The 70,794-nt window shown below is 42.5% G+C and overlaps 5 protein-coding genes across 9 annotated transcripts in view; 2 read left to right on the top strand and 3 right to left on the bottom strand.

The window, feature by feature from the left end:
* Positions 1-16,549: 16,549 nt before the first annotated feature.
* On the bottom strand, positions 16,550-19,477 carry e2f3 (E2F transcription factor 3). The gene is made up of 6 exons (XM_070922119.1): positions 19,345-19,477; positions 18,441-18,681; positions 18,088-18,219; positions 17,537-17,651; positions 17,116-17,311; positions 16,550-16,889 (listed from the first exon to the last, which is right to left on the bottom strand). Exons 1-6 carry the CDS (start codon positions 19,475-19,477, stop codon positions 16,612-16,614), a joined length of 1,095 nt encoding a protein of 364 aa, XP_070778220.1. The 3' UTR covers positions 16,550-16,611.
* Positions 19,478-21,596: 2,119 nt separating this feature from the next.
* Positions 21,597-24,729, bottom strand: srfbp1 (serum response factor binding protein 1). Of its 2 annotated transcripts, none has more exons than XM_070922233.1 (3): positions 24,647-24,729; positions 23,633-24,094; positions 21,597-23,471 (listed from the first exon to the last, which is right to left on the bottom strand). In XM_070922233.1, the coding sequence occupies exons 2-3, from the start codon at positions 24,092-24,094 to the stop codon at positions 22,176-22,178; spliced, it is 1,758 nt and encodes a 585-aa protein (XP_070778334.1). In that variant the 5' UTR covers positions 24,647-24,729; the 3' UTR covers positions 21,597-22,175. The 2 variants fall into 2 exon arrangements, with proteins under 2 accessions (XP_070778334.1, XP_070778335.1); XM_070922234.1 differs by lacking the exon at positions 24,647-24,729 and adding an exon at positions 24,244-24,320.
* A 213-nt stretch (positions 24,730-24,942) lies between these two features.
* maco1a (macoilin 1a) lies at positions 24,943-33,103 on the top strand. 2 transcript variants are annotated; one of them, XM_070921747.1, is made up of 11 exons: positions 24,943-25,022; positions 26,035-26,176; positions 26,585-26,711; positions 26,887-27,010; positions 27,161-27,339; positions 28,296-28,839; positions 29,067-29,225; positions 29,960-30,142; positions 30,329-30,449; positions 30,702-30,876; positions 32,901-33,103. In XM_070921747.1, exons 1-11 carry the CDS (start codon positions 24,943-24,945, stop codon positions 33,101-33,103), a joined length of 2,037 nt encoding a protein of 678 aa, XP_070777848.1. The 2 variants fall into 2 exon arrangements, with proteins under 2 accessions (XP_070777848.1, XP_070777849.1); XM_070921748.1 differs by lacking the exons at positions 27,161-27,339; positions 28,296-28,839.
* Positions 33,104-36,287: 3,184 nt separating this feature from the next.
* ldlrap1a (low density lipoprotein receptor adaptor protein 1a) lies at positions 36,288-47,626 on the top strand. Of its 2 annotated transcripts, XM_070921545.1 has the most exons (9): positions 36,288-36,372; positions 41,360-41,502; positions 42,407-42,519; positions 42,694-42,808; positions 43,587-43,659; positions 43,856-43,951; positions 44,538-44,665; positions 45,001-45,035; positions 46,686-47,626. In XM_070921545.1, exons 1-9 carry the CDS (start codon positions 36,288-36,290, stop codon positions 46,828-46,830), a joined length of 933 nt encoding a protein of 310 aa, XP_070777646.1. In that variant the 3' UTR covers positions 46,831-47,626. The 2 variants fall into 2 exon arrangements, with proteins under 2 accessions (XP_070777646.1, XP_070777647.1); XM_070921546.1 differs by lacking the exon at positions 43,856-43,951.
* An 11,487-nt stretch (positions 47,627-59,113) lies between these two features.
* fndc5b (fibronectin type III domain containing 5b) overlaps positions 59,114-70,794 on the bottom strand; it is a 13,475-nt gene continuing 1,794 nt past the window's right edge. For both annotated transcript variants that reach the window (XM_070921923.1, XM_070921924.1), the window contains 4 exons: positions 69,100-69,218; positions 67,631-67,829; positions 62,343-62,432; positions 59,114-59,253 (listed from right to left, as the gene is read on the bottom strand). In XM_070921923.1, the coding sequence (XP_070778024.1) occupies positions 59,114-59,253; positions 62,343-62,432; positions 67,631-67,829; positions 69,100-69,218 (548 nt within the window). The remainder of the gene's footprint in view (positions 59,254-62,342; positions 62,433-67,630; positions 67,830-69,099; positions 69,219-70,794) is intronic.

Raw genomic sequence — 70,794 nt, 5'->3', positions numbered from 1 at the left:
ACACAAGGGCGGATGTGGCAAGCTCTGAGTAGTTCTTACTGTAATGTAATGTTTTCAGTTTGACATGACCAAAGCTCAAACCACATTTTGCCACTGGGAGCAACAAACAGGGCTTGTGCTGCGGTGATAGCCAGAGCCCGACCCAAGGGTGGAAGTAATAAATTTCAATTACTCTCCTCAACTGCAACGACTGGCTTTTTTTTTTTTGTACTTGAAGTTTGTAATTTTGCTCCTAGGTATGTTTTGACCAAAGTATTTTTCTTTGCTACATTTCAAATTGCTTGCAGGCTGTTCATACACGCCATTAACTGACCAGCTGCAATCACATTGAATCAATAGTGCCGATTCCAGTTTTGGTTGTTTATTTGATTTTATTGTGTGGTTTTTAATGAAGATCAGCTTCTTGAAACCCGAGCCCTGTTGTCCTTGTTGCATTGTGTGGTGAAGATCAACCTCGTATTCCGAAAACGCAATCTTTTCAGACATTAGACTGCCATGTTTTCAGATGGATAACAATGCTGCTTTGACTGTGTTCTGAAGGTTGTTAGTGTGTGCTCAATTCACAGAAAAAGCATCATCCTTAATGTAGAATCAAACCATAAAAATCAATAAAAGCACAGGTTTTCATGTGCCAAACGTGATATGAAACTGATATGAAACATTTAAATGGGAACTCCACTGGTTTTACACATCAAAGTCTGTTTGCAGGTCTTGGGGAGTACTACTGCCAATGTGAAAAAAGTTTGGCTTTTCGGTGCATTCGTGCAGAATTTGAAATTAAGAAAGGCATTTTTTTTCCCAAAAGATAAAACTGCTTTTCATCCATCTACAAGATTTAATCACGTATGGTACAAGTACTGGTATTGGTTTGTGGATTGGATGATGCATTTGTGAGCACCATAAATGACTCGCAAATCGTCATACACATTTGTAAGTCTTGTAGATCATGAAAGACCCATTTGTCACCAACATTGAGACTCATTTCTCTCTACAGATGTGGAGTCAGAAAGAAGTGAGCTCACCAGACCTCTGAAGAACGCTCCTCAACTCTGCTTGAGGCTAGCAGCTCGAGGCTACATTAGCTAATTCAACACACCTGAATCTCCGACCCGTCTGTCTGCGGTCAAGGCGCCATGTTTTGACAAGGAAGAAGAATGCAAGGACTAAAATATGATATCTCTAACTGCTGCAATGATTTTGATACGTTTTTTTATACGTATTTAAGTATATTTTCAATACCTACATCTCACTCTGGTACATTTTGAGGCCAATAAAGCTTCACATTTTGGAACTGTTGCCGGCGCTCTTTCCACCCCTGCACACCAAATAACACATGGAGGGCTCCAGCTTCACAGTGTGCTTCCAGTAAAGGGACTGGTGGTACCAGCCGCTTTCCAGTTCACACACACACACACACACACACACACACACACACACACACACACAGTGTCAAACCACAACACACTCACGTTGCCAGGAAGGGGTCAAATTAATGGCTGACTTTGCAGCTCTCGGGCAGACGCTCAAACACACAAATACACACTTGCAGTCACACAGACACACACACACATAGAATCATTTCCATTCCACTTCTCCCCCTTGTCCGCCCTTCCACTCACTGCCACCCTCTGCTTTTTTCCTCGTTTGCTCTCTAATTTGCATAATATACTCTCTCCTTGTGAAGCTCAGGATGCATGCACACACACACACACACACACACACACACGCACACACATGTACAGAACTGACAGATGGCACCACTGGCTTCAGACACAGTGCAGAGCGGGAATGTGAGGGGAATGAAGGGAAGAAGAGAATGTTCTGGTAAAATAAACACATACACACACACGCAATAATACCATAATTATCCTGGGCACTGGCCTTGGCACTAACCTGGGGAAAACCCTGATGTGCCAACTCACTGCACCCGGTGACCTACCAAAACCAGCAGGGGAGGAACACACTGTCACACACACACACACACATATACCCATGTGCAGACTTATTTATGCAAAGACATGCATGCATACACAAAGTCAGAGAGGAGAAAGGAAATCTTGTGTACACAGACAAAATAAACCCATCCGCCTCATCCGAGCTTCTTAATCAATCTCTTTCCTTTTCTCTCGTCACTCTTTCTATCTATCGTTTTTTTGTTTTTGTTTGACGGGGTGGTGATGGTGGTTAGAGCGTGTCTATGCTGTCGGGCTGAGTTATCCTCGTAAAGCTCTGGGCCTGATTATCCTGCGATGACTCATCCAGGGAGAGAGAGAGAGAGGTGAACTCAGTGCACAAGAACCCAACAACCAGGCCACTGGTTACATAGCTATAAACAGAGAGAGAGGACTAAGAGAAGTGGGCCTTGAAAAGCATCAACCAAGTGCAATCCCCATGCCGGGCATGTGAGAGCTCAACTAGAATGAGGACAAATCACAAACAAGTTTTAGTCACCAGACACACAAGCAAACATACAGACAGTCACAGACAGTCTATCATTTAACCTGCTTCTTTTCAGCTTGTTTATCATAGCCGAGCAAGAAGTGCCGGCGTTCCCGACGCAATTCTCACCAAGCGGTACATGTCAGGTCATATAATTAACTTGCTAATGTAGTCGGTAATCACAGAGAGAGAGGAAAATAACAAAAACAACAGGCTGCCGCGGACAGATCTGCAGCCGGCAGGCTTTGTTGACGACACGAGAGTTGCGTTGGTCGGGATAAAGTTGCATAACATCTCCGCCGCCGCCGCTGCCACACAAAGGGGGGGATGACATTTAGGATCAGCCAGACGGGGGTCTGGTGTGGCCACAAACACACGTTGACAAGCACACACACGCCTTCGCACACACAATGCAGCATATAAGCATTCACACTTCTTAGTAAAGTTCCTCAGATTCATTATATTTCATTAAACTTCCACTTTTGCACACAAACTATTTCCCATTCAAAGTCTCAGACATCTATACTCTCTCACTTTAGCTGAGTTTATAACTTGAGTGGGTTTTATGTTCACTTCCTACTCATGCACATGACAAATTCACAGCATGAATAGCATATATACTCAAAACATATGCAAACACCCACAAGAATGGAATCGACAGTCATGGTTTCTCCTATTTAACTTTATAGGCTTGGAGCATTGACAAAGTTCTGTGCTTTCCCTTCAATCTTTCAGCATTTATAATTGATGAGGTTCTCATGCTTTCTCAAATATAACACTATAGCACTCGCACTTCTGGTCAACTTATATTTTACCAAAGTAATATTTTCTTTATTTGAGCTGAATATTTCAGAAGGCCTTCCAACTCATGGACATGAACAAGCACACACACATATACACACACATATCTGTTGAGCCTGATTGAACGGGACTAGGCGGCGTTCTCACAGCACTAACTGTCACCACAGTGAGAGGTCAAACAGAAACAGTAACACAGCTTATATAAGTCACAATAACAGGAGCAGGGGGGAGAGAGGGCAAGAGGGATGTGGGTGTGTGAATCTCTGTGTGGAGAAATAGATTTTCAGAGGGACAACTGATCTTCTGCTACTTTTTCCTCAATAATTGTCCCAGTAATCACTGAAATGTGATCATGTTGCTTCTTCCGCATCATCATTATTTCATCATTTCCATCATTTTTTTTGTGTCTTTACTTTAAACATATTCATCCCCTCCTGTACTCTCCCGGGAATGTAACTAAATAACACTGAAGTTTAAAGCCAAACTTTCACTTTTTGTGTAAGAACGTACAAACTGTAATGATACTGCAGCTGAACATATTTTTTTTTTTTTTAAAAAGAGAATGAATTTGAACATATTTGTGGAAACAGTGTCAAAGCTTCAAGTGTCTGGGTGGTGTCATGGGTGTTTCCCGTGGCAGCAGGTACATTTGAGAACCCGCATCGCTAGGAATTGCTCGCAAAGTGGAAGCTAGCTCACTAGCGTCGGCCGTCTCACTTTCAAGGGTCCAGTTGAGGTGATGGCGATGACCAGACTCTCTAACATTGCCGTTGTGAAAGAAACTGAAGAGGATGGACAGACAGGACATTCAAGATCTCAGCAACCCACATTTGCGTTGCAGGAAAGGTGTTATGAAAGGAAGGAAGAAAAAAAAAAACATGGTCTGGAAAGTCCAAGACTGATTTAGAAAGACAGCGTACAGGGGAGGGGTGGAGGGTGTGACGTCACATCACAAGAGGACAGAAGGCCAACAGAGGGAGAGAGAGGAAGAGGTGCAAAGGAGAGAGGAGAGAGAGAGAGAGAGAGAGAGAGAGAGAGAGAGAGAGAGAGAGAGAGAGAGAGAGAGAGAGAGAGAGAGAGAGAGAGGGAGGGAGATTTTCTATAAGCAGAAGCTAAAGAGGTCAGACTGTTAGTTTCTGGGTCAGAGCGCATTAAATAAGCAGCCGCGCTGAGCAGTCGTCCACGGCCCTGTGGCGACGCAGCAATGTGGACAGGCTTCTACCAACTGTGACCACACATTAGGCACTTACTGCGAGCCATACAGATACTGCTCAGGGCGTCAACACATAAAGTTGCCCTTTATTGTAATCCACAGCATAAAAAGGGACACACACAGACCTACATCTAAGAAGCCGGCAGTCAGCAGTGGGGTGTGTGTGCGCTGACTGGCACAAACGTTAACCTTAACTCTCATCAGTAATAGTCCCAGGAACAACGCTGAAGGCGTAAACATTGGGAGGTAACACATACAGGACATGGTATGGAATATATATATGACATGAGAGTGAGTTGCAAGGCATTGAGTTGTCAGCAGGGCATGCCGCATGAACTAGTTCGTTTTCATGTCACATTCCTAAGGTTGGTCTAGTCTGAGAAGCATGTTGGAACTTTGCCATTCAGTCTTTGGAGGTAATATTTTGCCCGACCGCGCTGATGCTCAGTGGACGACAATCACACAGGAAAGAATGACATGTTGAAGGTTCCTGCCAAATCATTTGACATGAAGCAAACTGCTGGTGATGGTTTAAAGAGATATTCTAGAGATTAAGTATTGCAGTACCATAAAGTAGGAGAACTCGTGAGGGACAGATTTTAAAAAGAAGGGTCAAGAGAGAGGTCGAGATATCATGACTCTTATTGCCACCTGATGAACCTTTACGTCAGATAAAACTCTACACAACCGGTTAGCATTGCAGACGTTGCATAAAAATAATGGTCTCTAAGCTAAAGCCGGCATACCCTGGTGATGTCACTTGAGTCACTCTCTCAGACTTAACAAGGCTCCTCTGGGCTTTATCCAACTGACATGATAAAACTGTTTTCACAGGCTGACTAGCACTATCCATGACCAGTAAACTGATCTTGATGTGTAAAATTGGTGGAATTCCACTTTAAAACTGCCTTGGGTCTCTGCCGGTCTATACAGAGAAGAATGTTATGGGTTATCATATTGATGCGTACACCTACCAGATCTCTGTGCGTCAAGCACGTCGACTGCTTGATCCAATTTCCTGTTGGAAGGTGGGTTTAAAACAGAGACAAGAGCAAATGCACATAAAAGGTATGAGGGGGAACAGCCCAGCGGACATCTCCAAACTACACCTGTGCACGTTCAGTCGCACACAGCCCAGAGAAGCATGTTAACATGCAAGCTCATTAGAGTTAAGTTAAGCATCAAAGTTCATTCTTGACAAGGAAATAGTTAGTCAATAATTAGTTATTTAATAGTTTAATAAAACAATCCCAACTCAAGGTCCACTGACGATTTTTTCCCCATTTCACGTGGTCTTCACCAGCGATGGACTTTGCTCAGTTGTCATGGTGATGGATGTGTTGACATGCAAGCTTAGTAGCTTAAACACTGGTTAAGGTGGAAGGCCTGGGAAAAAGTGACATTGAGTTGGGATTGTTTTACTAAACTACTATTTTGATGTAAAGAACCAACTTCCATGCTTAGCTGTAGTTTTGATGAGTCAGTCTTTGTGAGCTACAGTGAATAGCATTTGGAGAAATAAGACATCTACAGCACCTCCAGCAGAGGATAACATTCTTTCTTTGTTATGAAACAGGCTAATTTAAGTGATTTTTTTTTTTTTTACATTCAAGCACTGCTTACAGCTTCACAGTTTGAGTAAACCAAAATGTTAATGGCATAACTGCCATTTGACTACTTCTGAATGACTTCCGTTCATTTGCCATCACTGTTAGGCTAAATGTGACGGATGTTTGGGTGGCAACTGCTACAGAACTAAATGTGCCACTTTCACCTCAACCATAAACGAAGCTCTGGGTAAAGAGCCAAAATATGACTTGGAAAAAAAAAATAGGAATAATCTTTCAAGGACAAATAATAGACCGAACTGAACTGAAAGCAGCCATTAGACAAAAGAGACAAGAGAGAGCAAGAGAAAGAGGCAAATATCTTTCCAATTATCAGCTCTGGAGCATGTTCTTAAGAGCAAGCTGAAAGGACAGGTTATTAAGCTTTAATGCATCACAGCATAGGAACCATTCAAGGCCTTCTCCCTCATTAGACCTACCCCCAGCCTCGCAGCGTGTGTGTGTGTGTGTGTGTGTGTGTATGCGCGCACATGCAAGTACATGTTCACGGATAAACACCTCATACAACACTAAACACTTAAACACTGGTAATGAGAGTGTGAGTGCTGGCTAGTCCGCTTACAGAAGGAATAATTGCAGATTTAGCCAACAAGGGCATTTTCATTCCCCTGTATAGATGGTATTAGCACACATATAGAAAACAGGAGTCACATTTTCCTAATAAAACCACTCAACGGGAGAGAAAATGCTGTTGGAACCATGCCTGAGGAGTGTATACAATATATATGAAAGCATTTGATAAATCCTTGAGCAAAAGAGAAAAAAAAAAAAAGAAAAAAAAGATTTAATCATATTTTCTGGATGTAATTCTTTTCATGAAAATAACAGAGGTAGGACTGGAGGTAATGCTCATAGGAAAGCACTACTGAGCAACAACGGTGCAACAATTCCTCATGGAATATGGTTTCTGATTTCTGACTTCCATTCATTGCCTTTTTCTTTTCAAAGCAAACAAACAACATGATGAAATTTCTGTGGATGATATATTGCCCTGGTTGATGTCTGTGCATTCGTTTGTGTAGTGTGGATTGATTCTGCAAACAAAGCCCGAATTGATTCTCCTTATTGAAATCCACCACATAATAGCTGAGGGAATCCGTCTGCCCATAAAGCTTTCTCGCCCTCTATAAATAAAAGGATCAAAATAAAGAGCGGGGTGGAAGTGGAGAGTGGAGAGAGGAAGAGGAAAAACAAGAGCCTCTCCAGGAGAGGAGGCACTGATCAACCTGGGAGGAGGCAGAACTTAAACGATTTGGCCCGCGTGCGAAGCCCGCTCGGCCTGCTGGGACGTTTGTGCAGCCAGGCACCGCCATACGAACACATTAGCAGGAAAAAACACCGTCTAACATGCAGTCCAAGTCCCTGGGATCAATGAAGAAGTATTGGGCTGTGGTGCCTCTGCTCAGTCAGCCACTAACTCTCCTTCTGTCCACTCCTGCATCCAGTGATCATCACCACGTGTGCACACTGTGGCCCCGAGTCTGATGAGGATGATTTTCCGTAGATGGGATGATTAATGTGCCTGCTCTAAGATGCTGAGTGAGATTGATGCTGCCCACTATCCCCTCCATGCCTAATCTTTCATCCTTACAGTAAATATGACACAATGTCCATATGCAGGCGAAAACAGCCTGATTACAAACAGCTTGCAAGTCCTCGTCCCTTTTAATGATTACATCCAAAGGCACTCTCTCAGTCAAACGGCTGTTTCCCCTAATGAAATTAGCCGATCGCACTCGGCTAAGTAACCCTCGTTAAGCAACTCTAATGCAAATGAGATGCAAATCTGGCTAAAACGGAACACTGGTTAATTTGGCCTCCTGACATTGCAAACAGTCACAGGGGGATCCAATGCAAATTACATGCAAATGACAACTGACGGTCTTTGTCTCTATTGGCTAAAGGGTAGGAGCCTATGGGTTCGGGTTCACGTCTGGTTTTGTCTATGCAAATATTTGATGTATCCAAGTGGAACTAAAGAAAGTAAATACCCACTGGAGAGAGGAGTGGAGGTTCACAACAGGTCAGGAGGCTGTCATCACAACAGCTGAAGCATTATACACCCACGCCGCGCAGCCCGGTGCAAGAGAGGAAAAATAAAGACCTCAAACCAAAGAACAAGGGGGAAGTAGACATTACATTACAACCGCTCCACATTTACCAAAGCCAGGACCCAGCTGTGTGTGATCCAGCCAACTCCTACATCATCTGGAGCCATGCCTCATCTATTCACTTCTGAGAACGAGCCCCATAAAGCCCACATATAAATATGGCAATCTGGTCAGAGTCGCATTAACACTTGACAGAGGGTGTATCTAAAGCCAAAGCCCCCTGTGAAGAGGTCAAACCTTTGTACAGACAAGCCCCTAAAGGCCATGTGACAGAGGACAATCACTTTCTCTAATGCTCAGTCTATACACCGACCCACAGTATGGATTCCTGCAGACAGGAGCAGTGAATTGATCCCTCTCCATCCTCTCTCAACCATCCACAGAGGTGGAAAGTAACTAGTGGCAGCTTCTGCTATGCACATTTTTTTTAGAGGAACTACTGTTTTTCTTCTTTTTTGTGTGTGTTTATATATTTAAATCCTGCACTTTCTTCGTACTTTGAGCTCTATACCCACCCAAGTTTTACTGTTCCACATTAAATTTCAGTGCTTGCCATCAAAGCCCACATTTCAATGACAGGTTGCCAAGTCTGTCTCGATTCAAAAGGAACCTACTAATATTGCAGTCTTCTTTTGTATGAAATTGGAGGGCACAACCATGTTTTCAGTAACCCAAAGCTCATTCTACATTAGTCAAGTGAACCTATGAGGCTAGAGGAGGGAACCTGCAGGGACGTTATAATGAATCCACTATAAACTCCTTTGGGGACGAGGTGCAGTCTCAGCCTACAAGTCTTCAATTCTCTGAAGTGTTACAGCTTAAGAGTCATGTGGAAGTTACTTTAGATAACTTGTACTGTACTAAACTTGTACTAAACTGTTGACGTGTGTACTGAAAAGGACAAATCCACAAACATCTCTCTCATGTGACCTCAATTATCTCTACAGAATGTGGGCGTAATAAGATGATATGCTTTGAGAAGAAGACACTGAAGAAAAAAAAAAACCGAAACATTCTTTCTATGGTTCTTTCGTAACCATGTGTTTTGCATTTGTGGACCATGTATGCTTAAGGCCCTCTCACACCTGAATTTACGATGCCAAAATTTAGCTGTGAAATCAGTTCATTACAACGGAATCGCTGCGATCAGTGGATTCGCTAATTTTCTTGTCAATTTCAACTTTGGTGAACTTTGACGTGTAAATCCATGCCATTGATCAATAGCAACCCGTCTTGACAGCGCTGACTTTTGAGGGAATGGAGAGTCCAAAATGGAGGAAGCTATCGTAGCTTATTAGCTGTGTTGCACCACTCACTTTATTTAACCCTCCTTTTTATGAGGGTGTATGAACTGCTCAACAAAAGAGAAATGTTTTGCAGGTACTAGTCAAGAGACAAGATTTGATGGCACAAATATGTCTCCTGAATGAACTGTGTGAGAAAATAGAAAGAAGCTTGGACAGAGAAAATAGAAAGAAGCTTGGAGAACTGTTGTGACTGACTCACCCTAGCATGTTCTGTTGCCAGCTTGGGGATGTGTGTGAAGGCCATAACTCACCAGCTATAGTAGATCACCAACTAGCCCTGTGAGTAGTCCCTATATCACCAAGCCTTTAGCACTGTCTAGTTGGCAGGGACACATGCATGCCACTTTGCGGAGTGGCTGGTCCTTTAAAGAGCAACATTTCTAAGGATTATTTTGGGCCATTTTGCCTCACTGAAAGAGTTTGACAGTAAAGAGAGACAGGAAACATGGTGAGAGGAGCAGGGGTGAAAGGGGATGACATGCAATAAAGGTTCCAAAGCGGAGATGAGCCAGTGATGCCGTAACCGCACGGTATGCACTCCTGAACATCAGGCCACATGGACGACATACTTAAGTAACACCCCCCCCCTTTACATATTCAGAAATTAGTTCAAACCAACCCCCACAACCAACAGATACATTTCAGTTTGAATCAATACAGCTGCAACCAAAAGTAGTGACAGTGATTTTAGTTCCCCCGAGTCTCCCTCTCTCTTCTGTGCACAGATGGCCAAGATGTTGTCCAGAACCGTACTTTTGAACTTCTAGCTAATGACAGTGAGGCCTCAGCAGATGCAGCGATGGAGGGTGACAGGCCAGGGGAATAGTAGGGAGGATGCAGATTTGCCCTGAACATTTAAGGATGGGGCATGCTTTAACCAAAATACTTTGCAATGTCAATGTCGTTCATGGTGTTGCACTTGGTTGCACATATGAAAAGTGAGGGACATAGTTACGTGGAGAATGAATGAACTTACGCATTCTTTCTCTCTTTCGCACAGCAGCCAATCTAAAGTGGGTGTGATTGTCGGGTTTCATAAAACAAAAAATTGCGTCGCAGCCCCTACAAATCTACTGTTAAGGTGCAATTTGACACAAGCACTTCCCTTAAAGCGTCCTGACCCCTTTATAACAATATAAAGTACTCACTACCCTCTTGTACTCTCTGCTGCACGCTTGCACTCTCCGCAATTTACAACCTTTAAGCTTCCCGCACTGCCAAAAGTAGATTTCCATTTTGATTTGTCTTAATAGGGGGTTGTTAGCTTGATTGGAAAGAATGTGACATTGCTTTTGGGGGTGTGGAGGACAAGGCAATGTCACAGATTCTTTTTTTTTTTTTTTTAAGTCTGGAGGGCAGCATCACTCCATCTTTTACTGGAAAAAGGCCAAGAACTGCGGTTGCAATTAACATGATAGACTGGAAGCTGGATTAATTGATGGTATAATAAAATGACTGTGCATACAGTTTACTAAAGAAAAATATGTAAGCGAATGTAACTGAAGAGTGCTCTTCTATATGCCAGTCCGTCAGTGCTGATCAGGCCACAGGTTTGCACTGGAACAGCTACTGTTTAGACTGAAGTCACCTCTTTAGGAGATACTAAAGACAGGTGGAGGTGCCTGCAGGTGCTTTTTACAGTCATGGTCATCTGTTGATCTCTCCCATTATGTCCAGAGGCCCTCTTAGTCAGACTGCGCAGCAAAAAACAAGCGCACCTATCTCTTTGGTATACTCTGCACACCACAAGCTACGGGTGATGATTCAAACTACTCCTGTCCTGCTCTCTCACTATTCATTTCATTCATAAACCCAAAATATTGTTAGGGCAGCCGATTGGCTGGTAGGGTGCTACGCAAAAAGACGGCGTGCTCTCAGTGGCCAATGAGAGGCGAGTAGTAGGCTCTCTCCCTCTCTCTCTGGCTTTCATGCTCCCTCTTTAACCCTCTCTCATTTTTGTTCTCGTTCTCTCTCACTCTCTGCCTCAGAGCATTACAGCAGTCAAAACAACAGCCTGGCTGAGGAGAGCGCAGCATAGGAACAAGTGCTAGAATTTAGGGAAAGGGGACAGCTGAACAAGACTATCAACCTACACTTTCAGGGTGGATTGCACTTGCTCCTACTCAATCCTAAAAACCCTGAGGGGCCCGAGTCTTGAGTGGTGACTTAGTCCTATCTCGCCCTTTAAGCCCAGTCGATTGTGTGTTTTGTCCAGCGCTTTAAAACCACCTACTGTACGTCATTTGCTTGTAGGTGACAGGGGAAAGCACTCTAAAAATGAAACTTTATTGACTGATTGATCCGCTGATTGACAGCTATATTGACTGATCTTTAACAGAGCCCTCTTGAGATGGGAGGGGGCTGACGTCAGGCCTAATTCAATATGACCCAATTCAATATTCACTTTGGGGGTTTTTTCATGTGCAAATCTTTGTGGAGGACTAAAAAAAACAACAGAGATGCACATGAATCAATAATAGCAGTGATCCAGCGACTCTCCATGAACTCAAAGTGTGTGCGTGTGCCACTGTTTGTGGGGAACTGGGTTGACAGGGTTTATGGTGGGTTTTTAGGTACAACACTGCCATCTATGGACGGGTCTGGATGCTGCAGACTCACAACAGATTACATCATCATATTGAGGGCACTGATGTGTTTTTCTAAGATGCGGTGCCTCAGACAAAGAGACGCAGGGACAGTTGTATTCTACACAGGAAAGAAATATCAGAGAAAGTTTAAAAGGAGTGTACGTGGACCTATACAGGGAAGGGCACGTCAGCAGTTTTCAGTTCAGACGCCTTGTTTGTTTGTTTTTTTACACATCTGAAGAATATTTCACACCTGCGTGACTTGAACAAAAAATATGATTTCGTCGATCATCGACTGACAAAAACTGAAATCTGGGCTAATGACTACATTCCCAAACACCCAGTCTTCTGCTGAAAATCATAGATACATATCTCATCTTTACTATCGTGTCAAAGTTTTTTGTGTCTGGCAAGGACGGTTTCAAAATTTGAATCCAAGTAATGTGTACTTACTCAAATTATAATATTATTTAATAAATAAATGAATATTCAAGATAATTTGTCAAAACTAGCCTAGACACACCAACCTACCTGACAACCAAGCCAGTCACCAGTGTCTTGTTTTACATCTATGTGAAGTAAACTGCCCAAAGGGATAGTAATCAGGTCAGCAGAGGCAATGATGTCAGTGCTGTTTAACAGGTTGTATGCGTACTGACACAGTTTCTTAATGTAACTTTTCTAAAAAACATTTTTCATTCAGTAGGTAGACCTGATCTTCTATTGCAAAATGTAACGCCTAAAAAGTCACCTGTCAACCTGTCATATGATCACGTCATCGAGGGTCCTGTCCTGCTGGAGCCCTTAGAGATGATGTCATCGGCGCTCAATTTGAGGAGCCTCTTTTCTTCTAAAACTTTCTCCACTAATGAATTTGAACATGAAACATTTCCATTGCCATGTTTTGACGTAGCAGCCAAACAGACGACCACTGACTTTAGGTATCTCAACTCATTTCCACTTGATGCCAAATTCACAAAAGTAAAGTAAAAGAAAGAGATGGGTGACACTTTGTCCCATAGTTTGAAAACATCCCCACCGAGTGATTATGGCTGGGATCCTGTGGGATCACACTGCCTCCTAGTGTCTCCATATATATTGCAATGGAGTCAGCATTTCACTGTGGGTTGACTGGTGGATTGGTGGTAAAAGCTGTGTAGGACACTTGGAAATGTTAAAAACAAAGAGGGATTTTCCTCAAGCTGCTACATCTTGGCATGCAGTTTGAGATCCAAGCAGACACCAGCACATATTGGGACTAAAACAAAGTAAAACAATTCATCTACTCTTGCTGTAATATCTAGTCAAGTGGACATGCTCATGTGGCAGTGATTCACCTGCACCTGTAGTACTCATCAGTTAGTGACTTGGATTAAGTACCACAATCTATTGGATTATCAAAATCACATTTGCAGTTGCTTTAAGATTACTACATGCAGGTAAACCAACGTCTAGTTAATAAACAAACAAACAAATTCATAATCATAATCATTTCAAATTAGCCAAGCGTGAGACCATGAAAAACTATTTTCCTACATGTATAAACAGTCACCATAATCACCAAAACCTCATTTGATGGTGACCCGAGATATCACTTATTTAACTGAATACTGTTTTTATTATTCTAACTGACTTGCAGCATCTTCGTAATGACAATAGTGTTCGATGGCCGATGAATGTGACTACTGAAATAAGTAAATTAATCGCACAAAATTAACCAATTACAAAAAATGTTCAAATAATCAAATTAATATAATATAAATTGCCTATTCAGTGTATAATGTAAAAACATTTGAGCAAGTAAACTCCTATTAACAAGCAAAGCAAAGCAAAGCAAAGCAAAGCAAAGCAAAGCCACAACCTTCTCACTCAGCCAATCACAGCCAGTGAAAAGATAATCCTTGTTACCAAACTCATATTTTATTCATTCTTTTCAAATCTCAATCTGTCATCTTCACATCTCAAGTGAACTGTGACCTTAAGAAATGGACTGAAGAACACAAATGTAATGTCTGTACTTCAAAGAGATGAAGACTATACTACATTCAAACTACAAAGCAAGAGTCGTGGAAAATCTAGCTTTAAGGGAAGAGAATATTAAGAGAAGAAATATACAGATCAAGGCTTGCACTGCAACTGCAACACCTTACACCACTCAGACAACAGAAATGGACCAGTCGTTTGAGGAATTCAATTCACAATTGCCATTAAAAGATGCAAATTGCAAAAAAAACTATTCATTATTTTAAAAAGCTTAATATATAAGCTTAATATGAATTCCTTTATGGGTAATTGTTAAAAAAATGAATGATTTGCTTTGGAATGCATTTCACAGTAACAGTGACAACAATGATCAAAGCACTACTAAGTGGGAACAGGTACAGTATGAGCTCATGTAACCAGGCACGCCTCCATTTATTACAGTTTGATACAGTATTTACTTTCACCAGCACTGAGAATATGAGCTGCATAAAAGCCATGTAGCCCTCAAGGTCTTCTGGGTACAAAAAAGGTGCATAAGGCACAAACTTGGTGTTTGTTACACCAAGTGGTTTGTCAAGTAAGGAAGAATCTGAGAGGTAACTGAATAAAATAGGAAAAGGCATGACATCAAGCACTGAACAGGAGATTTCAAAAATAAAGAAAAAAAAAAAACACCATCACAAATCTAGATTAGACCTTAGCGTCCCACTTTTATGAATGCCGTTTTCATTTTTACAGCGACGTTACTCCCAAATCCTCCGACCACAAACAGGTCAAAGTCCAGAACTGCAGCGTTTATGAACGTTTATAACCTTTGTCTCTAAATGGCATTCTGAATCTCAAGCTGTAAAATGTCTGAACTGACCAGACTACCCTGGTCTGTGGCTAAATAGGACCATACTGGAATAGATGAAGCCATTCTTAAAATAGCTCAGATTTCAACAGTTGTTAGCTGTTCAGGTCCTTGTGGTGGATTTTAATTGCTCGGAAGAGCTAAAGTGGCGGACATCCTTAACTGTTAGGCTGTCTTTCAGGTCTGACACTGTCCACATTTGGATTTGAGAAGTATGAGAGAAACAAAGTTGTCACTGCTATTAATTTAAAGACAACAGCTTATTTTCCACAGTAGTTTACAGTTTTCTAAACACTGACTTTTCAGTGCTCAGTCTTCTGTTTTTTCTTCAGTTTTCAGTTTGATGGTAAACACCTGTTCACATTTATGTGTCACACCTTAAATTTCTCTATTTTCAAGGACATGTTTTTGTATAGAAAATCTAAAGGTTTCTCAATGCAAAGAAAAAACAATGCTTTCAGTATTTCGGTGTGTTGTCAGTAGACAAGTCCATGTCCCTGAACAGCTATGAGGGTGAATAAAGGCTGCGTTACATAACCTGCACAAGTTACTAGCCTAGATGGTAGGTAGCTTAAACGGGTAACATGGGACTTGATCAACGGTTAAATGTCAAACTTTGGGAAACTCCATCAAAGCTTTGTGCGAATCAACTCTGAATATATAAAACTGCCCTTGTAGTAATCCTGAGGAAGGAGTCCTGAGGAAACTATGAAGCCAAAACCAGATCCAGACAGAGACGATACGCTGGGATCGGTATTAGCCCAATACTGACCTTAATAAATGGATCTTATCTTATGATCACATTGTCAATGTGATTCTAAAATTCAGAGAATCCAATGTCAGTTCATTCAGTCATTCATTCGTTCAAGCATTCTGGGCCGCCAACTCAGTTTTTAGTGTCACAGCAATCCCTGGCCTCATGTTACCTTATATAAAACAGAGTCCAGGGAATTCCACCCAGTGAGGTATACAGAGTTTATATGTGGGAAAAAAAGACAGCACTGGATTAAGATCGGTACTCAGTATAAGCAGATACCCAGAGTTTAGGTTTGGAGTCGGCATCGGGTGAGAAACAGTTGGATCGGTGCATTCCTTATAGCAGAGCCAACACAAGACAGACATGTGGGTTCTTTGCATTTTTAATGCTTTTAATCGACACCTCTTAATGTTAAATGGGTGCCCAAATCATCGAGCTTTGTTGTGAAGGCTCCTTTGCCATGTCGATACAAATTGTCCTCCGTGACATCTTTCCAGACCATCACTACAGAATGTCGTGACATTAATGGGCAAGAAAACGCCCTGTGTAGAGACGGCAAAGCTCGGACTTCAGACAAGGACACACAGTAGGACATGTAACAGATTAAAGGTCTGAAACAAACGTGTTTTGTCTAACAACATGCATGTCAGTCCAAGTCCTAAAGACAACAAGGAAGCCATAAAAAGATCTCACTTGGTCTTTCAAAATACATGGCTATTCCAAGACCACTCCAATGTGATGCTTTGGGTATCCTCCTCCACATACCAGAGTGTCAGAAAGTCCCAGTCACATCGTCCAGGATAGACAAATGTAAATATAAAAAAACTCACATTCAAATCAGCACTTTGTTCTTTTATTGCATCCGCTTGATATCCTGTTTGTGGGATGATGGCCACTGCCTCCAAAATTATTGCATTTCCAAAATGGCTGTTCAGAGGGGCATATCCAGGGACATATCCAGGGGCAACTGGTCCAGGTCAACAGAGGAAAAGTGGTCAGTGATGCCCTCATCCTCAGCCAGGCTCAGGAGGTACTCCTGTCCATCAAGAGAGAAGGCCAGAGGTGGAGTGAGGGTGACGAAGCTCTGTTGATCTTCAGAGGGTTGGAGGGAGGTGGGCACGGGGGAGATGGTAGCTGGTGATGAGTGTTGTCTCGACTCGGACAGCGGGTTGATGATACTATTGATTCCAGAAGTACAGATAGCATTGTCTGGAAAGATAATGGGAGTGTGGATAAGAAGACATGGGGGAAGAAAAAAATGAAATGAAAATGCAAAAAGCAAATGCAAATGGAGCCAACAACCTAAAAGAAGAGTCAGAGCAAATCTTACAGGGTTCCTGTATGGGGAAAAGCCCACGGGTAGTTGCCTCCTTCTCTGTGGCAACAAAGTACCAATTTATAAGAGCACCATGGGATCCTTAAGTGCAAGACTCACCTTTGGAAGACACCTGGACAAAGGATGAGTAAGGCGAGAGGGGGGCGGAGCCGTTCCCATTGGTGGACAAGTTTAAGTTGCTGCCATTGGCACCACTGGCCACAGAGCCGTCTGTGGCTTCCATAGGGATGGGGTCATCAGAGCAGAGGAACACCTCAATGGGCCCCTGTGTGCTGCTGAGGTGGACCTGAAGGCTCTGAGGACCGGGGAAGAAGACAAGGTGCTGTTATGAAACGGTCTCTGAATACGAGCTGACAGCAGACACTTAAAGAAAACAGTGTTTGAGAAGATGTCGCAAGAAAAGTATTTCAATTTTAGCTAATGCTGCACCAGGAAAATCAAAGCAACTAACCACCCTGTGTTGTTTGACTAGGGTTTCATTTCAAAAAAAGATGTAATTAACTTATGTTGAAAGATATACCTCTTCTGGGTGTGGCACTTCCAGTTTTGTCTCTGCAGGGGCTTTGATCACGATCACAGTCTGTTCTTTCAAGCTGGGAATCCTTTGGACGTCCTCGTAAGTCAAATAGGCAAACGTGATCCTCAACGTTAAGGAAAATGATCAACCTAGGCGACACATCCTTCCATCCACACAGCTCGGCGGCATGGTTGTGCAGTGGTTAGCACTGTTGCACGGGAGGTAGAGCAGGGTAGAGCGGGTTGGGGGTTAGAACCCCGGCTCCCCCCGCCATGTTGGCGTGTCCTTGAGCAAGACACTGAACCTTAAGTTGCTCCCGATGGAGGCCAGCACCTTGCATGGCAGCTCGGTCGCCATCGGTGTGTGAATGTGTGAGTGAGACTTAGCTGTGAAGCACTTTGGGAACCATGAAGGTTTAAAAGTGCTATATAAGTGAGATCATTTACTAAAACAAAAACACTGTTGGTTTGGATTGGCCTTTAGACCCATCATCAATAATTATTTTCCCATAATTCAATAAAAAATGAAGCTGAAATCACAACCAAAAAGGATATCTCTGGCTGTGACCGTTCTCACACATCTGGTGAACCTGCCGCGTGCAGCTTTGGATCAACTCATCCAGCTTCCTCTCCTCCTCAATGAGAGCCTTCAGCTCTTGATCCATTTGCATGTTCACCTGCCTGCCCCTGTGCACGCACACACATCCGAGCAGCAAAACAGGATTTACAGGATATATATATATATATGTCACTATGTATAGATTGATCTTAATGTGTTACGTTTGTTTGTTAAATATCAAATCATTCTCAAAACATACTAACAAAGATAAAGCAGCCATAATGTGCACATAGCATATAAGCTCCTTTCCGAAACGCACACACTATCTGCTACATCCACTCATACTTACGACCACTCGATGTAGTTTTTAGACTTCTTCTTGATGAGCTGGATCCCTTCCAGGACATTAGTGACATCATAGACACGTCTTTTAGGGGCATTGAGTTGCTGGGCTACTACGTTTAGGTCCAACACCCCATCAGCGGAGCGGCTCAGTAGGTCCGCAAACCTCTGCGTCAAGAAACCGAGGGAGGTGTCAAAGCGCGTCTTCTCAAGGACGGTCTTGTGCATTATGGGACTGGGGGCGGGAGCTGGAAAAATGGTTGAGGGATTGAAATTTGATTTGAAAAAATGATTTACTTAAAGATTCTTTAATGATTCCTATATCTGTTCTGACATGTTATATTGTAGTGTGCTTATTTATATTATAACTCTTCAAAACTTTCAGCCCTTCTTCTGTTGCCACTGAGCAGAACATGGTGTGGGTGGAGAGGGTGACATGCACCACCTTAGACTATGATACGATCGAACGTACTACAAATGATCTCGGTTTCAGTGCCATATGACATTAGACAGTATCTGTCATCATAAGTTCCCTAATTTCATCTTAAATTGGATAGAATATGGTGTAGTTTGGAGTCCAGTCCAGGAGTCGGTGGTGGAAGTGACGTTGAGCAGCAAAGAGTTTGGAGCATAGACTTAAAAGTTATGAATATGAATGGCAGAATCACAGACTACAAGCACTTCAAAAACAACCATGGATATAAAGATTCAAGGGAACTGCTTTTGACCAGCTCACCGGGCCATTAAACTCACTAACTGGACTATGTGCTTATTTGCCGTTTGAACAAAATATGTGAACTGGTTACATCTTGGTTTGACACCAAAAACTGTAGAAGCAGACTGGTGTCTACCACTTCTCTTGCCCAGCACTATTGAAAACCCTTACAAGTCATTACAGTACAAAGGCTTACTCTTTTTTCCAGTGTTGGACAGAGAGGCCACTGCCTTCTTGGCTTTGGCGGTCCTGCCACCATCCTGAAGGTCCTGGGGGTCAGCAGTTTCCAGCTCCAGCCTTCTCTTTGCCTGAGTGAAAGAAAGAAGCATGTACATCTAAACTGCATGGTTTTACAATATCATGCAAATTGGGCTTTTAGTTTGCAATTATCTCACTGAATCCTGTGGCCCACAGGGTAGCCATTTTGGCCAATAGTACAGTATACACTTATCATGAATCCATTGTATTCACTTGTGACTTAAGCTGCATGTAATTAGAAGCAATGAATGTGTCTCTACGTTAAATATTAAGTCCATATTGTCCTCTGGAGCTGGTTATTGATCGTTGTTGAGGATTGTCATGTCCTGGAGGTTGGGACAGAGGCTAGCTTCCCTCCCCAGTGTGTTTAGCTAGTTGGAGCAACATCTCCCCATCCCCCTCCCATGCTCACCCAAGGCCTACACTGTAGTTTGCTTCTGGCAATAATGAACACGTTAGCTTGCAGTTACCTTCTTACCAATATATTCCCACAGAGACTCGTTTGTTAAAGAGCACTGTCGGCGTATGCGATACTCGAAGACACAAAGTCTGCAAAAGTCTGTTCCGACAAGGCGCGGTGTGATGCCTCAACCCAAGGTAAAACAACTGTGAAGTTACCGGAAATACACAAATGTGGCCGAAGCCTCACATTTTCACCTTCAAAATAAAGGCAAGACAAGTCAATTTTACTTATACAGCCCAATTTCACAAGTCACAAATAAGAAACCCCCACCCCCACCCCCAAAAAATGGAAAATTCAATAAGTGTCAATGAACATTAATACAGACTTTTTTTCTGACTTAACTCCAGGTAGTAGCAAACTGACACTGCTAGTGTTTTTGTTTTATTTTAAAGAAGCACACTGTTGATCTTCACTAGCCCAAAGTACAACTGTAAGACATTCTCCCTACAAGAACACCTTCTACATTAAATGTCAAGCTTTCATTAGTGGCTGCATTTCACACAATTAATGTAAACCTTTTGCTATGCGTCAACCCCACTATTAAAAGATGGCTATTATTAACTTACCTACCTACTACTGCATTAAGCTTCGTTAAAATAAAAGCAGCAGCTCTTTTGTTCCCTGTCATTTTACTTTGAATGACACATTTAGTGCTTCCGTTAACAACCACGGTAACCTTTGCGTGCTTGACGCAGCTAACTAAAGTTGTATTTCGGGTTATATAAATTGTTAAAAGTCACCGAGAAAACGCATTGTCCTCTCGTATGTGACCGGGACGCTAATTTGACCAACCACACCAGTAACGATTGCTATATAAATGTTACCAAGAATACAAGAGAATGAACCTATCGAGAGGGTCCAGATGTGTTTACGTATGCATTGATTAACGTTACATTAACTGTTAGAATCCAGATGAAATGGGCAATGTTGTGTGTAAATAAACAGTGACCCATTATGAACAGTTAATGCGTTATGGGATTTTATCCAGCGACCACCTGGCATATCGGCATTTCCATGTCCTGTCTGGCTAGCAAATGTTGCATCTGGTTAATTTAGCTTTACGTACCTGAACTCGTTCGAGTTTAGACTTCTGCCCTGCCCCGGTTGTTGAGGGTCCGGGGGGGTGTAACGTTAGCGTAAACGAGACCGTCAGTCGGCTTGGACTCTCCCTTTGACGGTCCTGCCCAGCCAGGACGACGAAGGGCTGATGGTCCGTAACGTTGCAGTCGAGCTATTCTCGGAACACCCCGCGTTACTATCACCAGATCCCTCCGAGACCGAGGCAAGCCCTCTCATCATCTTGTCCCGTATTGACTGCTGCCACTCTGCCAACGTATCCTTTCTACCGCTTGTACAACATACAACGGCCGTATCCATCTCTATCTTAGTAAACCATATCCATTAATAACTCATATAAATGGTTTTAGGCGACAGTTCCTGCTGATACTGAACCAGAGGGTATTCTACGCGCGAAACTCAGATTCCCCGGGACCGTTTTAAACCCAATTTGCATGTGAATTACTATTGGCCATCATTGTGTACGCAGCGCCGTGAACGTCTGACGCAGCTGTAGCCGACCAATGGCTGCAGAGCCCTGCAACAAAGTAGATTTCTAAGTAGGTAAATACATAGTAATGTTACTGTATGTGTTTTTATGGTTGAATTAACATTTTACAATGCATTTAATTAAGTTTTCTTGGAATAAAGATAAGACAGTATTAAAACTATAAGATTAACTTTATATTGTTTAAACATATTGGTGAGGGACAAGTAACAAAAACTGCAAAACGTCTTGGTTTAAGGTCCTGCTGTATGTGTATCATACATCAGTTTCAGATAATGTGTACTATACAATAGCTGGTCCCTAATTACCATTTTAGACAAAGCACAGAACATGTGTACAGGTTAATACATTAACAAAATCACTTCCCAAATCCCCCACTTTACATTTCTCACAGAACTGGCATTCTTGCAATGACATGTTCCTCAAACTGTAAAAACTGTTGAAAAAACTATGAAAAATTACATGCTTCAGATGATGCATTTCACAGTTTAGAATTAAATCATATTTAGGAATAAAAATATTTGAAGAACATATTGTCTGATGTTTTATACAAAAATCTCATTGTTGTCTTTTGCCAGATAGAAGGATGTAGAAACACAGTCACTGAACTATACTGAGATCACCACTTCTGGTATTGAGCACAGAAAAAGTGACAACCTAACAAAAATCACCCAAATATGGCATTTAAGACACTCAACCAAAGGTATGTATTCAGCATTAACAAACAAACAGAAAGATAGTTTCAGTCATCATCGTCAAACTTGATCTTCTTCCCCTGGAAGGCCAGGATTTGCCCTTGCTGCTCCTTCCTTTTCTTACTGGCCTCCCAGGATGGATGCAGTGCCTGCTGTGGTGCCTGATGGGAAAAGGCACATCCACCTCTACGATCGTTTGGCCTAAAAGCATCACCTCTGCCTCGCCCCCTCCCTCTGCTGGCAGATGGGAAGCCCTTCTCCGACGAATCAGGATGGCTGCGCTCAGGGCGGGGCTTGCTGTACTTGGGCCCTGATTTTCTTTCTGCTCCTCTCTCCTGATTTTGGAACTTGGATTGTTTACTGAAATCTCTATTTAGACCACTGCCACCCTTTGGTTTCCCTTGTCCCCTAAATGTATCCCCACCTCTCCCTCTGCCTGCACCTCTGCCCCCACCAGGCTTAGATGCAGAGAGGGAAGAACAAAAAACAGACTGAAGCGAGGTCGCTTTAGACTTCAACCTGGACTCAAGCTCATCAAGTCTACTCTGGACCAAGTCTGTCGGGTCCGCTTTCACTTCATGCCCCTTCCCAACCCTCTCCCCTTCTACACTTTTCTGTTTCTTCTTCTTGTACTTGCTCACTTTTCCAACAAAGAAGTCGTCATCGTCACTCTCCTCAGACTGGGAGGACTGCTTGTGGAAACGTTCCTCTGTGCTGTCATCAAAGTACTCTTTCTCTTCATCATCTGATGGCTCCAAATCACTCTCTTCCTCATCTTCCTTTCTCTCCAACACTTCAAGTGCAGACTTAAGATCTGGTTTCTTTTCTGCATCTTTATTTTGAGGTTTATTTTTCAGAAGGTCCCCTATTTCACTACTTTTTATTAATGCTGGTCTTACATTCCTAGGCTCTGGCATTTCTTTCCTTTGACCATCAGCAGTATCAGCTGAACAAGCTGCTTCACCTGGTTCCTTTTCAGGTTTAGCAACAGTTGCATCTTTAGTGTCTTTAAGGATACCATCTCCTTCCTCATTGTCTGTGATTTCCTTTTGCTCCACTGTAATGTCCTCCTCTTCTTTCTCACTCTGTCTTTCTCTCTTTTTGTCTGGTGACTGTGGAGACATCTTTACAGCTTTATTTTGCACTTTTTCATTCCCTCCCTTCTTTCCACCCTTCATCCGCTCGTCTTTAAAGGCTTTCACAGCAGCTTTGATGTCCTCAATCTTCTTTCTGAACTGAGGGTGGGTGGCGATGCGCGCTATGGCCCGGTCGGAAATAACAGACTTCGGGTTTTTACACTCCTTTTCAAAGTTGAGATTCTTCTGCAAGGCTGTCTTGGTCACCTGGCAACAGGGGAAATAGTTGATCCAATTAGACATTTCACCATTTTGAAAAAGCATCATCAATCTGAGTAACTTTTTCAGTCATTTGAATTAGTACTAAAATATTGAGGAATAATGTATTCCAAAAATAACGATTTCACAGAAGATATTTCAAAACCTACCAGGTCTGGTAAGAGGCCCTTCATGGCGTGGATCTCCTCCAGCAGTCTGGCAGCTCTCCTCTGATTCCTCTCAATTTCCACCTCAGTCCCTTTCTTCTTCTTCAGGCCGCCAATCTGTCGTGTCAGCTTCCTGGTGATCAACGCCCTCACCCTCTTCACCTCCTTCCTCATCTTCACCACCTCATTGTTGAGGTTCAGGCCCTCAGCCTGCTTTTTCTCTTTGGGTTTAACAGGCAATGGAATATTTTTCTCAATTTTATCCACGGCCTGTGGCATCGTTTCTCCTTCCTTTTCCTTATCACCCCTACCTTCCTGTTCTTCATCATCTCCATCTTCCTCAGCTCCGGAATCATCTTTTCCTTCTTCCTCTTTTGCTCCGTCTTCCTCAAAATCTTCCTCCTCCTTCTCTTTTTCCTCAGCAGATGGCACCATTTTCTCTACCTTGTCCATAGAGTACATCATCTGTTGAAACATCAACCCATCTTAGGTTGGTAACTGACTGTAACTCACTAGTTCTCACTGGCAACAACTTTATTTAACATAAAATAATAAAAAAACAACAGCAAAAAAGCCAAAACATTACGACATATTGGTCAAACTTAGATTCATACTGTTGTCTTTTCATTCTTAGCAGGAGATCAGAAAGTCTCTTATGTCTTTCATTGATTTGCATCAGTGCAGACGTGGGTCCTGCCGCATATTTCCATCTAAAAAAACCCAAAATACATTCGTTCAACACCACGGACTGCTTTATCGAAACTATATGAAATGTTATAATGTGATTTCGCAGCTGAATAAACTTGAGACAAAATACATTTCTGCCGAGGGAGCAAAACTGTGGTTAAATGCCTGACCAAGAATGCCAAACAAACGTGGTTAAGTCAGCATGGAGAAGTTTTACCATGCAACGTCATGCGTATATAGGTTTATTCTACGTACCCGTAGCGTTTACATAACAAACTGCAGCGAACAAAGTAAAATAATATCACTACAACCCCTTATTATCACACTTACCGTTCAGCAGTGAATATTAAATATTTAAAATTGAGAGAAACGTCTCCACTCGTAGGGAGCAGCCATGTTTCCTACGCCTCCGATGGCGGCATGACGTCAAACGTTAGCAAGGGGACGCAGCGTGTCGTGAAAAGGGGAGGGCCTTCCGCGGACTGTTTTTATTTATTTCTTTGTTTCATGTGCATAAAACAACAACAATGGTGGATAATTGAAGAAGTGTGAATATTAGGATGAGCGAATGACATTTCCAGTTCCAGTTACCAGACCGATAACACAAGTGAATCAACAGGGGGAGGATGAAGCGGCGCAATGCGGACTGCAGCAAACTCCGACGGCCGTTAAAACGGAACCGAATCACCGAGGGTATATATAGCAGGTACTAAAAGGGGCTGGAGGAACGTTATTGTATAACAATGGCGCCTCTGTGCATATGTCAAGATACGGCTGCCAACCTCCGCTACATTCATATCTAAGCATGCTTTGGTTTTTTAGCTACAGAAAGAGCTAAATTAACATGCCCGCGAAAATTATAGGCCTAACGTTAACGTTACTCGTGTGTCATTTCGTTGATGATTTGCCCCTGGCTGGGTAACGCTGTATTAGTTCAATTCAAATTCTGTCTGAATTAAAAATGAAAGGTGGCCGAGAGGCTCTCTGGGCTTTGAGCATGTATTGTAACACATCCCGCTCAATGGAAATCTTTTCAGCCTAAACAAAGATAACCTGTACTTGTGAGGATAATAATCATGCTCTAGCTTGACATGTCAGCAGCTATGTCAGAGGCGCTCGTTTTGAAGTGCAGGGTGACGCCGCCGGCGGGGGTCTCACCTGTGCTTTGTCTGGCAGAGGTCTAACGTTACATCAGGAATACGCCAATGAACAATAACCACCAAAGTAAAACATGTAAAGCGCACATATTATTTAAGGACATGTAATATCTAAATAGCATGTCTTTTCCTATAGATTGACTGATGGCAAGCCAGAGAAGGGAAACCTTTAACTAACATGTCCAGACATGTCAGTGTATACATACTAGCTCTCTACCTATCTCTCTCCACCCTTCTCTCTCACCTACTTGGATGTCTCTCTACCATTGTTATCTCTTTCAGTTTTTTTTAATAATAGAAACACATTATTGGACTTGTTGGGAATATCTAGATCGGTAGTCATCCTCACTGCTCAGTTGGCATTTATCTGTCCTCAAATCTAGCAGGATGTTGAGGTAACAGCGTCTGTAATCACACTGGAGATGTCATCCTTATAAACACTAGACTGTTGTATAAACCTGATGTCCAAATGCTTGTCACGATACCATCTAAATCCATGGTAGAGCCTTGAATAGTACCCCCTCTGTGTCTCTTATTTCTTTACCTTGTCTTCTCCCGCAGTACGTTCCTGTACCTGAAGTTCCTGGTGGTGTGGGTGTTAGTTCTGCTGGCCGACTTTGTGCTGGAGTTCAGGTTTGAGTACCTGTGGCCCTTCTGGCTTTTCATTCGAAGTGTCTATGACTCCTTCAGATATCAGGGACTGGTAAGAGCTTGTTTGTATGACCCTGACCTCCTATTAACTTGCATGTTATTACTTAAGCCAGAGGTGGTCTAGAGAACATGTGGTTAGATAAACAAGAAAGATTAAATGTTATGCATCTTCAATCCACATGGCAAATATACTGTGGGGATAACCCATGTACTGTACATGGGTGCAGCAACACTCAAATCAGGCTGCATCATACTTGTTAAACATGGTAGTGGTGGATGAGGGAAGCAGCAAGACGAGGTTTAGGAGTGTGTTTTACAGTACGCATGTAAGTGTGATGGTGCCCACATGCCTCTATATTAGTGTATATTTGTATGTACATGTTTTCCACACAGAAACTATTGTATTTCTGCACAGTTGTTATGGCATATTTAATTGTCTGTGTCTTTCTCCTACACCAAGGCGTTCTCTGTCTTCTTCGTATGTGTGGCGTTTACGTCAGACATCATCTGCCTCCTCTTCATCCCCGTTCAGTGGCTGTTTTTCGCTGCCAGCACCTACGTATGGGTCCAGTATGTCTGGCACACAGGTTAGTCCGAGTTTTCTGTGGGCTCTTTTTTTTTTTATCTCTGTTGGCCAAACAGCCACTTTCACCTCAAAGACTTGGTGCACAAGAAATTCATAGCTGCCAATTTCCTTCAGTGCTAGACCCAAGAGTGCTGATTTATTTTTATTGTTTTTTCTCATCTCTTACTTTCACGCAGAGCGAGGAGTCTGTCTACCCACTGTATCGCTGTGGATCCTGTTTGTGTACATCGAAGCAGCCATACGGTTCAAAGATCTGAAGAACTTTCACGTAGACCTGTGTCGACCATTTGCTGCTCACTGGTAAACGTCATAGTTTCCAATTCCCTATAATATGATAAAATATAATTTATTTTTTTTGTGATGCCCATGCTATATAGCAAAAAAACATATAAATCATGTAAGGGTATACTTTTATTAAAAGTTGACTCTGTGTTTCTCCTCACCTCCCAGTATCGGCTATCCGGTGGTAACTCTGGGCTTCGGCTTTAAGAGCTACGTCAGCTACAAGATGCGACTGAGGAAACAGAAGGAAGTGCAGAAGGAGAATGAATTCTACATGCAGCTTCTACAGCAGGCTTTACCGCCAGAGCAACAGATGTTGCAGAGACAGGAGAGGGAGGCAGAGGAGGGTGAGACACTCACACACGTGAAATACAAAGCTTATTACAATACTTACTAACAAAGTAAAACACAATAGACTGAACAAGCAAAAATGGGGATGCAGGGAACAAGGATGACAGGGGTGTCCACTGTCAGTATTATGGGATATGAATATTTCCAGGTGCAGTAACATGCATGAAATTTACTGGGTTAATTAACCAATTCAGTGAAACAGTAGGAAGATCTAATCCAATCCAATACAACAGCTCAGCCATAAATTCTACCTTTACAAAGATGCAAATGTTTTGATTGACACTGTCAGAGAGGTATTCATTTATATGTTTATTAGTGAGGTTGTAGTTTGCCCTCCCTATTTACAAACATGAGGGGAGAAGAATATCTGAAACATGTCGTGCAGTCCAGTACAACACCACCACTGACTACAACCTCAGTAATAAACACGTCCTTTCAGCTCATGAAGAATTAATTATGAGCATTAATAGTGTGGCCCGCAACTGAACCTCAAATGTCATAAACAGTGACGACTTTCACTGCATTACATTTGATAGTGATTTATGTTTTGAATTCATGCTTCTACTTTTGCATTATCCTGTGGTTGGTCTGGTTTGTTTTCAAACAACTGACAAACATGGATCCAGACTTAGAGCTACCTTTTCAAGCGGTCTCAGCCTGGATGTTTTGTCCACGCTAGAGTTCAACTGCCAGCTTTCTCACCAGCCGAAACAACCTGAACCAAATGGGCAAATGCATCAGAGATCATCATCCCAATAGGTTTTCTATTTTGTAGTTAATTAGAAAGCAGGAAAATATTCCTGTAACAGACTGCTGGCACGAGGGTGTGTGTCACAAAGGCCGTCATTGAGTTTGTGCATATGGTCAAATATGTTTCCAGTTTGCTTTTAGTTCATTCTGTCCAGTATGTTTTTGTACGTCTTCTAACGCTGCCTACATTGCTCTCTTCCAGCTGCTTTGGCTAAAGGGATCTCAGAGGTAGAACCCTCAGTAATATCCCAGAACGGAGCACCTCCTGGAAAGAAAAGCACCCCAGTCCCGTTACCAGAACTGGAGTACCGTGAAAAAGGGAAGGACAGTACTGCAAAAGAGCGTGAGGGCAAAAAACAAAACACAATTGGAATCAATAACAACAGTATTATACACGCACTGGACTCCAAACTACAGGAGACAGAGTATATAGAGAACTACGTCGGGGCAAAGAGACTGAATAACGACCTGGCAGGAGAAAACACACACGCTGACACCAACACACACTCTGCTTCTAAAGAGGAAATGGGGGCAGCGGGGAAGAACTACAAAAATGCCAGCGGAGGTGGGGGCAACATCTCCAACTCGTCTCCACGGAACCACAGCTCTTCAAATGGCAGCGTGCCGCCAGGTTCCTCAACCAGTAAGAATGAGAAGAAGCAGAAGGGGGCAGGGAAGGGCCAGAAGGATCCAGTGGAGAACTGCATCCCCAACAACCAGCTGGGTAAACCGGACGCTCTCGTACGGTAAGACACGCACTGTTGTACTGTTTCAAATAGCCATTCTTCTTTTATCTGGACCGTCTTGTTGCTGACCATTGACAAACACCCACCATCAGTTTAATTGTGTCTTATCTTGCTTTCCGTTTCACTGTTACCCTTGATTGAAGGATACAAGCCAATACACCTATGCTAATTGTCGTTGCGGTTTGCTGTGGCCTCCTTTTGATGATCCTCTTCTTCTTCTCTGAAAGGCTGGAGCAGGATGTGAAGCGTCTGAAGGCAGATCTCCAGGCCAACAGGCAGCTGGAGTCAGAGCTGCGGAGTCAGCTCTCCTCTCTGAGCAGCCAGGACCGCAGCCTCCGCTCTGAACTGGGCCAGCTCCGCCAGGACAACGAGCTGCTACAGAACAAGTGTGTAGTATCCTCACAGAGTATACTGTCCTCTCCTAAACTCTGACAACAGTCTTACTTCAGTTGTTATGCAATAAATGTCATGTCCTTGGCAGTATGTTGACATAGGTAGCCGCTTAGGTAAGGAGTGGTCTCTGTAGGGTCTCAGTCACGAAACACATTTTTGTGTCTGCCACAAACATGATCTCTGCAAATGCATCGAACCAGAATTTACATGCCCTCTACATTTTTCCTCGACATGCCAGCTTAAATTGGCAGTTTCTCATGGCCAATGGTTCAAATAGAGGTCATTCGAATTTGAAATAGTCACAGTGGTTATGATTCAAATGAGAGTGTGTGAATTGGTTTGCATGTCAAATCCAAGGTATAGCTTGTGTGAGAGCACTCATTTCTAGTATGGTCCTAGGATGGCCTTAAAGGGGTTAGTCTGCCTCGTGTTTGAAGTATAGGGGGGTTTAAAGGGTATTAAGTCTATGACCCTTATCTCTATCAGTGACAACAGAACCTGTGTGTCCTTCTCCAGAGGTTTCTGACTAAGCCTTGGTACACAAACTAGTGTGATGGTTGTGGTGTGTTATCAGTGAACAAACTTGAAGGTTAAACCATTTAAATCTGAGGTGTATAATTTACAAACGTTGTAGGATTTGAGTTTGAGAGAGAGTTTTTTTTATTTTTCTATAGTGAGTTCATCTTATGATCCAGCAACCTTGACTATGCTCTTCTCCATACTTTAGGCTCCACAGCGCCGTCCAGGCCAAGCAGAAGGATAAGCAGACCATCTCCCAGCTGGAGAAGAGGCTAAAGGCTGAGCAGGAGGCTCGTGCCCTAGCTGAGAAACAGCTGGCTGAGGAGAGGAAGAGGAAGAAGATAGAAGAGGCCACTGCTGCCAGGGCCGTAGCATTAGCTGCTGCCACCAGGTACTCATTCGATTAGCGCATTTAGCCTTTGTGTTATCAAAATGAACTTGTAATTTCACCTCCATATAAACAAGCAAATAATTGAACATATTGCATCAGTAAATATCAATACAGGAGGTGAAAGATTAGTCTTGGTTCCTTTCACCGATTGACTGTGGGTGCTTTTTTTTGTCTTCTGTCCGACAGAGTGGAGTCGACTGACTCTCTGCGTGGTCGCATCAGAGAGCTGGAGACAGAGTGTAAGAAGCTCAGCATGGACATGAAACTGAAAGAGGAGCAGATTAGGGATCTGGAGGGCAAGTGTCAGGTGAGGAGGAATAGCACTGATACACTCTCATCTGCAGTTAACAAGCTGCAGCACTAGAGTCTCTTACAACAACAAGTGTGATCACTTTAATAAAATGCCATTTTAGTTTGAGTAATTGATGTAATTTTACATAAATAGCACAGTAAAACCTTTGTTTAGAAATATACACAAGATAAAAATAAATAAATTGTAGCGTAACCATCTGTATTTAATTTCCAATTCAAATTCTCTTTCCTACCCTGTCGCACACAGGAGCTGCGGAAGTACAAAGAGAACGAGAAGGACACAGAGGTGTTGATGTCAGCGTTGTCGGCCATGCAGGAGAAGACCCAGCACCTGGAGAACAGCCTGAGCGCTGAGACCAGGATCAAACTGGACCTCTTCTCTGCACTGGGGGACGCCAAGAGGCAGCTGGAGATAGCACAAGGTAGCTGTTTGACTGTAGGGATGGGAAGTCACCGTTTTGTTTATTTTCATTTTAGATGCTACAGTATCTGTTATTGCTGCAGAGCTCTTGAATGGAGCACTTGTCAAAACTCAATCGTTTGCGAGAGATAAATGATCTAAAAGACAGAAAATGAAAGTTGACCCTTACATCTGTCTTTAAGTGCCCTAAATCAATAGTGTGTAAATGTTTGCTTACATGAAAAATGACGAGAGAGTCTTTGAAGAAGACTGATTACTACTTAGCAAGACATGCTGGTGATACGTGGCTGGATATCCTCCATCCTCCTATGATGATGAGAAGGCAATAAAAGACAGTTTGCTGTTGTTAAGCTTGGTGCCAGCATCATTATCGAGGTATCGGAGAATTAAACCACATCAAACCATACCTAAGCATAACTATTTCTAACCTTGTACCCTAACCATCTGTAACTATTTCTGCTTTTGGAAATAGAATCAATAACCCATGGCCCAACCACTGCGCCGCCATTTGTGTCTCTGAACATTTGATAGCTTGCTCCTGACATCTTCCCGTGGTTTCTTCCCTACCGTAGCCCCACGAGATCAAGAGATTACTATTCAGAACTTTTACCCACCGTGTTTGAATGTCAAAACAAAAGCAGTGGAAATGTTATAGAAACATCACATGATTTCTCCCAACTAGTGTTTTAAAAATGAATGACCCCTTTTATGATGGTAGAACCATTGCCTATTTCTTGAATTGTCTACTATTTTGTTGTATTAAAACAGACACCTGTGTCCAACAGGTTAAGTCAAGTCAGGAATTCAAATGCTGAATATGAATATTACATTACCTTGTAAAACTTTAATATTGACTGTGCATCTTCTCATCTCAGCCACGGATTTTCACATGTTTCTCCCACAGCCCTCTCCACATATTCAGAATATACAGTGAATAAAATCACAACAGTGAAATGCAGAAATGTAGACAGTATGCACCTGTTTATGTTATATACTGAACCATATTGGGAATGGGAAATTCAGCTCATAATAAATTATGTACTTTTTCCATATTAATAATAGATAATAATAGTGTGGTATATTTAGTGTTTTGCTTATAATGTTTATATCACAACAGCTGCTGAAGAATGTTTTAGAATCTAGTGCTGTAATACACGACACATTCAAACCACTCTCACCAATGTTGCTGTCAAGTGCTGATGGTGCATCAGGTAACTACAGTGACCATAATATTGAGGAGGTAACCCAATTGGAATAGGCCTATTTGCACAGCAGACATTTTGACTTGTCATAGCAGCCAATATACAGGTGAAGTTAATCTCCTTCATGGTGGCTCAGCTCCATTAAGTGTCCCAGTGAGCCATGACAGTGAGCCAGCGTGCACAAAGGGATGGCAATTGTTATTCATGTCATTTGCTCCACCTGTTCCCTGCTGTGGCACGTCAAGTGTCAGTGTGTAGCAGTGTAGCAGTCGAGCTAATACTAGCCTAATTTGCTTTTAAAAGACCAACTTTACTGTGCAGCATGTGGCTGAAAAATATGAAATACTGGGCTTGTGAAATTAAATAAGTGTCACTGCCAATATATAATATATCAATATATACCGAGGTGAGGTACCGCACTGTTTATACATTGGTAAATACCCCTTTTAACATCTGTGGGTGTATTAGCCCATTGTAGCCAATATCGCAAATCACTAATCAGGACTGCTTTATGACAGTGGTGGATTTTTATGATTTTTGTACTGAAGTTCGATTTGTCAGGGTCAATGTTGTATTATCATGATAAATATCCATATTGGGATATAAAATAATAAATACCATGATAGAGGATTTTATGCATATTGCCCACCCTATGCCAACATGTAGGAAGGACTCTCTTTACCCCCCTTCACAACAGGAAACTTGTGAGTGATCCTAGATCTGTCAGGGACTCAATTTGCAAGGGCACCTCAGAGCAGATGTCCCCCCTACTCTGCTCTCAACACTGTGATCTGAGTGTCTCCGTTTCCTTCGTCTCCCCCAGGCCAGATCCACCAGAGGGAGCAGGAGATCGCGGAGCTGAAGCAGAAGATAGCGGAGGTGATGGCAGTGATGCCCAGCCTGTCCTACTCATCGGACGGCAACAACCTCAGCCCTGTTGCCCCGCACTACTCCTCCAAGTTCATGGACAATAGTCCCTCCTCCCTGGACCCCAACGCGTCAGTCTACCAGCCCCTCAAGAAGTGACTCTGACACCAACACTTTTGTCAGACAGAACTTTGTCTCTTTCTTTGTTTCTGTGAAGCTCTCAGTTCTGGTTTGGGTTTTTGTTTTTTTTTTGTTTGCCAGCCCCTGACAGTTTTTGCACTCTAACGTACCACACAATGACACACACACATACACAGTGCACACAACCCCTCCATGCATATGTGTATTTGGCTGTTTTTTCTTTTGGTTCTATTATGAGAACTATTATTTTGAGGGGGTTGTGTACAATAGGAGTTTTTTTTTATTGTTGAGTTTTGGGATTTAGCCATTAGACAGCGAGATCTGTTTGAAGGGGGAGAAAGGAACACACAGTTTGTTGGCCAAATGTCTACAGAAGAGCCATCATGCTTCGCTTCATGTCAGTCTTCTTTTGGTGTCAGTATAAACCCCCCCCACAGCTGTATTCTATAGTGAACTGACACCCAGACTTTTGATTTCTAAAAGAATTGGCTTTTCATGATGGTTTATATTAAGACAGAAGACGTGTTTTCAGTTGAGATTTAAGTCTGAAACTCACCTGTAAAGGAAAGCCCTGTGAGAGATACATGAATGTAAAACTGTTCATGTTTTGCTACCACCATTAACTTAAATCGGTGATTGTTTGTTTTTGTAATGGTTCAGTTCAGTTATAACAATGTACATTTCTTCTAAAATAGTGATATTGAACCGATAAACGTTTGCTGTGTTCTTCTGATATTCCAATTTGTTCTCCTAATGCTGGAATAGTGAAATCTCCAGGATTATCAGTAAGTGGACAAAGCAGATGCAGTTTTGTCCTTAAAAAAAAAAAAAAAAAAAAATTGCTACTGCTAGATTCGACCTGGCACTGCCAAAATGTTGTATTAACGTTCACCTGTTTGCTGCAGACGCCTTTCCTCTCCCTCTGGACCAAATTAGACCCTGTTAGGCCATATTGTTCACTGGATTTAATGATGTCGAGGTAACTGGTCGTTACCATTATTTGCAGATTTTACAGTGCCTTGCAGTTTGTCTTTTTAAGATGCAAAAACCGCATACTTTGCAACCCTGGGATCTAAAAGCATCAAGCCTCAAAGCCGCGTTTCTGTCTCTAGCGCTGATTTGCCTGCTTTTCATTCGTAGAAGTTAAAGGTTTCTCACACTCTGGTCCTTTCAGTACAGTATTCAAAGTGTCACCTCAGACACATTCCAGCAAACGGATCACAATATTACAGACTTAAAGGGAAAACATAACACTGGACGTGGTACATGTAATTTCACAGTGACACAGTCTTGGTATGCCAAACAACCAACCAAACTGATTGTCTATTATCATGCCCGAGAGTCGGCATTTAGTTGTTTACAACAATGTACATTAACTTACTGAGGAATGTTTTCTTTGTTTGTTTCATTTCAGTTCTTAAGTGCCAAGTGTTGATGTTCGGTTTCCATCCATACTTTGATCGATGTAGCTAGCATAATGTTTGCAGAAGAGTGCTGTTATTTTTTCTGTCATTAGAACATATTCGAATGGTGTTGTGTTTACAAGGTTTCTGGGCTGATCATGATGACGCAGCAGGTGGTCAGTTGGGCTGATTGTGTTATTCACACATTTATTTATTTGTTACAGACCTCTGTTGAGTAGCACCTCCTTGATATTTCCCATCATATTCAGTTGATTTCCTACATTTTCTACCAGGAAGGATTCTGTGAATGTGTTGTGTTGGGAAAAGGTTACCCCTGAACCATTTGACCATGTTGTGATGTCATGTTGCCTACCTGGGGAAAAAAAGGTTGGGTTTTTTTTGTGGATCGCTCTGGTGTTGTGAATTCAGTTCTCAAGTTGCTTTTATAAGTTTGTGTAGAAGGAAGAGAAGGTTTTGTTTTGTTTTTTAAAGTGCTTTGTTTTCTCTTTTCATTGTTCCACCATGTTTAATTTCTTTACCCAGAGTGAGGGTGGCTGTGTCACACTTTTCACTTTGGCCATCACTATTAAAGAAAGTCTTGCTGGTGGCAATGCAAGTTGTTCACTCTGTGTCAGTGTCATGATCTGTGTGTCTAGTTTTCTTTTTTACAACACCAGCAGGAGGCCAAACTTTTTTACCCAGAATCAACCAGGAGAGGGTGACAGTGTGGTCCATAATGTTTGGGATGTCAAAACAAAGAAACTTAGTGCCAGGGGAGAAATTAAAAGAACTGCATGAGAGTAGAAATTTACATTTATAGGCAAACAAACTTCTCTCAGTTCAGTAGTTGCAAGCCAGCTAGATGAGTATTGTTGACATCCTCTGTCTCAAACCTTGTTGCTGGATGCAGTCAGAAAAAAATGTGGTTGCCCTGTGGTTTGTGGTGCTGCCTTCAGGTTCTCCTATATTTCTTAGTAAGAAATACATGGACAAGTTGCTTTCAGTTGCTTTAGGGAACACAAAACAACCACACAAGCCTTGTTACAGAAGTCCTGAGGCCACAGAGCTGCTTCGTCACACTGGTTTTAAGCATGTGTATGTGTCAGTGTCTGCGTGTCGTAATGCGCTGACATTAATGTTGGGTAAATATTTTCGGCTGTTAAGCTGCCCAGTTCCAGGAAGATAACGCAAGGCCTATTCGCAAAACTGCATGGCATGTGAAACTTAAAGAGAGAAAATAGAAACATATTAATATAAATTAAAATCAGAAAATGCCCTTTAAGTTTGCGATAGAGCTTCCATGACTACCACTACCTGCATGTCACATCTCAACAACTATACTGCATTCATGTGTAATGAAATAATAGCCATAAGGATAAATATGATATAAGTTTTCTAGATTTGGCTGACTACTGTCTGAGCAGTGTTCTTCCACAACAAAGAGTAAATTACTTTAATACACTACACAACATCATTTGAAAAAGTCCAGCTCTGATTAAAAAACATTCACACGAATAGGAAATAACTGAATAACATAATGAAAATGTATGTGTCCTGGTATTTCCTTGTGTGTATTTGCCGCCTGAACTTTAACGATCTCTAATGTCCCATTTGACCCAAAATGCAGCATTACCTCTCTGTTGGGCTCGTTCACGTGCGCTGACCTCGTAAATAGCGGTATTTCTGACAGCACTGGAAGGCAGCACAAGTCCATCCTCCCCATCAGCAGTCTGGTCAACAACATCTCCTGACGACTCACCAGCAAACTTCACAGACTCCCTGCGTTTTAAAACACCGACATGGATGCCCTAAAGTCGGCTGGGAGAGCTATTATCCGGAGCCCGAGTATGGCGAAGCAGTCCTGGACTACCGGCAGACACAGAAGTAAGAAATTATGGTCAGCTTGAGAGAAAAAAACGTAGAAATAAGGTTTTTAACTGTTCCAGTTTCACCGTGCCGAAGTTGACTTTTGCTTACCGCTGTGCCCGTTTTACCGTGATTACCACCATGACCGACAGTCAACATTACATTTGTCAGCTAACTTCACTAAAGTTTAGCGTTTAGTTGCAAACCGGAAACATGCCAAAATGTTATTACGTTGTCGGTGATGAGCTTTCGCAACAAAGTTACAGAGATGGAGTTTGACATCTTTTTGGCACGCACCAAAGCGCGTCTCATTTTGTTTGACAGAAGGACCAAAGTGCACTACAAAAATAGCTACTTTTAAGAAGCAATTTTCTTCGTGTATATGGTTCTGTTTTGGGCAAAAATACGTTACTTTGTTATCCTATGAAGGTTGGGTAAGCCTGTTTGCAATGCGGTCCGTCCTGTTTCAGGAATCTTCCGGAAATAAATGTTATTTTGAAACTAGGCAGAATAGACCACAGCAAAAAAAATGACACTTCATTAAGGAAATATCTAAATATCATGATATTTTGGACATTTTCGCAATGTTCTCCCTCTCAATGGTTAACTTTATTCACATGGTTTAAGGAAAGATTTTAAGGCTATAAGAATAATATTTTCAAAAGGTTTTACTTGTGTGGCGTGTACAATATTTGACCTTATTGCCTTGTGATTTTACTTACTACAGCAGTATTTTGGATTTGTGGATAATCCCAATCTCCCAGGACACCCTCCTCTTCCCACCCAGACTACTAGAGGAAATGCAGAGGTCAGGGTCAGTGCTAGAACTTGCAGTGATTTTATGTCTTGCTCAAGGGCCCTTCAACAGGTCAGGAGCTTGCCCACACTGCAACATTGACACAAAACTCTTTTAAGGCACTCTGGTGCCCATTGTAGGACTCCAGGGCCACTTTGTACGCTAAATCTCACTTGATCCTGGCTGTAAAGTTCTGAGGGGGAATGACTGAGTGGCTTAGGCTGCCTAAAAGCTCCCCTTCCTGTAACCATGAGGACAAGCCAGGAATGTTGCGAGTCAGTCAGTGCACGGCCCCTGTTGGCTCGAGTTCAAGCTGATTTTAAATTCCATCAGAAAGGCCATTATAAAGCATATATGATCATTAGAAAATTACATGGCAGATTACAGAAATATCCCCCATTACTACATGTAACCGCAGTAGCTCACCTGGAAAAATGGCAGTGCCTCAGGAATTTGAGATCCACTCTTACACGCAGACAGATATCTTGCCAGCACATTTCTGTGTTAATGGATGAGGGTCAGATGTTAATGTAGTTACCTCTGCACAGCTATCAGTGCCTGTGGTTACATGGGCCAACCTTTTTCTTTCTAAATGTAATCTAACCGACAATTCCCTGGAATATACTGTATTTACAGACGTCTTTATAATGTGTCCTGTTTTAAATGCACCACAGTAAACAATCAGAAAGTACATTTCCGACATGCACAACCTGTGTGGAGCACTTTGCACCATCACTACTGCTGTATTTATTGAACAGACTGCAAGGCGTCTGAAACAGGTGAGGATCCTGTTCTAACTGTGCATTTAAATGCTAAATGTTAACCCCTTTTATGTAAACCAGACTCAGGTGTTTGCATGAGTCATGTTTACTTTAATTGGGCTGATTACTAGTAGAATTAGAAGCTTCCTGTAAACGCAGCTAGTGACCCACTTGTTACAGAAGTAGTGTATTGTAGCATAGATTACCAGGTCTTCTCTGGGCTGCAGGGCACACATTCTTCACCACCGCTGACCCATATCGCCCCTGCCAGACTTCCAAGTCTGACTCTGGCCTACGGGACAAACTCGGGATCCGCCTACATTTTCTATTCGGGGTCTTACTTACACTTGGAATATAAGATGAATGCAGCTAACTGACGGGACAGAAAACCAGCAGGGCTATAGTACCCGAGGACCAGCATTTCACGCAGATATTGCCATTAATGGGGCTCTATGGGTTTACTTATTCATCTTAACATATCTGCGCACTGTGAGAGAGTTTGCATTGAGGAGAAACCTATTCAACCTCATGGAGACAGCCCCATTTTTAAATAGCAAAGGCCTCCCCGCTCCTTATCCACTGCTCTGCTCATATTGCCTGGGCTTGGTCGCCCTAGACGACCCACAGCGGCACCCTGCCAGTGTCAAGGATCAGACAGAGGGTGCTTCACCGCAGCAAAGAGCCTTTTTCTAGGGACCTCCTTCGAATGGAAGCATGTGACTATGCCAACACACAGCGACGCTCAGTGTGGCAAATCACCGCCATGATGGGAATATTTCTACCCCGCTATGAAGTAGTTATTTCTCCAAAGCGCGGCACTTGCTCTCCAGTTAGCTCTTCTGCTTACGGATGAGGCTTTTCCCCTTTTGCCTGCTGATGAGTGTTCAATCAACTCCTGGCATGTTGCAGTAACGCACTGCTATCAGTCAGATACTCTGCAGGCAAGATGCTATTTTTTAACGCTTGCCAGTTGAATATAGGTGGTACCTGATGTGATAGGCTAGATTTAAACTCACCAGGTTAGAGGATGGAAACCTGATTTTTTTTTTTTTTTTATTAGAAGTGATGGAAGGCCACCAGTCACACTCGGAAACAGCAAGGCAGGCTCCCAGATTGTCTTACACTGACTACAGACACAGAAACAAACACGCTGGCTCTGCAGCTGCCATAATGTGAGAGAAACTTAAACAGTTTGTGTTTTTGTGGTTTGACTGGCAGAAGTGACGGTGATGATGTTTCATCGACATGTTTTTTTCATCAAAGCAAAAAAAAAAGTTGAACAAACTCTGCCATTTGGAGGAATAAGTCCTCACATTTGGTTTCATTTGTTTTTGTAAAATTAAACTCTCCAGCAGCAATGCGAATGCAAGTAACCTCCTGACTTGACAGATTTTCCCCTGTTGTTACTCCTCAGTCAGATGACTGGGTAAGATCTGTCTGTTTTGCATTGTAACAGTTATGGAAGATAGTCTTCTTTGAATTCTGCTCTGTTTATTTGGCCTGCCAGCTCTACAGCCTGATAAGTGAACTTGAGACTAAACGCCTCTAAAATGTTTGTTTAACTTATTTAACTTCCAGACCAACACGTTATCACTAATGTCTTCATAATGTTTCTGCATCTGTAGAAACCCTGACATCAGCTATGATGACTGGAGCTGTGTGGATGTAGACCGGTGGAGATAAAAGAAAAGTTAAATGGCAGAAGTTGTTTTTTTTTTTGTTGTTGTGGGGTTTTTTTTTTTTTTTTTTTTTTTTTTTTAAAAGGTTATTGGCTGTGAGTCCTGGAGGGGTCCTAAGTTGTAGGGCCACAGTTGGTGGTTTCCACAGCGATTCAGTGTTTGGTGTAGACACACAAATCAGCCGGGACGTGAATTGCCTGTCAGTTAGACCCTTTTGGATCAGCACGTTTGTTGTCACGGTGCTCAACAAAGGCTTTTTTTTGCACTTTGATTCATGAAATGGATACTGATCCATTAGTGTTGGATTTGATAGATGACCGGGGAACTGAGGACTGGGGTATTCTAACTTCTTTCTGTCATTGTCTCCCTCTGTCACCTAAGACACATCCACTTGCCCTGCCATCAGAAAACTTTTTTTTTTTTCCCACCCAGTAAATAATCTCTTAACACGAACAGATGGTGAGGTCGACTTGTATTTGCAGCAGGGTCAGCTGGTTTTACTTGGTCTCAGTTCATACGTGCACACAGCTGTTTCCTTTCAGGTGCCGCTGTTGCTGACCTCGGACCACAAAGCCCCCCATATTCTCTGGCTGAGCGGTGCCTGGTTCCTGCGCTGTTTTTATCGATAGACAAACCTGAAAACATTGCCATCGACCATTCAGTGCTATCCTTCCAATGTTGTCAGTGTTGGTTGGTTGATTGGTTGGGTCACCACTTTGGTCCAAACTGATTGTCATGAAATTTTGTACTGGCGTTCATGGTCCCCAGATGATAAACCACAGTGACTTTAGTGATCCCCTGATATCTCTCCAGCGCCATCATGAGGTTCACATTCATGTTAGCATGCTAAAATTGTGAAAATTGTCATGTCAGTGTAACAAATTCTGGCCCTTTTAAAAGAATCGTCTTCCAGCTGCAGTCCTCCTTCAGTTATAGTGTGTGTGTGTGTGTGTGTGTGTGAACATGTGTCTGCATGAGTGTGTGGTATGCACTACATCCCAGAGGAGGTAAATGCTAGGAGGATGAATTTCTAGGTAATGGTGATGTTTTCCTGCTCTTGCCCTCCCTCACCCCTCTCCCCTCCTTTTCTTTCTCAGAGGAAATCTGTGTAAACACAGCCAGAGGTTCATGGCCAGCCGGCATCGCACAAAAACTGATAAGAAACCACATGGAGATAGCAGCTGTTCCTTCAGCAGTTACAGTTTTTACACTCCTCCATTCTTTTTCAGCGAACAGATCAGTGTGCTAACCTTTTAACTCTTTGAAAGTGAACACAGAAGTCGAGACAGTAAAGCGCCTCTGAGAGAGACATCTGTGGCCTAGTTTGGGAGGGATGTGTTACTTTCAGAAAGGAAAACCACTCTTTCCCCTTATCACAGTATGTCAGAGTCCATGTATACTTGCTCCAAATTCTTTGCTTTTTGTTGTCAGTCCCTATAAGTTGTTTTGGAGTTGAAATGTTTACTTTACATTGACAGTACCTCTGACCTAGATACCCTGTTTTGCCTTTCCACTTCAGGGAGAGAGCAGATGAAATGGCTCAACTTTAAGTTCAACATAGGCTGTTTACATTTCCTCTGATTTGTGTTTTTCTCGAGCTCTTTGAATGTTCTCGCGACTAATGTTATTTATTTTGCAATATGAAACGGACGGGGGAAAGCAGGCAAGTCATAGCGTCTGTGAAGCTGTAACCAACAAATCTTTGATGTTTTGAGTGATGAGTGGGTACAACAAGAACCAAGAAGCTGAAAATGTGTTTTTCGGTGTAGAGCTTCCGGAGAACTGGACCGACACACGGGAGACCATCTTAGAGGGCATGACCTTTAACCTTCGCCACCTGGGCATGACACTAGTGGACCAGCCCAAGGGAGAGGAGCTGTCAGCTGCTGCAGTGAAGAGGATTGTGGCCACGGTGAGAGCTAGTGTAACGACGGCAATGTCAACAGGATTGCTGCTCTTTGCATCTAATTTTATATTTAAAAAAGTTCTAAACATGCTTTGATTTCTTGCCCACTCATCCAGTGGGTTTTCAGATGTTAAATAAGCTAAAGGCTTGTAGAATTTCCCAACTCATGAAGGATCATGTCTTTTTTTTTTTTTTGAAAAGTAAAACCTCTAAATTGGGGTTACATAGTTTTCCACTGACATCGTCACATTTGTCAAGTTTCCATCAAAATTCACACACATTTTAACAAGAATCTAGAAAATTTGGCAAAAGAAAATGTGAATTAATGCACGTTTCCATCCGTTTGTGTGAATCTTAAGAGTTGGGCACATTGATCAACAGTTGGTGGCTCTAGTTCTATAATCGGGTGCCATTGAACCATGGCAGGAGAAGAGGACTCAACCAGATGATGTTATTAAAAGAGCTAAAAGAGTCTTGTCATCGCTGCACACAGCTGCAATTGCTCGTCTCTGCAGTGGAGCAGAAAGTCGCACGCTTCCTATATGTCATGGTTTATTCGCAGTCTGTCACAGTTCGCTTTTATCGATACAGCAACCACCTCAGCCAAGTGGAAAAATGTAAATATCACAAAACCTTTTTACAGGTTTTTATTTTCTACATTTCCACTCAGTATTTTTTATGTGCAAATTGAAAATGTGCATTAAAACAGGTCTATGGAAACGCTCTAAACTCTCATATCACTAAAATATGATGTTTTAGCCAGTTTGGCAGTTTATCAGTGTAAGGGTTGGTTGATTATTAAAGAAGTCATCAAAATGGTTTTAAAGCCACTGTATGTACCTGACCCCATAATTCATATACTTGCATGCCATTAAACAAACCTCTCTTTTGATCATTGTTTCTGTAACAGGCTAAAGCCAGTGGGAAGAAGCCTCAGAAGGTCACTCTCAAGGTTTCCCCTCAGGGCATCGTCCTGCACGACAGCTTGACCAATAAACTCCTAGAAAATGTCTCCATATACAGGTATGTGCAGAGCAGCACAGGTTTCACAGATACATGTCCAATTAACGGTGTTGTTGCACTTCTGAGCTGCAAGATAGACGTTCATCACCTTATAATAATTACCAGGCTCACCCTGTGAACTGTCCTTGACCTCTTAGTAGGCTGTTTTTCTAACCTGTCACCTCTGGCCTGCAGAATATCCTACTGCACAGTGGACAAACTGCATGATAAAGTGTTTGCTTATATCGCTCAAAACACCCTCAATGGGACCCTGGAGTGCCACGCCTACCTCTGCTCCAAGAGGAAAGTGGTGAGTTGACCACAGTAACAGTGTTTTTATGTTTAATTTAAGATGAAGATCAATTCAAATCCAAGAGTTAAGTGTACCTTTCTTTCTATTGCGGTTTGAGGGGGCGTAAACCTCTCTTTATGGTTGGGTAGATTATCTAATCTATCTTTAGTTTCACTCACCTGACCTCTTAGTCCATTAAAAAGCCATGATATGTTTGCGCCTATGAAACCCAGCATGTGCCAAGTGCTTTTCATTCATCCTATTGCTTTTTGATTCACGGCGAGTGGAATAGACATCATTTATCCTGTAACTCGCCCTCCATTCTCAAGAGGAAACCCTAGAAGTCTCGCTCCTCGAGCCGCCTGTCATCTTCCTGTGCGTTGAAAAACAGAAGGGCACTTTTCCTCTCATCTTACCAGCTTCCACACTCATCCCCTTCTCTCCCAGGATAACATGATAATACCCTACTTCCTTAATACTTCTCTCTTCTCGTGGTTATGGAGATGGTGGTGATGACCTCTGTCTGTCCTCTGCTATAGCAGCTCTTCAGTCCCAGCACTGACACTCTGTTAGATATATCTGCTTTGTGTTTAAAATACAGTCTCCACCTGTGTAAGTAGCCCCAGGTCTAGTCTAGTTTCTGACTAAATCCTCTTTATTCTTTATCAACATGTGTCCATTATGCATTATTATCACAACAGTTCACATAATCAAATGTCTCCACATTCTTAACTGAGCGTCGCTCTGTTTTTCAAACGTGGTCTGTAACTAAGTGCACCTTTCTCCTGTTCTCCAGGCTCAGGCAGTGGCTTTGACAGTGGCCCAGGCCTTCACAGTAGCTTTTGAACTCTGGCAAGTGGCCAAAGAAGGTAGGCTCGCACACACACGCACTCACACACACACGAGCACTGTCCATGGAGGAGTTGTTTTTATCAGCGGCTGAGACTCCTGTTTGTACTGAATCAGCCTTGGTGCTCCAAGGACGTTGATATCTGCTGTGAGGTTGTAGTCATCAAGTTTTGACCTGCTTGTGTTGTGTCGATGTTCATCTCGTTTCTATTCTAGAGAAAGGGAAAAGAGCAAAGTCTGGTTCAGCGGGTGAGGCCAGCAGTAGTTCCCATTCAGAGAGGTCTAACAGCTTGGGGAGCCTGAAAGGGAACGGTAAAAAAAAAACAAAAACGCACAGAAAACTTTTTTTTTTCATTTATTTAATTACCATGCTATTGTTAGCATTCACGTGCAGCTGAGCGGTGAAAGTTGGGTTCTTAGATAGTTTTTTTTTTTTGTTTCATTTTCATATCTCACTTTGGTGGGGACACAGCAACATACGGGACATAATAACTGAATAACAAACAACAAATACAGACCCAAAGCTAATGGCCACCTGCCACCTATACCTGTAACCCTATGGCTGCGCAAAAGAAAGAATAGAATAATAGCTAAATTAGAATATAAAATTAAATATTATCAAACTATTATTTTCTCCCCCCTCTGCTAAAAAAATAAAGGATAAGGCTTAGCCTTTTTGATTTAGGTCAAGGCGTCTGGTGCCACTGTTAAAAACATTTTCTTTCCCACCACAAGTGAAGCAAAACAAGTATTCTGTTGTGTAGTGAGTGTTACAGCATTACAGGACGGCTAGCTGGCTGTAGACTTGTTGTCTCTTTAACATGACATTGTACATTCAGTAAAATGATTTCCTGTGTGTATTACAACACTCACGGGTCGTCCTTCCTTCTCAAAGCAGATGTTGCCACAGACAACCTGTTGGACTTTGAGGACAGCGTGAAAGTGGTGGTGGAGACCAATGGAAATGTAGAGGAGGATCAGCTGGATAACCACAGGCCCTCTGAGACCAATAACAACCCTGCCTGGGTAAGACCCTCCTCTTCCCCTCTGGCCCCGGCTCTGTGTTGCACCCATCTCCCCTCCACCTTCTTTAAACTTGTCTTTATCTATTTTCGATTTTCAATTTGGATCCCGTGTGACTCAAGTTCTCTGTGTTTCAAATTGATTCGGGCCTGCAGATCCTGGAAAAGTCAAAAGGCTTCAACACTTTTTAAATGTAGTTGAAAATAACATTTCTTAGACCTAGTCTTGAATAGGCCTTACATAAAGTCTTACATGTATTTATATGCAAACGCCATCACCACACATGTTTATATATAATTCACTGGGTGAACATTAAGCCAACATTCTTCTTCTTCCAGGAAATAGAGGATGGTTTGGATGAAGCCTTCTCCAGGTGAGAGATTTGTCTTAATAGATGTATTATTAAGTAAATGGATTCTAGTTGCTTCTCTCTGCTGCTTGGTAAAATAAAACGCCCCCTCACCAAGCTGTGCCTTGTCAGATCCTTCAGTGTACTGTAGTTGTTTCTCCTGCTGCTTGGCTTTACAGCGCCACTTACTGATGATTTCCATGTACTGCAGAATACAAATCCTCCTGTCTGTGATTATGTAGAAAGTGAGGAAATGAAGGGATGATCCCAATAGAAATTATACAATCGATGAGAAATGACTAGATGGCTAAATTTTAAACTGTCCTCAATCTATTGTGTGTTTGTGTCTCCAGCTGTGCTCTGGATAGCTATGGTTCATTTCCAGGTAAAGTTTGAGTACCGCTGTCAGCTGTTACAAGCCTTACTTTAGTGTAGTAGTCCTAATTACTAACCTAACCTTAATCCATTCCATTCAATCACCGCCAAACCCATCACCACTGTTCTGAGGTCAGTGCTGTTAGAAATAGCTTCCTGTGTCCTTCATTTCCTCCCAGATGGAAAAATTGTCGACTGGGTTCATAAAAGAAAACTGATTCAAAGTATTGAGTTTCAGTCAAAGTGAAAAATGCCATCGTCTCTACCCATCGCATCCTCACCAAAAATTGCTTCTTTTCTTTAGTCTCTTTGTCTGAATCAGTGGGAATAATGTGTCTCCACCACACACCGAGCCCTTTGTTGTTCAGTTACCCTGTTTGTGGCTGCTGCTGTGAAAGTGGAGCAGTGGGTCACTTGAACCCAGCGACAGATCGAACTGAATTTATCCCATGGCTGGAGTGCACTCAATGTCGTGAAGTAAACCTGTTGACCTCCACCCGAACTTTGGATGTATTATTATCCCAGAGACAAAAGGCAGTTTGCAGCCAAACTGAGGGATCTTGATTAGACTTCAGTTTTACAAACATGTCGGGGAGGCTGAGCTGATGTGGAGGCAACATTACAATCACTGTTTGACCCAAACTGTAAAGGGAGGAGCAACAGCTGTTCTGGCTAAGTGACATTAGGCCTGAAGTCCAGTGAAGAAGAAGAAGAAGAAGAAGAAGAGGGGAAAGAAGATGCTATTGTTCTGTGTCGCACATTTTCATCATTACACCATTTAGGCCAGTTTTAATCCTTGATTATGTCATAGCTTTATTCATTCTGCTGTCTGAAAGGATATGGCTGGTGATATTCTATGTTTTTCTTATGTTCAACAAATCCCAGAAAAAGAGTAAAACCTACAATATATTGATCCTACTACTCCTTCCTCTTGTACAGGTTCACTATGGTTCAAAGCCATCAACCTCTTACAAGATGTGCATCCTTGTCTAGCACATTGTCTTCAGCAAATCCCTGGCATTGCCCTGTACATGCAAATTTGCGCTTGTGACGTGTACATTTTTCTTTTTTACTCAAATGTATCATTTTTCATCTTTTACTCCAAAGGGTGCCACAGACGGGGTTTTGTTGGTTCTGATCTATCAATTGGATTTTGGTGACATATAGAAAGAAATAGAATAACGCCAGCCGAATCCTTTCTAAAGGTTTAACAGTTTTGAAACTGGAGGAGAGCTCTTTTTGAGTGATTTTTTTTTTTTTTTTCTTCCCAATTCATCTTTCTCTCCTCTGTCCTCTCAGCCTGGCAGTGTCGCGTACTAACCCCCAGGTCCTGGACATTGGGGTGACGCCCCAAGACTGGCTCACTGAACCCGACTGGGACAGCGCCAACGGAAACACTCCCAACGGTTTCAGCCCGTTTGGGGACGATATCTTCGGCTTCTGACCACCACAACACAGCAGAGAGAGAGTGAGCGAGAGGCAGCAGCTAAGGGGAGGAGGGGTGTCTTCATGTCTTCCTTTTGAATTAACAAGGCATCGCTGCGTATTAAAGATGAGGCTACAGGAAGTCCATAAGGGAATAAGTGCAGAACAGTGAGATAACGTTTGGCCTCTTCACCTTGTTGTTGCACTCTTCACATGGACGGTTCTTCCCTTCTTTGTGGAAACACACCAAAGCAATAATATCATCCTTTAAAGTTCCTACATCCTCCTGTTATTACACTGCAAACATCCTTCCACCAAGTCCTCTTATGTCAGCATGTCCTTTGTTTGCTTAAATGTTTCTGTTTCACTAGTTTTGGCATCATAATCAGTGTTTTGTTTATGTGTTTAGTTATAATTTATAGTTGTATAATTATTTTTTTATGGATGAAGAGTAGGATTTAATAGAATTAAATTCAGACCGATGTACAGACTGTATCAGCAGACCTTATTAACAGCAGGACAATCAGCCACACTGTAAGCTCAACAAAATGAATGAACGTGTCAGTGGATTTAGTTAATTCCGCCTTCCATCACCTTGGATGTAAACTGCTGATTGTTTTAGAATCTGAAAATCAATCTAGTTGTATTTATATGAACTCTTTGTAGCAGGGGCTCGTTCAAGACATGTTGTTACAGGCGTTGTCACTGCAGTGTAACAGATGTGTTCAAGGTTATCAGATTCCATTATGGCCATTTCATGTACACTGTAATCTACCTGCATTATACAGAATTAAAATGTATTCATGAATAAGAAATCAGTCAGTTTAGTAGCTGTTCCCAAGTCAAGAATGAACGTTGAACCTCAGCTTTTAAGCCATCATGGAAGAGAAGTCCTTAAAGTGTGTAAGAAAATCTACAATTCCATGACAACTGGCGAACTCTAACCACAAATGAAGTTAATAATAAACGATTTTTAAAACACCTTTTATACACAAGACACACTTCAAAGTGCTTTACATAAGACTGCATTATAAAGAAAACTGATTAGAATAAAATAAAACAGTAGAAAATGGAATATGTCAATAGAATATAAGCATGGCACAGAATGTACAGAAGGTGCATATTGAATCTTTTTGGGCAGTTGTGTTCCATAATAAGAAAAGGCTGCCTCTCCATACTTCTTTTTCTTGTTGGTGTTTAATGCTGTAGGCTTTGTTGACCCAAAGCAGCAGCTATGTATAGAGGGGAGAAACAGTCGACGGAGTATAGAGGTGCTAAACCATTCAGAGCCTTGAAAACTAGTAATAAAAAATAAAACTTCATTCTAAATGAGAGGAAGCCAATGCAAAAGTGCTAAAATATCATGTGATATGATTGAAAGCTCCATAATAGCCACTAAATGGACCTTGCGGTGAGAGTTTCCTGACTGTTTTTGGAATGGTTCGTTTGACTTGAAAGAACTGAGGTTGTCCGGAGTCAAAGTGAATCAGTGCATCAGATTGAAATGGAGTGGGCCCCTCTGTCATTTGATCTTTCTAAATGTTTCACAAAGACGGACCACCTGCTGTTTGATGTGTGTGGACCTCTGTGTCAGTGTCCCAGTGAGTGTCTCCGTTGTCTCCACCCTGTGGCCACAGTTATAAGGTTACTGTGTATATTCTCAGTTTGCTCTTGTTTTCCACATACAGTGAATCTCTGGTGTCTGAATGGGCAACAAATGTCTGTATTTGTATATTTGCTCCTTGGCGTATGATTCCTGACTTTTGTGCCTCCTTGGGTATGAAATTCTGTATTCGTACTGGCTACTGACAATGTTGTCCTTAAGAGACAAAGCTGCAGTTTGTTTTTCCCAGCAGCAGGGGGCAGCCCTGTACTATCCGATCAAATGAAGCCCACACAGTACAGTTGAGACGAGTGTGTCTGATGCTGGTCACATCTTCCGCTCTGGACCAAGGCAGTCATTTGTACTCTCCATTGCCAGACAATGATGTTATAACATGTCTAGTTCTGTCTAATAGGCCCGTCCTCTTCCTGCTCCGTTGTCCTAAATTCTAAGTGACAGTATAGGTCAATAAATGCAACTTTATTAACTCTGAGGGACGTTGTTATACGGAGGAAAAACCAATGGAAGCTTTGTGTCAGGCTGGTCTATAGACCACCAGGGAGAGGACATGATGGCAGGGGAGGAGCCTATCTGGCATCACAGCTGCACACACACACACACACACACATGTCCCTTGCCACGTTCTGTATTCGACCCGTGTGTGTGAACAGGACTCTGGAGGGCTGAAAGTCACGCAGCCCCCCTCCCACCCTTTGCTTCTCTAACAGGCTCCGGCTCAGGGAAGCACAGGCTTTTTTACAATTCGTCCCGACAAGCTTACTTAACCACCTGCATTATTTAACAGTCTTTCCTCAAAGGGAGCTCCAACTCTCTGTCTCACTCTATGTAAGTTTGATGAAAGCATGCACAGTGAGATACAGCCAGGCAAAAGACTGCTCTCAGTCAGAGGGGGACCAGATACTGTAGGCAAACACACACACACACACACACACACACACACACACACACACACACACACACACACACACACACACCTAAATGGCAATAAGGGCTAAAGACTCAAAGTGAGTTTTGGGCAGCAAGGTCAAGTGATTCAGGATGGATAAAAGCAGCAAAACATTAGTTATATTTACAGCAAACTCTATGCTCACATTTTAAACTAGCTGGCTTTCCTTTTTGTGCTGGTATATTTCTATTGATACAATGAAGTGAAGTGTATTTCTTGCCAACACCACAGTGGTTAAGACCTGTAAAAAAAATGAGGCACTTATCTAAAATTCAGGCTCTTTCATCTGACCTGTTTAAAGAAACATTACTAGTGAATAGAAACTGCCTTTGCTATAAACCTGCATTGTGTTTCCTATTTAATATACAGAGATCAAATAACCTCCCAAAACACATCCCAGCAGTATTGTGTCTCATCTCGAGGCGGAGTGGAAGAAAAGCAGAATGTGAATGTGAAATCTGAAGTCTGTGTGTGATTAAAAGGAACAGTTTGACTATTTGGAAAACGAGCTCATTCGCTTTCTCGCAGAGAGTTAGATGAGAATATTGACACACTCATATCTGCCCGTTAAATGAGAGGCTGCAGCCCGGAGACAGCGGCTGCACACAGGAGGACGCCACTCGTCTGGCTCTGTCCAAAAGACAAAAGAGAAGCAATTTCTCCCCCCACGTCATTCGCGTAAATTTGACCGTATGTTTTTGTCACAAGCGGCCAATATACTGACCGTGCTGATGTTAGGGAGCTAGCAGCGTACGTGCCATCCATGTCTGTGGGGGGTGTGCCTATGTGGTTGTGTTCTGCTTAACTTTATAGCGGCAAGACTCTGACAAAGTCACTGCTCATGGCGCGTAACCCCCCCCCCCCCTTTAAAACCACAACATGTTATAGTCGGCTTTAAAGGTGTTGGTATACTTGTTACCTTCGGACAGAGCCAGGCAACCTGTTTCCAGTCTTAATGCTAAGCTAAGCTAAAGACATCCTGACCTGGGGTGTGCGAACAGAAAAGTGGTAGTTTGTCGAGAAATAGGATTAATTAGTAACTCGTCTAAACTTTAACATTTCTGTTTCTGTATGAATTACAAACATGAGGCGCAACATGTTAATCTAGCAGCTTCAGAGGTATTAGGAGGCTAGCTATTTCCCTTCCAGTCTATGCTAAGCTAGGCTAACCGTGTCCTGGCTCCAGCTCCATATTTGCCGTAAAAACATGAGAGTGGCATCGACCTTCTGATTTCACTCTCTGCAAGAAAGCGAATGAACATATTTACGAAAATGTCAAACTCTTCCTGTAAGTGATGCTCCACTTCTCCTTGGCCTTTTTTCCGTTAGCTAACATTCATTAAGGGAAACTCGTAAAGGGCAAATACGGTGTCCGAGCCATCAACACACACACACACACAAGTACATAAAGAAAACCCCGTTCACCGTAAGGATAAAGTGCACCGGCAGACAGTGACATGGATGGAAGTTTCAGGCTTTCACTCAGCACCAAAACCTCATGGGTAAACAGACTCTGCAGCGGTCAAAGAGGGTATTCAGTGGTTATGTCATGCACACAAACAACTTCACCGGTGTGTGCTCAGTGTTATTGTTTAGCTGAGACAAGCACTGCAGTAAAACTGGCTCAGCACCGAATAAACATTCAAGCAAACAAATCCATAGCTTTAGCTCCAAAGGAGATTAATCTACAGTGGCTGCAGTCGATGTCATTCTTAATTCACATATCTAATAAATTCTGTGCATAATGTGACCTGCCAGCGGTAGCAGTTGGATGGAGAAATGGTGGCATTAATTTTGCATTGTTGCTCCATCGAGATATTCACAAAACAGCAGCGAGTGCAGAGTGAGAGAGAAGCAGGGATCAAGGGGACTGTAAAGGCTCGGGTAGGGGATAGAGCTGAGCTGATAGAAAGACGTGACTGTGTGTCTCCGTATGTGCTGTGTGTCTGCGTGTCCTTGTCTTCACATTTGACGTCCATGTCACATCAGACAGACACCGGCGCCTTCCCTGCCATCCGAGGCTGGAGCCGAGAACAGAGGCGTTTGCATCATTAGGCTCCATCAGCCTCCTCTGACAATCTACTGAGTCATCATCTGCCACCACTGTTTACCCCATTCATTATAAAGCGAATATCACCATTTTATTTGACACAACGCCATTAGCTCGTGTGTGTGTATGCGGGCCTAAGTGCGCGAACACCTGCGGTTGAACACTCTCTGGAGCCCCAGTCTAATTTATGTTTTTGGTTCCACTGGTTGCCCAGAATTGGTGGGAGTGTGTGTGTGTGTGTGTGTGTGTGTGTGTGTGTGTGTGTGTGTGTGTGTGTTAGGGGTTGTTAAATTGATGCACGGCAGCTGCTGATCCAGCCTCATACACCATCTTTGAGTTTGAAGGCCTGGGCCACATCCATCGCAATCTAACCTTGTCACCACCCATATGCTGGAGGCCAACTTTGACCACCCTCTCACCGCATTAGCATAGCAGCATCTGATCTGATACATCGGGCTCAGGGCCTAGCATAAAGTGTCACCTGCCCCCTGTTTGACATGATGCAGTTTGATAGTAGTAGTTCGCTGTCCTGATAGAAATGTGTAAGAATATAGTTTTATTAACTTTAAGTAAAGGATCTGAATACTTCTTCCATCACCGCTGGTCAGTATGTTGTGCACCTGCCAAAAGATTATGAAGCTGCCACGTGTAGACTGCTGTGTGTACTGTACGTGATGGGCACTTGAAGGTGAGTGGGTAAGCATATAAGGCAAAGAAAGGAGGAACAGCCCCCCCCCCCCCCCCCCCCCCCCGTACAGCTACTGCATGTGGGGTGATTATTTTCTCAACCAATATTCAATTTACAGTAACGTCAAAACTATAATAATCATAAGTTTTCAGTGTTTCCGTGGTTACATTTCAGTGCCTCGGTATGGTCTACATGTCGGTTCAATGGCTGATGGAATGTACAGTAAACACCACGACACATCAATGGTGCATTGAAAATATTTTAATTCTTTCCTGTGTTAATACATAATTAGACATTTATATTTTCATAGAAATAGTATATATACCATGGGTGTGAACAATAGCAGAGTCATGCTAGCCCTCATGAACAGGTTTTATCCCCTGAACATCAAAATGGTTCAAACACAGACGTTATGATTGTACATAAAACACTGACTCCATTATTCTGCTGTAAATCCATGCTTCTTGGTTATTTGCTTCGACATAAAGTACAAATATATGCCATTAGTAAACGGCCCTATTCTTTTCTATGTGTAGGACCTTAGGGGGATTATTCAAGGTTCTCAATAGACACCCAGTCGTCCACAGTACAGGCAAACCAGTGTGAATGGGATGACTTTAACCACTTTTGTAGTCTTCCATTGGCACATGATGATCAGGTGAGCAGAAATTGGGTTTAAGGCCGGGGTTAGTGAGAAGCTCATGATGCAGTGGGACAAATTGCTACTACTGGATTATTTATCATGTCAACATTTCTTAAGTCTTAGAGTTTTATAAGTACCGAGGGCCTAAAACATCCATACAAACGAAGCAATCTTACTTTGAAGAGACTGTAAAGGTACGCAAGCACTTGTCTGAAAAAGAATCCAGGGGTGTCAATTCACTAAAACCTATAAATTATGGCAAAGTCACCTGCAGCAAATATCGTTTGTTTCCAGAACCTGCAAAGTTTAATTGATTAGATATTATTTGGCCATTGATACATCTCAGATCACATATAGGCAATATTTAGTTTAACTGATTATTGTTTCGAAAAAAACATTTCAACATTCCTTTCATATTTGCCTCAGTGATGAACCCTAAAGTTCAAATTTGGACTGACTTTGTGCCCACATTGTTCCACAACACATTCAAACACCTCATCATACTGGACTGAGCTCGGACCTTCGGCACTTCAAACCCCATCGGGCGTAATGATCCTCTCTCTCCCTCTGTGTCTGTCACTCCCAATGCTATTCCCTCTGATTCTCTGACTCATCTTCACTTCTCCTTGTGTCTCTCTCTCTCTCTCTCTCTCTCTCTCTGCCTGTCTTTAGGTCTCACTCCCGGTCTCAGGCTCCATATTCGCACACATGCCTCATTGGATGTTCACCTTGAGCAGCTGTCGAGTCGCCTCCTGCAGCGTCAGATAGACAGAGACAGAGCTGTCTGGCCCAGACCTGCCTTCTGCTGCTTCCCCCCTGTGTCAGTCTGGACCGCAGCCAGCCGGAGAATGGACTTGGTGCATGAGTGAGTGTTTAAGTGTGTGTTCTTGGATTATACAGGATATATAGGAAAATTACCATTTCAGGTTGAGTTATGAAGCACATTCGTACTTTTATCAGCCACTATATCAAATAAATGTTCAGTGATCCAGATAATGTCAACTCCACACGCGCCCGGGTCAGTGCGAAATTTAGAATAGTTCAGTTCTGTGTCAAGTGTGTTTCAAGATGATGAAGAACAACATCATCAACGGCGTTTGTTTCCTTTGATCAATCACAAGAGAGAGAGAACAAAGTGACTCTGATTTCTGAAGGCAAGAGAGGATGCAGCCGCTAATTTCAGGGAGCGTAACGTCAGAAGTGAAAGGAACCGTCCAACCTTTTGAGTAACGTTTGTTGCCTGTCAAACTCTTGTCAGCTGAGTCGCTACCAATTTACTCTCAGAACATCTTTATGATATAGTCTTTTTCGTGGGCGTAACTACGTAGCTCGCTGACTATAAAAATGATGTCCCCATCCTTGACCCGGCATACAAAGCTCTAATTGGTCGACTGTTCCGATCCCCCTTAAGAAAATAGGAGCAGGCTACTTTAAAGTTCTGCCGCCCTGTTCTCTTATACATCACAGAAAGAGACTAAACACATGACAGCGATGACGAAACGGGAAAGGGGTGCAATTTAAAAATACTTCCAAAGTCTAACCCTGCATCCACTTGGTCCATCTGTGCCGACGGAGCAACAACAAACCCTCTGACTCCAGCTTCTAATAACAGGCTCCCTCAGACGCTGCCAGCTACACTCCCTTTGGAAAAAAGTTTGACATTCAAATCCCCCGTGTCTGCTTCGTCAGGCGCGCTTGTTCTTTAATTCTGCTGTGTTGTCCAGGCCTGCCATGATGGCCCACTTCTGTCATCGCTTCATATACATGTGCTTCAAAAACCACAAATCTGCTGTTTCAGTCTCTTTAGTCCCTCTTTGTTTGCAGGTACTTTCTCAGTGCCAGATGGTTCCTCTCTACAACAGTTAACAAACCACCACTTGAGTCACTTACTCATTCTGCACAGTCCTTCTTTTAATCTCTTTTCTCTCTAGATGCATTTGTTTTACACCCGTGTTCATGGTTTGAGAGGCTGGGGTGTGAATCAGTTCATTATTTCCACCTTCATCCTACGTTTAAGAGTAACTTAACACCTGGCTGAAAAGCAGCGCTTCCCTGCCCTCTGTGGTTAAAAGTTTCAAGCCTGTTTCACCTCTGACCGGGTGTGGTCAGAAATGTGCTCTGTTGCACTTGTAACCACACCCAAAGGTTGTGTCACGGTGTCCTAGAGTACACCTGTACATCACTGCAACAAAGTGATCAGTTAAACAACTGGAGGCCAGCAAAGACATTTACACCGGCTTCACAGTGGATGTGCTAGTCGTAAATGGGGCTTTTTTTTTATTTTGGTGCAACCAGTAACCCCACAAAATAATGTAGCAGATAGTCAGTGATGTGCTCCTTGGCCTTGGAAGTAACACTTGGTTTCTACTGTAGGTAGTAATCTAGTTAGCCAGACATGCTAACAATTGCAGCTTATGTTCAGGCAGATAAATCAATCCGGTTTTTCTTGTAATTTTGGTTTTGGCAAGGCAAAAAAAAAACCTCTTCAAATGCAGAAAATCATTCTTACTGCAGCCCCTTATACACACTGCTTCAAATACAGAAATCCACACAAACCATTACTGTTCTTCAGTGGACTTTAGCAAACAGTTCATTTTGTGTCCTTCTTACGTCTGACAAATTTGCATTTTTAAAAGCACTTCTAAAACTCAGCCTTTAGGTATGTGCTTTATTAATAGTGCTTCTTTTCCCTTACCTGCCTTATCTCTACCTTTGCTGTCACTGATTCTTTCATTCTCCTCCTCCCTCTAGTCTATTTCGCCTTACTTGTTTACCAGGTGAAGTGTCCGTCCAGGCCGGTCTGAGACGAAAAAGTGATAAATGAGCAGAGGTGCGAGGGACAGGCAGTGGGCCGGCGCCGAATGAGAGAGAGAAGAGCTGATGCGGAGAGGGAGAAGGCGGCTGCCGGGGGTCTGAGAGTGGATATAATGAGAAACAGGGGAGAGGGAAGCTAGGGGGGGGGGGAGAGAAGTGAGGACAAGACTGGTGAAGGGGAGAAACGAGGAAGGGTGGAATGATATATGAGAAAGAGAGCATTGCGACAGAGGCATAGAAAGTCGTAAATGGGAGAATGGCGAGTGAGGGTGGCTGGAGATAGAGGAGGGAGAGGGTGTAAAATGGATGGCAGGGTGAGGGTTCGATGTGCTGGCAGAGCTCCTGATTGAGATGAGAAAGTAATGGCTGTCTCTCTCAGCACAGGACAGTATTTAAATATGCAAGGCAGTATTTAAATCAAGCATGTGTGTGTATATATGTGTGTGTGTGTGTGTGTGGTGCTGATTAGCAGTCATCTCAACCAGCGAGGCATTCAGACATTCACTCATTATCTCTAATATGGCTGCAAGTCTGCTGAGTTCAGCTTTGTAGCGTTTTTTCTATCTGACTTTTTAGTGAACTCAACTGGTGAGCGTCAGTATTCGGGGGCCGGGGTCCAATGTATTTGCAATTTTGTGGATAGCGCATCATAATTGAACAGGAAGCCCCAATGAAGATAATGGCGCTTTATCTTTAGCTGGATAATTCCGATGAAGTCCTTTGCTCCTTCACATTAAAACCCTTGATGAAGTGGTAACTAAATAAGCGGGAAGGTTATGAATATGTGTGCTATGATTTCTCCTTTAAAAATAGGATGTCCGAGTGTGCTTGAGAACTACGGCTGTGTTCTTGCTTTTAAGGATTAAGCTGTTATCTATATGTATCTATATTCTTTCCTTTTGTCAACAAATCGCACGAAAAGACCAAAACCATGTGTTAGTCCATCTCTCCACCAGCCTGTATTACAGTATTACAGTTAACCCTTTAATGAGGTGGTCCACCTGACGTAGAACAATGGCACTACCCTCGCAGTGAATTTGGACATAAACCTTTCAAGGATCCATTACAGTGTTGGACTGCCAGACTGCTTTGAAGATAGGGAGACACATATGTTTAAGGTTTCCGTTGTTTACACTGTCGTGCAATGTATCTGGTAAAGATAAGACTCTCATAGTTTTGTATGTAGATTACATGTTCGTGTAAGATTTAAATGCACTGCCAATCTGCTGGCAGTTTGGGTGATCTGCAAATCTGCATTGCATCTTTAGTGAATTTACACCTGGATTTTATGCATTCTTTTTTCTCTATCCCATTACAGTCTTACATCGCTTATGATGAATGTTAATGATTTTTTCAGAGGGGAGTGTGAGAGAAAATGTCAGCCACACAGCCGAGTGGATCTGTGCGCCTCTGCAGCCTGCCATCCCTGCTGTTCTTCAGCCAAACCAGAGTGGAAACCCAGCCAGACTTTGCCCAGTGTATACATCAGGAATGATGCCATGCATATCTCCATCCTTATTCCCTGCACATCCTGTTGCAGACCACAGGCAGCATACAGTATGGTGCTGAATATGCAGAGATGAACAATAAACCTCGATTTGAACCTAAATTTTAATTTTCCAGCCATGTCAGTCTTTTAAAAGTTTGACACTGACGTTAACTTCTGGATTTCGAACCTGGAAGTTGTTGTAAAAAAAAAAAGTGATTTGGAGTGAGACGCCGCTGTGATGAGACACTGCCTGGTCAATCCTTGAACTTTGTCTGAATCATGGCTGTATTCAGACAGCGGCATCCAAGTCATATAAGGAAAATATGGGGCGCTGTAAAAAATGTGTCAGATTTTATCCCCGAAATGACAAGGGGCGTTAAGGTTCCAGCTCAGAGAGGAGGGGGAAAACTTATCTTTCTCTTTCTCTCTCTGTCATCATTTAACTGATGACACATGGAGAGAAAGACAGGAAACAAGCAACAATACTTCTGACCCAATAACAAAAGCATACCGTAATAAAGATTGGGATTGTGAGGGCTTGGACAATCACAATGGGGGGAGCACCAAACAGCAATGTTATTATTAGAGAGACACCGACACAGAAATATGGGATAGAGATGAGCTGCTACACAAAGGGCTGTAATAAAGACCGAACGGAGGGAATGTGGATAGAGAGATAGAAAAAGAGAAAGTCCTTGGTTTTAAAACAGAGCTTAGCGTGCTTAGTTGTGTGCTGACTGATACTTGGACCAGCTATTCTTTCTTGTGAGGCAACTTTCATTTCTGCCATCTTTGACCAGTGCTACAAACCCGAAGTTGAAAAAAAAACAAAAAAAGAACCATTCAGACATTCATGTTTGATGATCCACTCCTGGGATTCGATGCCACTGATGAGGAGTAACTGGAACGTATGAATCAAGCAGTTCTTGTCAAGAAGAAAGCACGCTCCCTCCGGTGCTACGACCTATAGCCACTTGATGTCTTGTGTCTGTATTGGCTGTCCACTCAAAGTAGGCCTCAGTCCAGTTTTGGTCACAACAAGGTGAATGTAGTTTTGTCCTCTGTCCTTCTGTTCGACCCTTCGCAGCCTTTGATTCTGCATGGTCAGATTTGAGTCCAGCGTTTTGGAGGAGTTCTTCATTGTGTAGAGAAGAGTTTCTGTAATGGTTTATCGGTTCTTCAGTACGATGATGTCTGAGAATGGCTTTCTGTTGGTCTCAGGGTCTGGAAGAAACAAATTTACTGTACTTGATGAGAGACAAAAGACAGTAATAGTTTGGATATTGTAAGCACTGGAAACAACAGTACTTACTAAGTCAAAAATCTAAAGTCATTTCTTTTCTTTTTTCTTATTCCGTTCGCTAAAATGATAATGATGGCAGATTTATTTTTGAATCAATGGGTCCCTGATTTCAGATAAAGGACCGCCAATTTTGCCAGCAGAAATGACAACTGTCGCTAGCAGATTGTATCAGCTGTAACTAGCTGGCTAAGTAACTATGTCTATGAGCTGGCTGAAACCTCTTTCTTTAGCTCACTCTATTAATGTTTCCAGCAGACTCAAATTAAAAAGAGAAGCCTATGAATATATGCGTGGCTACATACATGACATTATGCTAAAAGCTAAGCTCTGATATAGTAGTATCTTTGCTCCCACACAATGGATGTTTCGGTCCTGAGCAGGGCTTCTAACGTAACCCCACAGAATAACATAGTGATGCTCCTTTGCACTGAAAGTAACATTAGCAAAAACTATTTTAAAAAATGGTGAACTGTCAATATGGGAATCAGAGTGAAAACCATAAATTAGAGATGGTCACTTGAGGATAAGATTGTGTGGGCGATTTAGGTTGTTACTGAAGCATAACAACAAAATTCAGCAAAAAGAGAAAACAAAGCATGAAAATAAATATAGAGCAAAGTATTTATATGAGGCATTACATAAGATGAGAGCTTTTTGCAGATGACAGTAAATAAAGACTTCCTGTTCCTTACCTGTCCTGAGGATCGAGGAGTTGGCTATTGCACAAGGCTATGCAGGGCTGGTCTTAGACGTTGCTGCGCAGTAGTCCCCCCTGTGGGTGCTCGGGAGTACTGCACTCTGAGGAGTTCTTGGCTTTGTCCTTGTTGTTGTTGGGCTCGTTGTCTTTGATGATGTCATACTGACGACAAAACAGGGCGATCACCCCTGGGAGACAAATGGACATGATAATGTTTGTATTTGTTAAAATAATAACGGCTGTTAATGTCCCTTTTTCCTTTGGTTAATTTTGCTCTCCTCCGTGGTGAGGTCAGAGGTCAACGTCAACTATTGGAGCAGCAACCTTGAAACTGGTAGGGGTTTTAATGTTTTCCTTGAAGACATTTGTCATGTCATGTCTGGATTAGTTTAGGATATGTTATTCGACTTTTGTATTGCCAGACAATTTACTGAACTCTTTTTCAGTCTAGCCAGTGAAAATCATTTGAATTTGAACTAGGTTAAAGGATTAGTTCGAAATACGAAAGTTAGATGAGCAGATTGATACCACTCTAATATCCTTATCCTAAATATGCTTACTTTTAAATACTATACTTTTAGAGTGCTGGTAGACGGAGCCAGGCTAGCTATGTCCCTATTTCCAGTCTTTGTGCTAATATGAGCTAAGTAAGAAAATAAGAAAGCAAGAGAGCGAATAACCATATTTCCAAAAATGTCAAATTCCTCCTTTAAGCATTAATAATATGATATGACCAAAAGCCCCACAACATGCGAGTAAGTGGACATTGAGTATTGATTTGCATTGAAAACACAGCTTGTGAAATTGCATTAATCTGACCTGAATTAGAAAGGAAGGAACGCTGCTGTTTTCTCTTTATTCAACCCTCTATAATGCTTATTTGTTTATCAGTTCCCTTTTGTTTGGTTTCTAGCCCTACAGTATACACATTGAAATATTGATACACAGCTACACATTTCTTGAAATAACAGACGGAGGAGGTGATATGCACTAGTTATTTATCTCTTTTCATCCAACTGTCTTTTGATGTTTCAATAAAGCCGAGCAGATTGAACTGAGAGAAACAGAGACACGAATACGGTGAAACGTGTAATGAACTTGATGATACGATAGCCACGTGAAGCCTGCCTTCAGTCACAAAGATTAAAAAGGTGGAGGAGGAGGAGAATCCATCTCTCCTCTGAACAAGCGCGAAAAAGGAGAAAGAGAATAATTCATGAGGGTGGAGGCAGGAGGAATCTGGCCTGAACGGGCTTCAGTCTCGGCTGTTCTGCTTATGTCAGCCTCTGCTCATCTGATCACTGCAATACCAAAGGGCACGATGGGATATCGCACTGTGATATCCCCCAGCATGCCCCACAGGCCCAATTAAAAGCAGAAAAACACAATTCGCTTCCTTCACTTTCAGTTTTTTTTCTTTCAGCACCCTGCCCTCCTTTTTCCTCTTCTTGAGACTCGACTGCTCAGTGTTTCACTCTTTTCCCTCACTGCTCCCTCTGCAGCTCTCTTTGAATCTCCCTCAGCCTGTCGTCGTCTCGCGGGTAATTGGCGAAGGAGATCCAGGCCTCTTGCTGTTACTGTATATGCCGTACACAGTATTTGGGCTATATTTGCATCTCTGTCATTGCACTTGGTGAAGTGGGTTAGGAAGAAATATTTATAGCTGTGTGTGTCTGTAAAACAGTGCTGAGATGCACAAAAGGAGAACTGCAGCACAGCTAATAAGAAGCTTAAATAAGAAGCAGCCATAGTCTTGTGGTTTCAAAAAACTGTTGTACGGGTGGAACAATAGTAACAGTTTACTGTATGTTGTGATGATGCAAATGTGGCTTTGCAAGTGGCCACGCTGGCTGTATGAAGCTCGGATACCCTGGAATTGAGTTTATTTATTTAACCTCATATTGGAACAAACCAGTTACCAGAATGTTTATTTTTTCACAGTCCATTATTAGTCCATTTATATGTGAAGTTTTAACAGAAAACTAAGTTCTCCATCTCCGACTGAGCGGCAGCGTCTGTCTAAATGATCCCAGTAGTAAGAGTAAGGCGGCTGATTTTGTGTTTTTTTTGCTGACATCAACATGTTTCTGCAGCTGCTAAGGAGTAAAAGTGAGAGCTGTCAGATGAGTTTATGGGAGTGAACCAGGTGTTTTAACTGACTTCACAGACAGCATTTAGAGGTTATTCTAACTAAGCTAGCACGTAATAATCAATGCAAACCAAAAGGACTTAAGAAGGTAACTCGTTGCATGTATACATTGAGGTGTGTTGGGATGATGGTTTGTACAGATATCCATGCTGCACAGAGGATAAAGCCTATTGACTTTGGATATATATCTCAACATCTACCGGAAGGGATTGGAACAAACCTTGGGACAGATATTCGTGGTTCCAAGACGGTGTATACTAATGACTTCAATGATCCCCTGATTTTTCCTTTTAGCGCCACCATGATGCTGAAATTTGTGGTTTTGAGTAAAATGTCTCAACATGACGTTTTGTTACAGACATTCATTTTCCCCTCAGGATGCTAACGCACTAAACAAAGACTGTGAACATAGTTGACATTACTTGCCACAGTACACACCAACATGTTAGCATTGTCATTGTGTGCATGTTAGCATGCTTATGTTAGCATTTAGCTCAAAGCAACACTGTGCCTCAGAGGGCTTCTAGCATGGCTTTGTCTCAAAGGCCTTTACGAACTGTGCAACATACAACATCATCTATCCTTACATGCTCAGTTTGGATCTGTAATGTTTTATGTATATTACTTTTTGAACATCTTATGTTCTTAACATCATCGTTGTTTATGTTTGTGTTATGTTTCACCTGGCTGCAAGACAAATTTCCCTTCAGGTAAAATAAAGATAAACATAATCATTTGCTAAATTTGATATACTTGGGGTAAAGTTCAGCCTCGGTTGATGAAGTGTTTTAAAATATCTCTTCAATATAGAAAAAAACTCAATTCTATCCTAAATCTCAAACTGAGATTTTTCTTTCCCTTTCTATATCACATTTCTGTCTGTTTTGACAAGCATATCTGGATGGGTGTGCAGAATTGAAACCTGGATTTGATTTGTCCTGATTGGCCAGCATCACATCATCCCAAAAGCACTGCAAGGCCCAAAATAGTCACCACAGAGAGATGACACCACCACCAGTGTGTTTGTCTCTTCATAGGACCTCAGTCAGGGCGCTTATTCACCCCAGAGACAGTGGATTCCTGTAAGGTCTGCAGTGATAAATGTGCTTTGCTGAAGAGGAATATTACCTGCCCACATGATGAGCACCACTACAATGATGATGAGTTCTCCAGCCCTCAGCTGGGCAGCCTGACCAAACTCCTCCATCGTCACCTCGTCTGGAGAGAGAACACACACACACACACACACAGAGAGTCAACAAAGTGCCACTGAGGACACAATTCATTGTCCCAGAGAGAAGATGTGAAATTGCCATCACTCTGAACCTCTGCAGGGAAAGATAAAAGAAAAAAAAACAGGGCGACAGGAGAGCAGAGAGGCCGCCCGGTGTAAATTCTCCACTCTGGTCAGTGTAATTAAAGCTAAGTGAGAGCAGAGGTCTACAGAGACAACAAGAGCTGGATCCCACACCAATCACTCACTGTGTTTCTCTTGCTGACAGGACTCTGGCAGCTGCAGCGTAACACCAATCACAGGGTTAAGGGTTTGAACAGTCTGGACTACAACCTCTCAGTCTCTGTTGCCAACAGCAGGCCTCGTGCTTCCCCACATATTCTCCTGATCCAACTGTCCCCCTCTTCCAGCCGGGGGTGATTTCCTTGGCATAGCACTGTATGATATCAAAAGGCTTGGTCACTGTCACTTCAGTTGTCTTTACTTGCATTTAAAGGGGTTTGTTTCCAGAATCCACTAGTCGAAGGGGTTGGCCTTTAAGTTATAGCATCGTACATTCAGTATTATTATTATTACTATAACAGCTTAGTGCTGCAGTTTATGGGATTGCAACAGCCAATAAAATCTCAGTGCAATAAAATACCCATTTTGTAGTATTTTTCTGAGGCGGTATTACATATTATATGTTATAATGTTTAGAAGTGATGGAACATGAATAAAATACTGTAATTTATTCAACAGGAAAGTAAGGTTTTTATGGATGCATGGCACATAAATTATGATTGGCACACTTGATGGGAACCTTTTCATAAACTGGGCAGAACAACATAAACTCAACATCAGGGCTACAGCTCAAGAACAGCACCAACACACCACTGAAGCAAGACGCTGCATGTTTGCTTTTATTTTGAAATAGAATCAGTAAGATGTGCAACCGGAATGCTGCCCTGGACCATCGCGGGTGAAACGTCACAGCTAGTCCATGAGTGAGTGGAGGGGTCGCGCTGAGCTCAGACATGTCTGTAATAACAGCAGGACAGACAGGAGCAAACACTGTTTTTAGACAGCAGAGATTACAGCTAAACTGTTGTAGAAGTTATTTTAGAAGAGTGTTGATGAATATTAGGGATATGAATGAAACTAAGCTATGATGATGCAAGTACCTGGCCGTTGTGCTGTGGTGGATGCTGATGCGTCTCCACAGGAACGCACGCGATTAAAGAAAGACATGCTGAATGAGAGTTTGCATTGAGCTACAGAAGCCAGCCCGGATGTGAAGTCATGACCTCGGCTCTCTATAAGCAGGGTTGAGTTTGAGTGTGGTCACCATCCCAAACCCTACAGTGTCTGGATGAGTCGAGGACGATAATGCATCCGTGGTCCGGCTTGCCCTGGTCTCTTGTTGCCATGGTGATCCCTCTGAAGCTGAAGCAGTGGTATGATCTTATAAAGTTGGTGATAGCAGATTACATGTTCCTGTTGCCAGGACAGACCTCTGATGGAAGATGAGCTTGCGTTGGGTATGACATGAAGCTGTAAGTTGAGGTCTACGTCTCTCTGTATGTCTTCAATAATATGATTATAGGACTTTTGAGTTGCGTTTTGAGTTATACAATAAGAGGAAAATCATGGAGCAACTATTTTGTGTATGATGGGTAAACAAAGCATGATAATTCCAACTGTTCTGTTGCCATCACCAACAGTGTTGGGCAGCAATGCATTATTTAATAACATGTTACAGTAATGTGCTTCCTTTAGTAAACGAGTAGTGTAAGGAATTATTGTATTATAGTTATATAGTATTATAGTATATCCCAGTAACGCTACTTCACGTCACTTTGACATTTGGGGGTCAGCTTGGTCACTGAGTTAGATGGAGGATTAATATCAGCTTTGATCTCTGGGTTCAGTGGACAGACTGGTCCAGGACATGTTTGCTTGGCGCAGGGGCTGGAGGCGGGCGCTTAGCCTCCACCAAAAGAGGACAAATGCGACTCCCAGTGACTTCATAGTTGTCTTATTCACATGTTGGTGTTTGAACCGTGCAGCTGAGGTTGGGAATTTGGAGACCTGTGTGCAGTCACTGTGGCTAAGCTAGCATGTTGATGTTCAGCAAATCGCTCCGAATTGGTGGGAGGCCTCCTTTTTTAACCACAATGTTAAATACAAAAGATGTGACATGTGGGTGTGGAGGATTTGGACTTGTTTACCTTTGACGAAGCTGGGCTGAGTAACAAGAGTTGTGTAACGCATTCCTGTTTCTGTCATCAGTAGAGTAATTATTAAAGTAATGTAATTACCTTTTCAATTAGTAATGTGTAATGATTAATTGATTAAAGTTTCCAAGTAACTTGACCAACTTTCCCATGTTTGTCAAACACACCACTTTGCTTTCAGTTCACCCCGTGACCTTTGACCCCTGTACACAGAGTGGACATACTAGCTGAAGACACACTAAGCTGTATTCACACAAACTGCAGGTGAAGCAGTTTGTCTGTTAATTACAAGTTCTGGCTGAATAGACGCCCGATAACCTGGTTACAGTATTTACTGTAGAAGACAGATGCAATAATCAAAGTAGCTTTAATCGGGTCATAATCAAATTATTAGATCATCGTCGACTCATGTGCCAAACCTGATGCTAACAACAAACTCCAAAACATGAGATCTACTTCTCCTGCTCACAAGTGTGCAAACAGTATGGTCATAATTGGAGGTGATTATAGAGCCAACGCGTCTGTTCATTGTTCTTTGTTGAAAACATCAGGCCAAACTCCATACAAATAATCAAGTAGTTCAGTGTGGCCTGTGTCATTCACATATGAAAGGCCATTCTCGACTTAAAGCTTTTGTTTAGAAGACTATTGCAGCCGTACTGGGAAGAACAGAACAGTGTGGTTGTACTGTGGGATCTTTCACACTGTACAGTATGTGTGTAACTGTGAAGCAGGCTGCTGCTGCACCACTATCAGAGATAAATGAAAGGTTTAAACAGTTCCGTCAGTGAGGAGGCTCTGTAATGTTATTCTGCTGTAAAAGATTGATTTACAAAACTGCTGATTTTGCAGCCCCTTGTATAATGTAATAACCGACATTAAAACATTACACCTCGACACCGGCCACCAAAGATTTTACTACATCATGAAAACGTCAGTGCATTCAGGATTTTTGCAATATTTTGCTGTTACTGGGTATGAGCTACAGACAGACAGAGACAGAGAGACAGGCAGAAATCAAGAAAGATAAACGGACAGACAGAAACACAGACAGGCTGTGTGTTGTGTTGCATTGCGCCTGCAGATACTAAATGGTGTCAGGCTGATTAATACCCGCTTAGAAGGGGAGGAGAGCAGTAATGGCTGGGAGATTTAATCAGGACAGCTAATGAATGCTTCCATAAACACACACACACACACACACACACACACAGGGAAATTCCATCAAAGTCGGAGCAAACAAAAACGAGTCAGCCCCTCAACATCAAGACAAATTGTCCCGCTATACACCTATGTCACATGACCTCACTTACGCTGCAAAATATAGCAAACGTAAGTTTTTTTTATTTTTCTTATCACAACAGAAGACATCAGCCACTATTGTGAGATATTTCCTCTAATACATTAAGTTCTCTCCACTGAAGTGAAGCTGGGACTGTCTGACATCGGATCAGTTATGCTAACTATCAAGTTCCCCAACTATTTAATCCAAACAAGTCATCATCATAAAGCGCACCACTTCCTGTTCACCGGATTCCTCCTGCAGAGCGTAGACACCAAAGTGTTATGAACTGTATATACATTGATGCAGAGCTTAGCAACCGTAAAGGCACAGCAGACCTGGTAAACTTTGGATTACTCTTTTTTTTCCCCCTTTTGGCCTGGGACATGCAGCTTTGGCCTCAGTCTGTTAGCACCGATGTCACGTGGCCATCAAGTGCAATCATGAGACCCCCTTTCACACCTTGCTCGCTTTATAACATAATCAGCTAGCGAGCTACAGCGGATAAGATCTGGCAGCTACTCAGTCGGCTGGAAAGGATCATTTTGATTGTAAGCGGCAGACGGACGGTCAGTTGGAGGAAAAATGGCCATTTAAGTACTGCAGAAGAGTATACATGGCTTGTTAGTGTTAACATTTTTACAGTTACACTTGAACACTTTTTCCCCCTTACAGGGACAATGACAAGCTCCCACACAGGGGTGTTTCTAGGGAATACACTGCTCCCTAATGTGCCCTGTTTCCTCTCTTATCGTCTTGCTGCTGATGAGCCTTTAGCATTTGTTGTGTCCCTCGGAAGCAGCTGCTCTCGGCACTGTAACTGGGTCGGACACGATAAAATTGGAAGTACTGCAAGCCGCTCCAGATAACAGCAGCCTACATTTGAGAATTAGAACAATACGTTGTATGGGGGGTGGGGAGGGGTTCTCACAAAGACTGAAATTCATGCGTTTTATTTGTATCAAATTGTCAAATAACCATTTTCTTTGTCACGATTAAGCATGATAACACAAACAAAACATTAGTACTCTGCTGTGTCAGTGCCTCTGGTTAAAAGCTATGCATATATATATATATGTGTGTGTGTGTGTGTGTGTGTGTGTGTGTGTCAGCAAGGGGAAAAACTGAAGCAGAATGTTTGTTTGGTCTCTCTGAGTGCTCCTGTGTTAATGCATGATTGCCTCTGTTTCTGTGTGCTTTTATACTTATGTTTGTGTGCTCTTGCATGTATTGAATTTGAATTCTTTACTGATGCTGTGCAGAAGTGAAAGTGAAAGCAGAGTTTTTGGCTTTTGACAATTTCCACTAAAAGATGTTTTGCAAAGGAATGCTTCACTTTAAGGGTTTTTGCACAGATTCTATGTCCCCAGTGGAACCGAGAGGACACTGATTATAAGTATTTTGCATTAATGAGGGCTCTTGCAACATTTACAGCTCAGAAAAAGCTTCAAGGAACAGAAAGTGAAGATAGAAATGAGGACAAATGAGCTGCTTATTAAGCGCCAGTGTCCCTTTCAATAAGTAAAACAAACTGAGAGAGTTTGTGCTGTAAATTGTATTTTTAGACTTCATTTTATGCCCAGATCTGCATGGACTTTGTTTTTGCATCAGACATTTTTAAGCTTGTTTTAATGATCAAAAACACAGAAAAAATCGGAAAATAATTTGTGTTGTCGTCCCTCACCTGGGCTCTTGGACGCCATCTTCTCAGACTCTTTGGGCGTTTTGAAGAGGACCGGCTCGCTGGGGGGGCTGCTGCCTCCCATGCTAATGCTCTGAACGTGAACGATGTACTCCGTGTCCTCATCCAGATCCCACAATGCACAGGAGCGCGTGGTGGTGTTCACTTCCTGGATGAACCTCAGCATGCGTACATCCTTCTTCTGCAGACAAGCGAGGAACAGAAGAGCAGAGGTGGAGAAACCATCATTTTAATGTGATACTTCATTGATCCCTGCAGGGCAATTCTCTTTTCTTTGGCACCACCTCAGCAGAGAAGTCACAGGTCAGGCTTAAACTGATGCAGCGGCCCACTGCCTGACATTTTTGGTTATAGTGGGTTTGAGTCTAAATGTTTTAGAAGTTTTCCCAACGTGCCAAGAACAAACTTCTGGGGAGACCAGCTTGTAATTTCTTTGACATGAAAATGCTGACATTTCAAGATAATATCAGCACAAAGTAACAATATCTGCAATCAAACCCCCTGTATCACTTTAAAGTCACAGGTTCAGCTTCACCCTGCTCCCTCAAGGCAATATAATAAGAGTTTTCTACTTGTTAGCAAACACTACACGGATGCATGCTTTACCAAATGCAGATTTATGGAGGCAAAGTCAGATTTTACTGCTGACGACCCCGCTTGTGAAAATTCAAGAAGCTGCCATCTGGTTAGGGCTGATATGGTGCAAATGGATACACGTCTCTCTTGGTTAACGGTTGGGAAAAAGCTGAAATAAAGCCCCGGGGGGGGTGGGGGGGTATGGTTCCTGCAATGTAATTAAGCTTAAGAAACAGAGTGCTTCTCTGGCCATGTGCGCTCTGCTTGAAATGTACATTATTATCCAGCGAGGACTGCTTGCTCAGGTCAATTGGTTCCTGCTAGATCAAGAGTAAGTCTCCTTAGGGGCCTTTTTATTTACCGGGCAGTTAAAGAAGGGGATTTCTTAACCTATTTAAACTGCACGTAGACAAAATCTACATTTGAAAAGCATCTGAAAGTGCATCTGCAACTATTTGGCGACAAACATTTGACTTTCCAAAACTTGCAATTTCCATTGCCTTTTTTGTCCAGGGGTGTTCAAAGTCTGACACCGTCATTGGACTACTTTGATACTGAAGAAAACTTAGATCTGTGATGATGTAAGGACCACATTGTCTCTATACTTTTCTAAGCGGATTTATGGTAATTTACTCGTGATAAATATAAAATATAATGACATTCTCAAGGCGTGCAAGTCACACTGAATCAAAAAATATGTGCGATTTTGAAAAAACAATGGCAGGAATCAGGCGCTAAGTGTTGGTGAGCGGGACCAGTCAGTGTGCCGAACTACAATAACTAACTTCCCGTTGTTTCTCTCCATCCTCACACTTCGAAAGCTCTGATCTAAACTATGTCCAAAGTTGTCCCTTTCTCTCTCTACACACACATACCTGTTGGGTGATGGCGAATCCAATGACGGGGTCCCCCTCCAAGATTTCCCACGTGACCACGGCAGAGTTGACCTCAATCTCTCTGATGGTCACATTGAGCGGAGCTGACAGCAGGGTGTCTGACATACACACACATGCAAGCGTGGCCACGGGACACAATTTAGAAGTCACAGGTTATGAATATTCTTCCGTTACAATGGATGCTACAACATAGACCTGATCTTCCCTTCTCCATCGCTCTCTCTCTATTTGAACTCTTTCTTCCCATGCTCTCTCGCCCCGCCTTCCCTAAAATCTGCTCTTCTCCTCCTACAAATGAATCTTTCTGCTTTCATTAATACCAGGCCTAATTAACCACATGCAGGTCTCTTGGTGTCTCCCTTGAAAAGGCTCTCCTTCTCATCTGTCTTGGTGTTTCGTGTACACACACACACACATTTTCCTATCTATACCATCTTCTCTCTCTCTCTTTCTCTCCCTCCCACGCACATCTCATTAAAGTATGACTCATGAGGATGTATTTCCTCTGTCATACTGCCAATTGATTTTAATGTTTGGACTAAAAAACTCACATCCCAGAATCCAGTGCAGTGTTTGTCGATCAGGAGATTAACTATGATGGATTAAATTACAGTCTACGGCTAAAGATTTTCTTCCTTCCTTAACTGTAAAGGGAGCACAGAGTAGAGAAAGAACACATTGGTAGTGTGTGTGTGTGTGTGTGTGTGTGTGTGTGTGAGCGAGTGAGACCAGTTCAAGGTCTTGATCAGAGTCAGGGCTGTATTTCCAATGAGCCTGACTTGTAAAAGCAACGTCAGAGTCAGACCTTGACATTGTACTAGAACACACACATGCCAGCTTTCTCACACACACACACACACACACACACACACACACACAGGATTAGCATTGAAATGTGCATTTATTCTATTCTCAGCTATAAATACTTTTTTTCTCCCCTAACGTAGCTATTATTCAACCTGGGGCATTCTGGGAAACAAAATGTATAATTTACGTGTGCTTTCAAAATAGAGTCTGTGTAAATGCTGGACCACGCAAACCACACACTTCTTCGAGTTTTACCTTCACCTCCAGGTGTGTATTGTATCTTAAAGCAGCTATAATCAATATTTTTATATCAACAATGGATCACATGACTACTTGAATGTGAAAGTGGTTGCTCATAGTAACAAACCGACCGATAATTATCACCAACTCTGCATTTCCCTCAGCTCTAAGGAGCATTTTAGCATCTTTCAGCTCATTGTTTTGTTTTTCTGGCCTTCAACTTTACTGTTTTGGTTCACTCTCACCGCTCTCATCGCCGTCCTTTTCGGCCGCAGGAGGCAGCTGTTCTTAGCTAAACAAACTCACTGTACGCCACACTGACTGTAGACTGACAGAGTTAGCGACTGGCTGGTGAACATAGTGGAGAGCTTAGCAACTAAAGAGTCAGATATTTCCCTCAGGAGTTGGTGGAGACCAAAACAGAGGTAGAAGGAGAGTCAGTATTAGACTCACATTCGCCAGGTGGCCAGAGAAATGACTCCAAATGAATGTATCTGCTGGATGTGCAAATTGGAAATTGTACCTTATACACTATGAATTTGTACATCAATGGTGCATTTCATTACTTTTTATTTATAAGACGAAAAATATGCCATCACGCCTTTCAAAAGTTACATAGTCTTGCTT

Source organism: Enoplosus armatus, chromosome 16 (genome assembly GCF_043641665.1).
Source record: "Enoplosus armatus isolate fEnoArm2 chromosome 16, fEnoArm2.hap1, whole genome shotgun sequence".
Lineage (NCBI taxonomy): Eukaryota > Metazoa > Chordata > Actinopteri > Centrarchiformes > Enoplosidae > Enoplosus > Enoplosus armatus.
This window is presented reverse-complemented; position numbering and strand designations above follow the sequence as displayed.

Bases quoted from the DNA above. Each gene is read 5' to 3' on its own strand.
- e2f3 (XM_070922119.1), bottom strand. From the start codon at position 19,477: ATGCTTCTTTCTTTCACTCAGGCAAAGAGAAGGCTGGAGCTGGAAACT. The intron at 18,220-18,440 runs GTAAGTATGAGT...GTGCGTGCACAG, and splicing joins AAAAACTACATCGAGTGGTC to GGGCAGGCAGGTGAACATGC. The intron at 16,890-17,115 runs GTGAGTCTTGCA...TTATCTTTCCAG, and splicing joins TGTCCAGGTGTCTTCCAAAG to ACAATGCTATCTGTACTTCT.
- maco1a (XM_070921747.1), top strand. From the start codon at position 24,943: ATGAAGCGGCGCAATGCGGACTGCAGCAAACTCCGACGGCCGTTAAAA. The intron at 26,177-26,584 runs GTAAGAGCTTGT...TCCTACACCAAG, and splicing joins CCTTCAGATATCAGGGACTG to GCGTTCTCTGTCTTCTTCGT. The intron at 30,450-30,701 runs GTGAGGAGGAAT...TGTCGCACACAG, and splicing joins ATCTGGAGGGCAAGTGTCAG to GAGCTGCGGAAGTACAAAGA.
- srfbp1 (XM_070922233.1), bottom strand. From the start codon at position 24,094: ATGATGTACTCTATGGACAAGGTAGAGAAAATGGTGCCATCTGCTGAG. The intron at 23,472-23,632 runs GTAGGTTTTGAA...CCCTGTTGCCAG, and splicing joins AGGGCCTCTTACCAGACCTG to GTGACCAAGACAGCCTTGCA.
- ldlrap1a (XM_070921545.1), top strand. From the start codon at position 36,288: ATGGATGCCCTAAAGTCGGCTGGGAGAGCTATTATCCGGAGCCCGAGT. The intron at 36,373-41,359 runs GTAAGAAATTAT...TTTTCGGTGTAG, and splicing joins GACTACCGGCAGACACAGAA to AGCTTCCGGAGAACTGGACC. The intron at 41,503-42,406 runs GTGAGAGCTAGT...TTTCTGTAACAG, and splicing joins TGAAGAGGATTGTGGCCACG to GCTAAAGCCAGTGGGAAGAA.